This window comes from Diadema antillarum, unplaced genomic scaffold (genome assembly GCF_040938485.1).
Source record: "Diadema antillarum isolate AM-2024a unplaced genomic scaffold, OU_Dant_1.0 scf00000033, whole genome shotgun sequence".
NCBI classification, from domain to species: Eukaryota; Metazoa; Echinodermata; class Echinoidea; order Diadematoida; family Diadematidae; genus Diadema; species Diadema antillarum.
In genome coordinates this window covers 2,736,927-2,809,015 of record NW_027270922.1, presented here as the reverse complement: position 1 = coordinate 2,809,015, position 72,089 = coordinate 2,736,927, and positions in this window count along the sequence as shown.

The window sequence follows — 72,089 nt, the reverse complement described above, 5'->3', positions numbered from 1 at the left end:
GTATTGACTCAAGTCTGTTGATAGAGCCCACTTTGTGCGGTGTCCAAACAGGAAGGCCATATTCAAGGACTGGGAGGACCAAACTCTTATACAAGGTGAACACAGCCACTGATGAAAGACCTGAGGCTAGGCTGGTTATCAAACCAAGTAAACGATTCGCTCTAGAGATCATGTACCCAACATGGTTATCCCAGGACATACGATTGTTCATGATGACACCCAAATACTTAATTTCGGATACCTCCTCCAATTGCGTATCATTGAGGTAGTACTGTGCATGGCCCGGATGTCTTTTCCAAGATATTCTCATGACTTTAGTTTTGGAGGTATTCAGACTCATTTTGTTTCTGTCACACCAGCCTGCAAGAGCATTGACATCATCTTGGAGAGCCTGTTGATCTGTGAGGGCATAGATTGGTCGAGAAATAACAGTGTCATCTGCAAATAGCGCACATCTCGACGCAACAGCCTCGGGTAGGTCATTGATGAATAAGTTAAACAGGCAAGGCCCCAGGACACTCCCCTGCGGTATACCTGAGGTAGGCGTCGACCACTCTGAGTAATGTCCTTTATATTGGACACGTAATCTGCCGGACAGAAATGAACGGATCCAGAACCAAATATCACCTGAGATGTTATACAGCGATAGCTTCTGCAGGAGGACATCATGAGGCATGCGATCAAATGCCTTCGCGAAATCGAAAAATATCGCGTCGATGGAAGGAGGTCTCCGCTTGTCAAGATCCTGGAGCCAGGAGTGGGTCAGAGTCATCAGCTGGGTAACACATGACTTTTGATGAACGAAGCCATGTTGGAATGGAGTAAGGAGACAATGTGATTCCATGTGGTCAGAGATTGCATTTGAAATCAAAGACTCCATCAGCTTGACGACAATAGAAGTTAACGCGACTGGGCAATAATTTGAAACAACTGACCTATCACCAGCTTTGAACACTAGGACAATGTTTGCCGATTTCCATCCTTCTGGTACAGATTGTTGACAAAGAGACATACTGAACAGACGTTGCAGGACAGGAGATATCACACCCACTTATTTTTTGAGAAGGGTAGGAGTGATTAAATCAGGGCCAGGGCTTTTCCTATCCTGCAATTGCATGATGCCCCTGTAAACTTCCTGAGATGAAATTGAAATGGAGCAAAGTTGAGGTAGTGGATGATTACATGCACTCGGACCTTCTGGCAACACACATGGAGGAGGGTAGATTGACTCAAAAAATGCTCCAAAGCTGTTAGCTATGTCACTAGGCTTATTGATGACTTCCCCATCTACAAGTAGAATTGGAGGAGATGCGCTTTTCTTCCTAGATCTGACGTATGCGAAGAAACGCTTCCTGTTGTCTGGAAGGGCAAAGAGAGTATTGACATACATCCAGTAGCTCGTGTTGATCGCATTCTTTGTTTCATTGCGGACAACCTTGAACTTTTCCTAATCTCGTGGATCATTTGAAGACTTTGCACGCTTGAATAAATTGTGCTTTTTTGTGATCAGCTTCTTTATTTCCTTTGTTATCCAGGGTTTGGACTTTGAGTTACTAAGTTTACGGGGAATCGCATCACGTGATGCAGCATGAAAAATGTTAAGGAAACCTTCCCAACTGGCATTGATGTCACTGGCATCAAAAAAGAGATGCCAGGGAGCTAGCTCAAGGAGCCGGTTGAAGTGGTCAAAGTCAGCTGCCTTATACAAGAGAAATTCCTGCAGGTTATTCTTGCATGTGTAAGGTTTCAGGGATCTCAGTTTGAAGACAACAGCAAAGTGGTCACTACACACAGGATTTGGCTCTGTAGAAACAGACGCCAGTAAATCTGGACGATTTGAGTAGAGATGGTCAATAATTGAGCCTCTTGTAGTGTCACAAGTTGACGGCCGTGTGAACAAAGACACTAGCTGCGATAAATCCACCGCTTCCAGCATAGAGCTTGGCATAGAGCTTTTCTTTGGCAGAACGACACACAACCCCTTCAAACAAACTATAATTGGCAGGGAGGGACATGAAAAAGTTCATTAGGAGTGCCAAGCATATTGTCTCAGCAATTCCAAAGCAATGACACCCTTACATGTAGGCATACCATAATTTCGCCTCTGAAATCAATAGTATTAATCATGCACCATTGCTTGCATAGTCCATAAACTTTGCTTTACAAACTTTCAGTGAAACATGTCATAAAATAATTCTGTAACTCCATTAGCAGTGGTTGACTACATAAAGAAAGATAATTATATCAAATTGAACGCTTAGCACGTATAACCCAGGAGGATTATAGCCTGATACTCTGTTCTTCACTGCCCAGATGCCAACAACACTCATCACCTACCGCTACTTATAGAGAAACAGCCATGACGAATATAAAAGTTTTGCCTTTTCTTTGGCAGAACGACACACAACCCCTTCAAACAAATTATAATTGGCAGGGAGGGACATGAAAAAGTTCATTACTAATACTAAACAGCATATGCATTCCACTCATGTGGCGCGAGATACCTCTATAGCAACATAAAGTCTGTCTACAACTCCGTTGGTCGAACAATGACAACCTGAAATTTCAAAGAGATGAGCGAGACGCTATACACCTGGCTTAGAGTTAATATATTCAGGTCTCATTCCTACTTCAAGTTGGGTTATGTTATTGTAATCATTCCCATCTGCAGTATAACAAAAACAAACTGAGCGAAAAGGGAAGAGAAAACGAGAGGTGGCAAAAGGAAAACTGCACAACTGCAATTCATACCCTTGCGTGTGACAAGTGAAGCAAACGGAACATGCCATATTATATTGTGTAATTCGATCAGTAGTGATTGACTGTAAAGAAGAAAGATAATGCAGCAAATTGCACGCCTACCACATTTCTTAGGGTGATTCCAGTTTGATTCTTATCTGTTCATGACGAAAATAAATGACAAAGAACCCCATCATACACACTAAACTCGGAAGGGTTTCGCACAAAATACCTCATATAATATAGAGCAATTTCAAGCCCATTCCTTCCCTGCCTGTCTTTAACTCCGTTATTGGGTCAAACAATAAGAACCCGGGATTTCAGAGAGATTAGCGAGACGCCATACACCTGGACTAGAGTTAATTAATTCAGTTCCCATTCCTGCCAGTTATGTAAATGTACACGTTCCTACCTATCAGTTTACAATATAACAAGAACAAATGAAGAGAAAAGGAAAGAGAAAATGAAAGGTGGCAAGCGCGGCACTGTTTCAAGGGGCAATTTACAACATTACGTGTGACAAAATTAATGAAGCACACCCAAACTCCAAACTCCAATGCAAAACAAGGGAATCCGCCGAGTAGCTGTGTTCAGGGGGTTGCGTATACTTGATGAAATAATACAATAAATGAAATCAGAGTGAAGCTGAACTGCAGAAAAAAAGAAAAAAAGAAAAGGAGAAAGTCCTGTGGGACTCGATTAACTTCTCGCCTTCCGGTATGGCATTATAAACACGCAGCGCGGTAAGCGACTATGCCACACGGCTCTCCCGAAGATATTGTGCGACACTTAAATCTATATACTATCGTGACTGTGATTGACTGTGATTCCGCTATCTTACTTCCCTCAACTGGCCACGTTGAATCGACCAATATACAGTTGCAAAGATAAATTGGGAATCGTTTTGTCCAGATTCCATTCTCATTTTCAGTGATCAACATATTGCAAAAAAAAAAAAAAAACCTTTACTTTAACATTTTTATTTTCTAGTCGAAGTTTCCAGTCGAAGTAATGTGGTCTCCAACACAAAACAAAGGGATATTGTGTGTGTGTGCATATGGGTGCGTTTACATGAGAACGTTATTTCTATATGGACGAAGGTGCAATATTCCATTGAAGAAAAAAAAAGAGTAAAAGGTATGAGTATTTTGTTTCGTGCTCTTATGGGGTTGGAACCCGCACGTGTGCAACCTCATGTCTCTGAGACGTCGCCTTTAACCTCTCGGCCATACGTCTCGACGAGAAAATATGAGGAACGCAAGCTTATATGTGAAAGATGAATCAGGAATCGTTTCGTCCACATTCCATTCTCATTTTTATGCCTCCACCACGAAGTGGTGCCGGAGGCATTATGTTTTCGGGTTGTCCGTCCGTCCGTCCGTCCTTCCGTCCGTAATGAATTTTGTGGACACCGTAACTAAAAAACCTTTTGAGTTATCCTAGTGAAACTTGGCATGTATGTGTATTAGGGGGTGAAGTTGTGCCTATCAACTTTTGGGTGCACATGCTCTAGGTCAAAGGTCAAAAGGTCAAGGTCAAATACAAGAAATTTCACTATTTCCACCATATCTATGCAATGCCTGAAGATATTTTCTTGAAACTTAGTGTATACATGTATTACCCAATTAAGATTCTCTGGTGAAAGTTTGGGGTCACGAGGTCAAAGGTCAAAAGGTCAAGTAGAAATATTAAAACTTCCCTTTTTACTCCGTACCTTGGAAATTGTTCAAGGTATCTTCATGGAACATAGTATACATGTACTGACTGGCAGTGATTATCTAGAGAATTTAGGGTTCATGGGGTCAAAGATCAGGGGTCAAAGGTCAAGGGCAACACTTCAAAATTTTACTATTTCCCTCATATTTATGCAATGCCAGCAGGATTATTATTTTTTTTATACTTGGTGTATGCATGTATAACCCAATAGAGATTCTCTGGAAACTTTCTTTTTTTTTGCCTCAAAGGTCAAAAGGTCAAAGATCAAGGGAAAGGGCTGAACTAACTTTTTCCTCCATATCTCGGAAGTGGCTCAAGTTATCTTGAAACTTACTACATATTTATGCATGTTTTGCCTGACAATGATTATCCTACGAATTTTAGGGTCAAAGGCCAGATGAAAATGGTAACAATGTACTTTTCAATACAGAATGCTCAATGCATAAACTTATGAATGGGTCAAAGTCAAGTTAAAGTCCTTTAAAAATCTCCAAATACAGTTCATGCTCTCCTATTCTTCCAATTAACCCTAGGTCAAGGAAGGTGAACATTCAACACATTTGTGACAAACTTGTCATTTTAATATTTTGTCAATTTTGTGAAAATGTAATCACACATTGTCCACATTTACTATAGACCTATTAGGAGAATCATGCATTATGGCGGAGGCATACCAGTCGCCTAAGCGACATTTCTAGTCAGTTTTAAGCTGCAAAATTGTCAACCTGATGAGGAGATTTGAAAAAATAAGATGCATGATTACTGCAGCTTATTTTCTCAGCTACAACATACTTAAGTTTGAGAGGAAATGGAGCGAAATCAGCTGAGATAAAGGTGCTTAAACATTGTTAAGTCAAGGCATCGTTTTAATAAAAAAATCACTTCCCATAGACATAACACGTAAACTTGTCTGATTTTGAGTCTTTACCTTTAATCACAATTTAAAGTATGATGACGTCATCAAATTTCAAATCCATGACAGGGACATGAAAGGCAAATGTTCAAAGTACAACATATCTGAATTTGGGATAATATTGAGCTTAAACAACAGAGATACGAGCAAATGAATGTCAGAAACAGTACCTCAAAAAATTTAATTCCACTTTTTTAATTTAAGATGATGATATGATGACATCATCAAGTTTTTCTGGCAATATTGTTACTTGAAATGTTATTTACAATTCATATGCTTTTGTAATATGCAATAAAAACATAGGGTCAAAGGACGTTTTAAAGAGCTGTGGTGAAAGAAACAAAGACATGTTTTTCACTAAATTTGCACATAGACGCGCATGCGGAATTTCAACTTTGACGCCAGCGCATTCCTTTGTTATAGGTCAGAATCGATCGGAAATCAATGGATATTGTTACTATAATGTATCGGGAATGGGCAAGTCCAAGATAAGGTCCCCTCAGAAGGCAAAATTTCATCTTTGCTCAATATTGACATGTTTGGTATCATTTTAAAGCTTATGAGTTGAAGTTTTGGTTTCCGTGAAGGAAAAAATGATATTATGTAAATTTATGCAAATTTCAAGGGCTTCATTTGCATAAATGTGAAACACAGCGTTACGTATGGGACATTTATAAAAATTCATATTAATTTGAAGGAAAGCAAATAATAATTGATTAATATGTGGACATAAGAAGTTCATCACATAGTTTAACTTGGTATGAAAATTTAGGAATTATGCAAATGATTATGCAAATTAGCTCGTGTCCTATCATGAGATGTCCCATACGTAACAAAATGAGGTCATTTTTTTAGGTTTTTTCTGAAATTGCTAAGGTTATTTTAATGCCCTTTTGGAAAGTTCTAATTTATTGTTTAGAGAAATTAAATACCAGAGAAAAAAGAAAAAAAAGTAAAAGAAATACTTTTTATTAGGCATTGAAATAATGTTACGTTTGGGACAAATGCGTTACGTATGGGACATCCTCATACATATTGCATGTGAATGCATGTAGCTAGCTGGGAAGGTCCCTCAGTACACAAATGGTCAATCATCCTGAAGAAAGCATCCCAACATTGTAGCTACTTTTTGAGTTATAGACACTTGAAACAATACATGAACTTGACCGAACAATTTTCAGAAAGGGGAGGGGAAAATGGCAAATTACACAATGAAAAATCAGCATTAAAGGGATGGTATAGTTTTTTGTAGAAATTGGGATTCAGTTCTCAACATTTAAAGAGATGATTGGAAACCAATTATACGAATTACTTAAGAGCATAAAATCCTAAGACTAGAGGAATTCAAAGTTTATGTGGAGATCCAATTTGAAATGGTTGTGATAGTATATATATAGAAGAAAAAAAAGTAAAATGATTTTTTTTTTTATTGCAAGTGATACACAAATTGTCCTTATTCAGTTTTCAGTAGTAGCCACAACAAAATTCATGGGTATACATACTGAGTTGTGACTCGAATCAATGACCTGACTGCTAGACAGACATCATATATCTACTCGATCACTGGGGTTCCACGCAGCAGGTATTGCTTATTTATTAAACTTAATATTTCTTGTGTCAAGTTGTTTTTTATTGAAACTAAATGGCAAACTGCCCATCATCAATGCAAGTAAACACTTTAAACTATTCAATTTTTCAGTAGTAACTATCCTGATAAAAATAGGGCATACTTGTACATACTCAGGTTGGTCATAGAAAATATAGAATATGATTGAATGTGATTATGATGGTAAATATCTGGGGAATATTGTTCCCTTGTCAATCTGGATCAGTATTTGAGTAATTTCAACTGATTCCACCTCAATAATTATGCAAAAATTTGTTTAAATGGGCATTTTGCAAAATTATTTTGCAAAATACCCATAAACATGGTTCTCCACACACTAAACGAATGGGGAACAAAGGGCATGCATACCCAGGTTGGTCATAAAAATATAGAAATATGATTGAATATGATTATGATGGTGAATATTTGGGGAATATTGTTTCCTTGACAATCTGGATCAGTATTTGAGTAGTTTCAACTGATTTTACTTCAATAATTATGCTAAATACCCATAAACATGGTTTTCACACACTAAATGAATGGGGGACAAACTGTCCCATACGTAACTGTCCCATACGTAACACGTCATGTCTGTCTTTAATTAGAACCTGTAATTAGAGCTTTTTGCCTAATGACATGAAACTTACCTGTGATAATCTTGAGTGTTGTGACTTTCATCACAGTGAGTTACAAGTTGTAGAATGAAGTACTTTCAGAGAGTTTTGAGGTTGAAAAAAATGTTCAAAAAAACAAAATTTTTCTGGTCCCATACGTAACGGCACATATTTTCTCTTCTAGAATATAATTGTCAAGGTCATTTTTCTCAATTTTTTACATGATTATACTTCTTCTAGATATCAATCACCATGAAGAAGTTCAATATGTTCAAAGGCCATTAACACTATTTTTCAGGTCATAAAAGTCTCTGAATGTCCCATACGTAACGTGCGCGTTATCTTGGACTTGCCCGAATCCAAATCAATCAAAAAATAGTGCATTTTCATGTTGCTTACGCGCTCTGCACGCGAAAATGCGTGGACGGATGCGTACGCGCGGTACGCTTAAAATTGTCTGAAACTTCGAGATTTCCCATTGGGAAGTCGTTTTAAGCATTTTAAAATTTTCATGTGCGCATACCCGCGCGTAATGATGACCTTGGTTATTAGCATTAAAAACTAAGATCAAGCGTGACCGCAACTTTATGTCCACCGAAAATGATACAGAAATGACATGTAGTTATGAAGTTTTGTTTGATCATGTGACAATGTCCGAAAATCACAAAATGGCGCCTAGATGATGTCAGAAATACGTTGTCATGAAAAGCTTATTGTGGCTAGATATTGTCGTGAGATATGTTGACTGAAAATTTCATGTTATTCCGTCATGTCATTGTTGAGATATTCACGACACAAAATTGTCAAGAAAGAAAGAAGAATAAAAAAAGATAAAGAGAGATTTTGACAATCACAATTTTAGGTTATCAGATACGCTATCAGCGTATCACCTAAAAAGAAATAAAGAGATTTTGACAATCACAATAGGTGATACGCTGATAGCGTATCACCTAAAAAGAGAAATTTTGACAATCACAATAGGTGGTACGCTGATAGCGTATCACCTAACTAGACTGTAGTGCTTCTTGCATGCAATGCAGAGTGTACGATGTACAAAGGTATCATGCATATGTGTGTGTGTGTGTGTGTGTGTTTGTTTGTGTGTGGTAATTGCCAAGACGATATGTACCAGTACACACATTCCTTTTCTACAAAGGATTGTTGTGCAGTCAAAGGGGATAAGTATATTGTCTTTTTTGTTGTTGTTGTATTTATCATGATCTAAATGCTGGTTACAAAATCGCCTACAAATCTCTAAAAATTACTGGACCACAGTTAACAGAACTATTTTGTTTTTGTATAAGAAATTGTAATTTGATGCATACCTTTGACACCGGTACAACTGTAAAAGTGGATATTTTTGCATGACTTATTTTTCCGACTCGGCGGGGTAAGAAGAGTTTCGCATGTTTTTAATATCGTGGAATCGAGACATCGACTGCTGGAACATATTGCAAGTAAAAATATTTGCATGCTTTTATTTTTCGCGTGAGTTTCAGGTTGTGCGAAATACGTGAAAATTTCAACACCAGGAAAATTTCCACTTTTACAGTAAGTGTTTGCAAAGTTCATCTATTTCTTACGGAAGATGGTCATGGAAAAATCATTCAGAACATTTTTGTCCAAACTTTGGTCAAGGGTGAATAAGTCTACATTGTAAGACTGACATGAGTAGGCTTTCTAGTCGATACACTGTAGTAGACAACTAGATAACAACCAAGTAGATATCCTCTACAGGCGCGGCGATACGGTGCAATTAACTCGCTAAAAGCACATGACCTCAAAGCCTCATTTGCATTTAAAGTAAATAGCTTGTGTACGCAAAACCGCTGGAGAAGTTACAGGACAATTGCAATGTCTCACCTCAGAAGCCATTAAATGATTAAATCTATATACAGCAAATTGAAGGAGAAACCAATCTCAAACTCGCAATGTTAGTTATTTTGGGTTTTATGGAGGATAAACCTGTGAAAATAACATCGAAACATAGCTTCCAAAAACGAAAATTTGGTCTTTAAACGAGTGTTATTTTCTCACATTTTCCTTCATTGCCCAAAGATGAAACTTTGGTATATGACTTGTGGTAGTATGTCCATACTGTGTTCCAAACATCTTTTCTGTATCATGTGTTGCACGATTATGTCAGGAAAAAATGGAGATCACTGTTATTTGTGACCCGCGTAAAATCCATAGTGTAAGCAGTATGCAGTCCGATGTATATGTATCACTTTTAGTGCTGTATAAAAATAGTTGAAGCACATTATTGCAGGGTTCGTCTCTCGCCAACTCACCACCCTGTAGACCGAAACCAATACCGAACCCTCTATCTGGTCGTGCACCGAAACTGACACCGCTGATTGGCTAAGCGTGCACTGACCAGCAGAAAACGCATGCGCAGGAGGATGATCTAGTTGTGTATGTCAAGTATTTTCTCTTAAATTCAGTTGTCTTTTTGCTCTGATTTTCACCTAACTACTAATTGCGCAAACACAAAACTTCGCAGTAGTGAGTCTGGTGTATACAGACTAGCAATATGTTAATCAAATGCATCATGCAGGCGCAGACTTGTGTCTGGAAATAATAGTAATCCTTTCCCACAGTCAACTCAAACAGAAAAAATACACATATCTCGAAAAATACATCGGCATTTTTGCCCAAAAATCATATGAAGGATGACATCCATATTAGATAGATAATATGTGAACAAGGAATTTGGTGGTAAAATAAGGGAGATACAAGGAGATAAGGGAGATAAATCTTTCAAGATTTTTTGTCCTTCACTTCACACAGTGCTTCGATGACCGTTACGAATTCAAAAGCTTTGGTCTCTTATTGCGGAGCTAATTGCACCGTATCGCGGGGCCTGTCTAGATAGCCAACAAAAAGAGAATAAGGAAAAAGTTTACTAAAAGAAAATAAGGAAAAAGTTTACTTTGCTTAGTTCAGCAGTATAGCAGGCTTACCATGCGATGTTTACCACAAATTATTGTTGTTTATTTATTTATTTATTTATCTATTCATTTAGTCATATTTATACAGGGTGGCCCTATCAGTAGTCAATGCACTGTTCTCCCTAGAGGCCCTGTGTCACAAACTCATTCATAAAAGTCAAACGAAACAGACAAATAACACTACAGAAATATACAACAGAGATTACAGAAAATGGATCTAACAAGATCTACATATATCAGATAACAAATATCCCAGGTTATGAGGCGAAATGTTTCAAATAATTACAGCAAAAGGTAGCTTTTGAAGGAGAACTGTGTATAATTGCAGGAAGTGCAATGTGTTAATGCACATGGGCCCTGTTACAGTGTTATCAAATTTGGTCTCCTTACGCAAGGTAGTCTTGGGTTGGTGTTGAATCAACAAGTGTAGAAGTGCCCACAAATGTGGAAATATCCACTAATACAGAAATCCATAAATGACAAATGTAGAAATCGCTGACATTATGTTGAAAATTTCAACCACAAATGTAGAAACGAACAGTACCCACTAATGTAGCAACAAAGTTTCATACATCAACCACAAATTTAGAAATTATGTAGACCGAACTCCTTGTGTTCGGCTGTAGTACGTGTATGCAGCGAGTAAAATTTTTACTTAGAATTTTCTGAAGTGTTTTTGATTTTGTTTTTGTTTTGTTGTTGTTGTTTTTTTGCTATTTCCCTATTTTAGGGATGCTGAGCACAAATGAATCCTAATCAACAACAAAACAAAACTTTAACAAGTTAAACTGATATAAACCACCCTATGCAGTAATTCATATTGAAATTCTCTGAGATATCCAATAAGTTTCAAGGCTCAAGGCCCACAGAATTTTTCCTTATACTTCAAGGGGTTTTGTCGTAGGATGTTAACGAATTAAGAGATCAAACGAGATTTAAATGAAATTTAACATTGAAGTTTAATCATAATTCTACGAAGTACTAGCCTAATATGAGGAATCATGTCTGGGTTGTACGCCTGCCACTGATCCGAGAACGCCACACATTCAAAGTATTGTGTCCTTATTCAGATGCAAATGAGTACGTGTTCATGTAGTGTGTATAAGTAGCCTGCTCACATCCGTACACGTCAGTATTTAAAGTCAGACTCATTCAACCACAGTAAAAAGGGGCGGGCAAGAATTTCATTCTCGCAATCACAACTCGGTCCAATTCATGAATTACTTGACACTCATTCACGTCAGGAGACGGGATGAACCGTATTATCGGGTGGGACATGATTCCTCATATTAGGCTTAGTACTTCGTAAAATTATGATTAAACTTCAATGTTAAATTTCATTTAAATCTCGTTTAATCTATTAATTCTACTTCGTACAGCCTAATTTATTCGGAATCATGTCTGGGATTTCAAAGATGATGGTTGAATGAGACTCAGCAAGCAGAGTAATTATTTTGTTCGGGCATGATCAAACTTTATTCATGCAGGGGCTCCATTGCCCGTCTTATGACTCATGAGATTGAGAAAAGCAAAAAATAACATGACTCTTACTCGAGAGACGAAATATCAAGTGACTTTTTCCTCAGTTCAATAGGCTTCTGATAAAATCTTGCAAAAGTTCTAGCAGAGCTCCATCCTGCTGTGGAAAGTATTGTGTCTATATCCTCTTAGAGCGGCACTCGTAGAGGCGGCGCGAGTACTGTACCCTTTATATGTAGCTGTGTCGATACCGGCTGACTGGAGGACGCCTTTAAGCCATCGGCTTATCGTTTGGGGGGAAACGTTGCGATGAGGGCGATTGACAGAGAGAATGAGGTACCGATTCCCGCTTCGAAAACTTGCCGTCCTGCGAAGATATTCGCGTAACGTTTGGAGAACGCAGATACGGTCGTCCTCTGGGTATGCTGACAACTGTATCGCCGTAGCGAGTTTCCCGGGCCTGCTAGTTTTAGTGATGTGGTTGACCGAAAAGATGACTGATGAACTCGAGACCAATAATTCAAAACCACGGCGACGTCCCAGGTAGAGTTGTATCGAGGTCGCGGTGGTCTAGAGTTGAAGACCCCTCTCATGAATCTCGTTATGAGTGGGTGTGATCCGACTGGATGGCCGTCACACAGGAGCAGAAACAAAGATAATGAGCTGCATAAACTATTCAGAGTGCTGTATGCTGCGCCAGCGTGAAACTCCTCCGCCAGAAAATTAAGAACGATGCTTACATCCAAGCAAAGTGGATCGCTTTTCCACGTACAACAGAAATGGCGCCATCTCCTGTATGCCGAGTTATAGCACCTCTGAGTTGACTGTCTCCATGACCGCATGATGATCTCGGAAGCTGCATGTGAAAGGCCTCTGATGCGTAGGCTTTCCTGGACACATGACATGCCGCTAACGTGATAGCGGATGTTGGCTGTCGAAGGAAGGGAGAGATAAAATTCGGTTAGCAGGATGCAGAATCACTGGGTGGTCTACTAGCATGCTCATTAGCTTGGGATACCAACTTTGTGTCTTCCACAAAGGAAAAACTATGATGGCCTGAGCCTGATCATTAGACAATTTCCGTAGAATTTTACTCATTAGGCAGAAGGGAGGAAAGATGTAGCTGCGAAAGCGCCCCCAATCGAGGCAGAATGCGTCGGTTGCCATGGCTTCTGGATCAGGACGCCAAGAAACAAAGGGAGTCATGCGAAAGTTCAGGCATGATGCAAATAAATCTACCTCTGGTGTGAGTCGAAAATATGCGCTGCGAGCATCCATTCAGTATTCAAATTAAATGTGCGCGAGTAGCCGTCTGCTATTGAATTCTCAACGCCAGGAATGTGTACGGCGGATAGCCAGATGTTTCTGTGTAGACACCAGAGCCAGATTGTGCGCGAGATATTATGTCACTCGGGGGAATGGCAAGTCCCGAAGTGATTAATGCACGACACTACTGAGACATTGTCTGATTTAACACAAATGTTAATGCCAGATTCGTTTGAACATAGTGATTGGAGGGCAAAAAGAACTGCGAGCAATTCGAGATTGTTAATGTGGAGATTCCTTTCTCCGGAGCTCCATTGTCCGTGCGTGCTGCGCTTGTTAGTCGGGCAGTAGACGCCCCAGCCTTCGAGAGATGCATCTGTCTCAAATTCCAGGTCAATGTTCCGCATGATAGGCGAAAATGAGTTATTTGAATTTGATGCCCAACACTGGAGGGCATGACGTGCCTTATCTGACAGGGAAATGATAGCTTCAAAATCCCCTTGATTGCATTGCAAAGCAGTATTTTTCTCAATTTCAAGATCCATCCGAAAAACTGCCCCATAAGGAACAGCGATTTCCGTTGCAAGGACGAGCCCAATAGCGCGAGATAGCGAGCGTATCTTCGTTGTCCGTTTATTTATCAAAGAAATGCATGTTTGGATAATAGTGTCGCTCCTTCTTTCTGGGAGGCTGATTGTCATAGTTACTGAATCTATAATGAAGCCCAGAAACTCAATATTAGTGCGGGGCTCGCACACGGACTTTTCCTTGTTAATGACAAATCCCAGTGACTCAAAAAGTTTGATTCGGTTCTTAACATTCGCCGTACAGTCGTCATAGTTACGAGCGATTAATAGGGTGTCATCGATATAGTTACATGATACATATCCTATATTGCGGAGGGCAGCTATTGGGGGTTTTAGTACTTTTGTGAACACCCGGGGGGCACTACTCAGTCCAAAAGGCAGAACGCGAAACTGAAACAGTTTGCCCTTCCATTGAAAGCGAAGAAATATTTTGTGTTCTAGTGCTATCGGTATGCTAAAATACGCATCTTTCAAATCGATAGAAGCGAAAAAACAATTTGGTTCTACAAGGAGGAGTGCCGATTCAAAAGTCTCCATTTTGAAATATATGAAACAAACTTGTTCAGGCCTTTCAGATTAATGACAGGCCTAAAAGATCCATCTTTTTTAGGCGTTATGAAAATATTAGATACGAACTCCCCGTCTTGGTGGAGGCATGGCTCAATAGCGTTCTTATTGAGAAGCTTCGTAATTTCATGGTCGATGATGGTAGTTTCACGAGGTGAAAAACTTATTTCGTTTGGAACGAAATTTTGAAAAGGCAATTGGTCAAATTCAATATGGTGGTGTTGTATAGCGTCTAAGACCCACTGGTCAGACGTAATCAGCTTCCAACTTTCCGCAAATTGAGCCAGCCTACCTCCCACGACCGGGGGAGGCGAAGTTTTTGAAGGCAATTTACTCACTTACTTGTCCTGCCTCGGGTTGTCTCTGCCTGGACGGCCGCGATATGTCGGCGCCCGTCGGCCGCTGAAGTTTGGGTGCTGCCTGGGTCGAAAACTCGGAGAGGAGAGAACGTCGCTCCTCCGTTGCGGGTACGGATCGTCTCGTCCGGCGTGCCCGGGATGTCTCCTCGGGTATGCGCCCCTATACGCCTGCCTGAAGCTCCTCTTAGGGAGACTGGTGTTGCGAACACTCGGTCCCAGCTTCTCGGTGTCACAAAGTTCTTTACACTTTTGTGGGAGGTCGTCCCTGAACAGAAACGTGGATGGTTTCTGCGCCATCTCTTCGGAACATAGCGGGTGGAATGCCGGGCTTAATTCGGGTTGGATGAAATCCCTGCGTTTCGCATTCAGCTTGACGTTTGCTGCTCCGATTAGGGCGATATCATCGAGAATGAGTTTGGACGCCCGGGAGGAAAGGGGCATATTTTGCGATAGCAGCTCGTCCGCTGCTCTCGCAAGGGGCGTCGTTGCCGTCAAAAAAAGGGACTGCACCTTTTGTAGTTTCGAATCTGTCACTCGTGTTTCGGTTTTTAGTACGTGCCATACTTCTGGGTTAACCCTGCAAGTGGAAACGGCATCGCAGTTGGCAGGCCGTGGATATGACTCCTGCTTAGATTTCAGAGTGGATTCTTTCAGTTTCACCCGAATGAGCTTGTTCACAATATTAGCGAGCCTGTCACTCACTGCTGCTCCCACGGGTTCGCTCTGGTGTTCCACCATATCAGAGAACTCGCCGAGAACCCCGTTGTCCTGCTGAACCAGATCTTCAATTTCCATGTCGATGTCGTCACGGGTGGTTGCTCTTGCGGTGCTGGAGGGGCTTGGGTGTCCAGCAAGGACATGACCGCGGACTGCAGTGTGGAAACGGCAGTTGCGAGTTCCGAGAAGCGAGACGTGGAGCAAGCCTCGTTGGGGGGTGTGCCCAACGCCGCTGGTGCTGTCATCTGGGCGGGGATCGCGCCCGCCAGAGAGCCAGCAGGGATCACGCCTGCTGAAATGGTTGGGGCAGGGATAGCGCCTGCCGCTGTAGTTACAGCAGATGCTTCGGGGGGGATGCGCCCCTGCCTGTGGGCATGGCATCTTCTTGCTCCGGCCCTTGGGACCTCTCAGCTTGCCTCCTGGGTTCTCGTTCGCCAGCTGCATGTCGCCCGGTATTGGAGAGCACGGTTCGTTGAGCAGCCGCTCAATATCGCCTTGCAGGTCTTCCATCTCAAAGATCTTCTGGTCAACCACAAAATGTACACTGACGTGTACGGATGTGAGCAGGCTACTTATACACACTACATGAACACGTACTCATTTGCATCTGAATAAGGACACAATACTTTGAATGTGTGGCGTTCTCGGATCGGTGGCAGACATGATTCCGAATAAATTAGGCTGTACGAAGTAGAATTGTAAATAATTTATCCTTCTACTCACCATTCATGGTTTCTATAACACACAATAAGAAATCCCGCGCCTCGAATTTGCACCTGGAGTTGATGTACAGGAAATGGTTCCCCAACTTAAAGTTCAGTTATTGCACTTCTCCCATTTAGCAAATGCACAAAAACATAACACAACACAAAATATGATACCAATAAATAAGGTGAAGTAGCACAATGTTGAATGCTTCATGAGATGGCAAAATTAGAGATGAAAAGATAGATTGATTGAGAGAGAGAGAGAAGTTCGTGAGTCCAATGTTCGATGATGATGATAAAAGGCGAGTTTACAATATGCATAATTCAGGCTTACTGAAGTATGAAACTGCAACTACTTGAAGGGACAGGGGTCAATGCAGAGTCACAAATTATTCACAATCATGTCAGCATGAGCAGCATTCACAAATATAGAGACATGAATTCTGATCAATGTAGTTCAATATTATGTATGTATTGTACAACTAATGTATTATATCATTTATTGTATTTCTCCATCTGAAGGCTACACAAGGAAAGTGCAACATACCCAGACCTGGAATGTTTGACTTTCAGGGGAAGCAGAAGTGGTAAGTGAATTCACTGTAATTGCAAGCATATAGGGAGGGGGAATGTTTCTGACAGGAGGTGCTGCTAGACATGGGCGTAAATCCAGATCAGGCACTAAAGATTCAAAATGGATTGTTATTTTTCTGTTTATTTCAGGCCACCAAAATGTCAGATTTAACGATTTTAGTGGCCTGAATGAGCCACAAGAGAGAAAAAAGGGTAAGTGTTGAGCCCTGACATCATGTACATTCATTTATCTATTCATTTATGAATTCAATTTTATAGACATGTTTGTTCTTTACATGTCAGGATTTTTCTACAGAAAGAAACATCTACCCTCGGGTCAGACACTATTGTATGCAAACATCTTGTAAGACTGTGAAAATAACAAATGAATAACCAATATAACACAAGGAATATTATCATGCTATTAAAGCTCATTCACTATTGCCTTTAGGACCATATATTTTCCAGTGTACTGGAATATCACCCTATGCTATGCACATTGGGTTTAGTGATGGCACAGTCACATTCATCGTGAAGTCACCAAGCGAATCTGGCTCTGGACGTTTAACATCCTGGAAAAAGCTCAACACTGAGCTTTAGCATGCAAAGGGTTAATAGCCCTATAAAAAGCCCATGGTAGTAGCTTACCAAACATATTGTGAAGATAGCTGATTAGCATTTGGTTAATCCACCACCAACCTTGATCTTCGTGTATAAAAGTTTACAGAACCTCAACACTGACAGCCCCTTGCAAGGCCATTGTCATACTACTGTAAAATACGATATATTCGCGGCATGAAAATTTCGCGAATTGGAGCCGAAAGCCTTTCTCGCAGCATGAAATTTTCGCGACTTGCCACTGGCATCCAATGCATATTTAGTAGGCAAGAACTTTCACGTGCATTTTAATTACGCGAATGTTGCTGCTCGCGAAATTCGCAAAATTAAAATGCATGCGAACATTCCTCATTTTTACAGTATACAGGTATTAGGAGGATTAGATAATCCTAATTCACTAGCAGTTAGTTTAAAACAATCATCGCCCATTGGGAAATACAGCATGTCAGCAGATGTGGGAAATACAGCATGTCAGCAGATGTGGCAATGGTCAAACACAGCATCATAAGGGTTAACCTATGGCCACACATAGCTGCACTGAGTAATATAACCTTTTGATTCATTGCAGGTATCAATGACACTTAGACCTGAAAAGTGGCAGAAATGAACACATTCAAGTCTTTATGCTGTCCTTGTTGTACCTCGCTGACTTTTTAAAAACCCTTTTTAAAAGAATTGAATTTCTCTCGGAACACATTGTTAAATTGTTTTGAAGAGTTGCTTAAATCTTTGACGCATCTACAGAATTATTGTTCTCATTCATTATATTCTAGTTTGTGTGAAAATTCAACAAGTTTTGACACAAGTTTTTGATGGTATAAGTACCATCTGTGAAGTTGCAAAGTACTAGTAATGGGCACAACAGTGAGAAATATAATACTGTAAAAGTGGATATTTTCGCGCGACTAATTTTTCGCGCTTGGCCGGGTGAGAAGATTTTTGCGTGTTTTTAATTCCGCGGAATCAAGACATCAACCACTGGAACGTATGGCATGCAAAAATATTCGCGTACTTTTATTTTCGCGCTAGTTTCTGGTTGCGCAAAATGCGTGAAAATTTCAACACCAAGAAAATTTCCACTTTTACAGTATTACAATGTTTATAGCATGATTACCCATTACACACACACACATGTAAGTACTGTACGAGCTGAAATTTTCATGTACAGATAATTCTGTGAATTGCTCCTTGTTGGACAATTTTGCATGTTGTTTAATTTTGTAATTTTTCACCTACACCGCAATTAATACTTCACCTTCCACAAAATAAATGAGAATGAAATACAAACGACATAGCCAGTATTAGATGTTTTAATTTAGTGATTCATGGACAAGAATACATAAACACATACAATTTGTAGTGTGATCTGCATTCAAAGTACTATACTAGCATGTTGTTATGGCCCATACAATGTGTTAGACCTACAATGGTTTACAACCAGTTTAATAGTTGCGTGTGATCCAGCACTGACATGGCTTAATTATTTTTCCTTTTGGTGATATTTTCTTGTATTGTTGTCCTTCGTGTGTTCTTACATTTGTATGTTATCATTTTTGTTGCTTAATACAGTGCCGACCGCGGGAAACGTCACGAAAACCCCTAGGGCAAATGCGGGAAGCCCTTTCGTCCGGGCGTACTAGGTAATACGCGGGCGTTTGGACGCGTACAGACGAGGGAAGTCGCCCGCACTTTCACGCTCGTCTAAACACCCGCATTTGCCCGAGCGCTCCAGCGCGGAATTAATGATATGAAAATCAAACTCTCCCGTCAACCATCGGCTACATGAAGGAAATTAGCTGAAATCGATTCGCGAAAATCTTTTGAAAAGTATCAGTAATTTGCCGGATGTTTGCTTTTACGTTCGAAAGTAAAATAATAACCATAACATTCAGCTCCCGAATATGCTAAAGCAAATGTCGAATGATCCCTTTGACGTTTGGAAATGAATAACAATAATACTCCGTACGATGATTAAATAAATGTCGGATGTTTGCTTTTACTTTCGGAAGTAAATAGCAATAACATTCATCTCCGGAAGATGCTAAAATAAATGTCGGATATTTGCTTTGACGTTCGGAAATGAATAACAATAATATTCAACTCTGTACGATGATAAAAATAAATGCCGGATGTTTGCTTTTACGTTCAAAAGTAAATAACAATAACATTCAGCTCCGGAAGATGCTAAAATAAATGTCGGATCTTTGCTTTGACGTTCGGAAATGAATAACAATAATATTCAACTCTGTACGATGATAAAAATAAATGCCGGATGTTTGCTTTTACGTTCAAAAGTAAATAACAATAACATTCAGCTCCGGAAGATGCTAAAATAAATGTCGAATGATCCCTTTGATGTTCGGAAATTAATAACACTAATATTCAACTCCGTATGATGATTAAACAGATGTCGGGTGTTTGCTTTTACTTTCGAAAGTAAATAGCAATAACATTTGGCTCCGGAAGATGCCCAGAAAATGGCAGATGATTGCTTTTTACGTTTGGAGGTGAATAGCAGTAACAGTCTGCTCCATATAATAAAATAAATGTCGGATATTTGCTATTACATTTCGAAATGAAGAACAGTAACATTCAGCTGCGTTTGATGGTAAAGTAAATGTCTGATGTCTGCCTTGACGTTCAAAATGAAAAAACAGTAACATTCGGCTCCGTACGATGCTAAAATGATTGTCGGATGTTTGCTTTTAAATTTGGAAATGAATAACGGTAATGTTCTGCTCCGAACGATGCTAAAATAAATAACAGATTGTTGCTTTTACATTTGGAACTGATTAACGGTATCAATCGGCTCAGTTAGATGCTAAAATAAATAGCGGATGTTTGCTTTCACGTTTGGAAATGAAAAAGGATAACATTCAGCTCCGTAAGATGCTAAAATGAATGTCGGTTGTTTGCTTTAACATTTGAAAATGATTAACGGTAACATTCGGCTCCGTAAGGTGTCAAAATACTAGTAAATGTTGGATGATTGCTTTTGCGATCAGAAATGAATAACGGTAACTTTAGCCTCTTTACAATGCTAAAACAAATGTCGGATAAATCAGATAATTTTGCTTAACATTCGACGTCGTGCGATACCAAGTTGATTGCATAAACCTTCGACACTTCGTTGCTGCTCAATTTTATTTGATCTCGACATTATGGACGCTATACCTATTTGATTTAATTGTCCTTATTTTATCAACTTTCGACATCAGCCGCTACTTTATAGTTTTCTCGATCACTAACGTCGGACGGTATGACCTAATCAACTTTGGACATTGGTCGCTATTTAATAATTTCATCAACCTTACACATCGGTAGCTATTATTCCGATGTTCGTTATTCCGAAGGCTCTCTAGTCCGAAGATTCGTTATTCAGAAGGTATATTGTTCCGTTAATTTCATTTTCGGATTCATGAATCTTCAGAATAACGAACCCTCGGAATAACGCCACAAACGTTCGAATTAACGAACCTGTAGGTTTAGGGAATTTGTGTGTTTCGAATTTAACGACCCTTCGGAATTACGAACCTTCGGAATATTACGAACAGCACCCATCCGATTATCAACCTTCGACATCGATCGCTGCTTACTGATTTTATCAACCTTCGACGTCGACCGTAAATAACGTATTTGATTGACACTTTCGACGTCGATCGCTGCACATTAGATTGGCAAACCGTCGAAGTGTCGATCGCTGCCTATTTATTTACTGGTTCCCCAATTTCTGACTTAGTTACTGATTTAATCTACCTTCAACATCGGTCGGTCATTATATTGTAAGTGGCCACTTATTGTCTCGAGCTTGATATTTCCCAATGGCGTCCACGTCTACACACACACATAAAAAGAAAGAAAAAGATCTGAGTCTTAAAGGTCTAACGAGGCGTGAAAGTCCTTGTGTGATGCTTTTAATTGTGTCATTCACAATAGTGTCACGGTCCCTAAGATGGATGAAAGAGGCGCAGATCTTAAGAAGCCACTTGAGTTGAAGTTTAACACCGTCTGTCTATTCTTAAAGTACACGATTTGTAGGGAAAAAAGAAAAAGACAAAGAGAGGGAGAAAACAAAGAAAACGTAGGAGAGAGAGAAGGGTATGGCGAAACCACCAGAGTGGCATTATGTAATCAACAAAGCTGCGTTTAACTTCACTCGAGTCCCCGAGAAGTGGTACTACACGTGCATGCATAATGTTTATCTTGGATACATGTACTGTAGGTACCCTTCTCTCCTTTCATGATAAATTGTTTATACGTATCACATAACTATGTCAATGCATGTTTACGTCGCAATTTGTCCAATCGGGGTTTTCCCTCTTTAAGGAGTGCTTGCTTTCCAAGAAAAAAAAAAGAAGGATGAAATTAATGATTATGAGCAAAACTGAATGCTTAAGCAGCGGAATCGCGCTACATCAATAGCACTCCAAAATCTTCGAGTGATCCCGGAGGTCACTCCGAGTGAAAATGAACATTTCCACTCAAAATTCACTCCAATTTCACTCTAAATTGACTCCGTTTTAAATGTATCCACCCCTTCAAGTGTGAATGTTTTCATTTTTTTTTCTTTAGAGAGAGAGAGAGAGAGAGAGTAGGCCTACTGTGCATTGGAATACGAATCTCTGCTGTGCAGCGATATTATGATCGCTATAAAAACGATCAGTTCGATGAGCAAAGCACGTGCTTGCCCTGCCAGCAGTGAGTGCGCCATGTGGTTCCAACATACTCATCTTGTGTGCCCAGCGTGTTTTTATCACAGAACTCTTGTGTGTAGAGTTCTTTCGTTTTTACGTTATGGTCAATTCATGACGTGTGAGTGCTTCGACTTGACGCCTGTGAGATTGACAGGTGCCGTTTACGAGAATAAAAACTGTCAGTAGTGACTATCAATCCCATAATCAGTTGCTATATAATAATCAGACTAATTACTTAAATGTAGAGTTACATGTAGTTACGTGTATTTCGAATGACAATGCGCACATCCCCTTTATCATCACACTTTTGATACGGCGGACAGAAGGCCGTTAAATTTCATTGCTCTCAATGATTCGATACAATCATAGCTTTTAAAAGGTCAAATTAAACAAATTGGATATGAAATCACGGTTACAGCTCGTTATTCCGAAGGTTCGTTAGTAAGGTTCTTTAGTCCGAAGGTTTGTTAATCCGAAAATGAAATAAGGTTCGTTATTCCGAAGGTTCGTTAATCCGAAAATGAAACAAAGCTCGACTTACTTCGAAGGTTCGTTACGGACCCTATATCATTTCGGATCCTATATCATTTCGGATCAACGAACCTTCGAGATAACGAACCCTATTTCATTTTCGGATTAACGAACCTTCGGAATGACGAACCCTATGTCATTTTTGGATTAACGAACCTTCGAAATAACGCCGCAAATGTTCGAATTAACGAACCTTTTTTCGTTTTCGGATTAACGAACCTCTATGGTTTAGGGAATTTATGTGTTTCGGATAAACGAACCTTCGGAATAACGAACCTTCGGAATAACGAACAGCACCCGAAATCACAACGTCTTTATCTTGTTAAGATATAAGACAAAAAAAAGGTCCCTCAGTTCATGAACTTGCAATGTTTCTTTATTGCGTGTGTTTCTAGCTTGTATTTGGCACTCACGGAATGAATGCGCGTACAGTATAATGGTAGGCTACATACTCGTGCTCTTGTTGCTGAACATTTCCCCTTCACAGTGATTGTGTGGCATGATCGTTCAGTATGTTCAGATGGTGTTAGTGCGTTGATTAAAATGTTACCACAATAGATGCACGTGTGCTATAACAACGATCTGAGGTCTTTGCTACGCGCTGCTTTCTTGTTTACAAACATTGAATCTTGGTGAACTTAATTCACTATCGTCCCCATGCTAACATGCAAAAGAAGAAAACGCTTTTGTTCTTGTTTATGTGTACCATGCAGTGAACAGAAGGTAGACCTGTAAACTGTGCCGCTAGGCCCTAGCTGTAGTTTGCACTTTGACGGATTGTCACTGCTCGTCTACTATTCGAAGCGAAATGAAAATCAAACTAGAGATCTCGTGCTGTATACTTTCTCGTACTGTGTACTATATACCATATTTAAAATGCAATTTGTGGTAGTACTTGTCAACGCTGTGTTTTTGGCTCAAACTTTTCTCTCTCAAACTTACTTGGTTACGCAGGGGCGGATCCAGGGAGGACCGCAACCGGCGCCCGCCCCCCCCCCCTTTATTTTTTTTTGTTGTTGTTGAAACAAAAGAAATGTAAAAAAAAAAAAAAAAAAATGGGGGAGGGGTGCGTGCGCCCCCCTTTAATTTTGTAAACGCGCCCCCACTTTACGGAATTCCTGGATCCGCCCCTGTTACGGGATAATACCTATCAGAATTGTGATTTTGGTGCAAGCTGCATGGCAGTATTGATTTTGAGACACTTCTATGGTCCGTCAGCACCTGATTCTCTTTATGTGACGATGTGCACGTGAAAAGCATTCAAACTTTCCCATGATTTTGCTCTTGCGTTAAAGGCGTATTAATTCACCACGTACATGAAACAAAACCCCCATAGTTCTGAAATGTGAGTTATAGGGATAGAAACAACCGCTGGATAAAAAAAAATTGAATCCGTATGATCGAAAATACAGTACACTATGTGAACGGTTACAGTTCGCTATTCCGAAGGTTCGTTAATCCGAAAATATGAGGTTTGTAACTTGTTATTCCAAAGGTTCATTTATCAAAAAATGAAATAAGGTTCGTTATGCCGAAGGTTCGTTAATCCGAAAATGAAACAAAGGTCCTAATTCCGAAGGTTCTTTACAATCTATAAGAGAAATACTGATATCTCCTTATATTCTAGGCTTTATTACAAAAAATTATGTAGGATGCTTTGCACAACGGACCTATTATGCATCACATGTGATATCTAAAACATCTTTTAAATCACTGCTCCCAAAGGTAAACATATGACCTTACGTGTATCTACTCGTTTGTGTGTATGTGTGTGCGTGTGTGTGTGTGTGTGGGGGGGGAATAGTTTCCTCCTTCTTCTTCTTTTTTGTTAGAGTTTATCTTAGTTGATCTTGATACAGTGTACCTCTTTCGGTGCGCCCTTTCTCTTGTTATGTCACTTCATCTGTTTCTACATTTTGAAGCAAAGTAATTTGTTCAAGCATTGTGTATGTCCTCGTAACCGTAATGTGTCATTTTGCTGCGATGAGTTGGTTCTAGTAGGTCCTATTATCGCTGTGAGATGTAATTTTTGTAATAACGTGTTGAGAATAACAGATTTTTGTTTCTGAACGAAAGGAAAATGACGGAATTGTTTTGATAACCAATGTGGATGACGTGTTGAGAATTCTGATTCCTGTTTTTGAACGAAAGGAAAATGACGGAATTATTATTTTGATAACCAATGTGGATGACTACCTTCTATAAGTGATTTTGGTGTGAAAAGAGAGTTTGCTCAAAGAAACGCTTCTCATGAATGGTCAACGAAACAAAATACATCATACAATGCAACGTGACTCGCGTGCATTTAGCAAACGAAATGTCTAGACCTTTAAGTTCAAGTAAAATGCATAAAACACAGAATAAGAAAGCAGACAAACTAACAAATATGGAATTAATGACCGCAGACGTAACGTAGGAAAACCTGACACCTATGCTTGAAGAAATTCCCACAAAAGCAGAGCGCAAGATAAAAGAATACATGTGCGTAGTCCATACAGGTCGTGATGCGCTCGGTCGAAATGCGTATGTCGCAGTAAACGAAATTTTAGGCATGTCTACACATGTATATATAAATACTTGAATTCTACATACATTGTATAGTTTTATCTTTACAATACTATATAAAACAACCCCTTTCCGCATCCCTAGAAGTCATAAAAGAAAAAAAAAAAGAAAATCGCCCTTAAAGTTCAGGTTATGTTCAAGCTCACAACCCGTTCCCCCCCCCCCCCCCCCCCATGATGCAACAGTCCTGCTTAGCGACGGCGTTAACGCTTCATCGCACACACATAAATGGCGACAGCTTGGGTGTGTGAGAAAATTCATTCTTAAATGGATGCACCCCCATGGCACTCAGGATTATCACTGACCCTCCTATGCCTTTTGTCTATCCACCCTCCTGCTTTAATCCCCCTCCCTTCACCTGTTGGCCTCCTTGCCCATGACCTCCCATCCTCTCCTTTTGTTTTCTTTGTTCCGTGTCCCTAGCCTGTCCCTGACTGTTCGTGTTGTGTGAACTTCTTTATAATGTGATTGCTTTCCCTGCCTGATTATCATTTTGCCTCTGACGAAGATTCTTCTGGAATCAAAAGCTCAGGCCCCTTTAGAGTATAGACTCCATTTTACTCCTTTGGCACGCCACTGATATTCGATAAGCAGTTTTCAGCATTTTTGTGTTTGTTTGTTTTTGTCTTTGTTTTGTTTTGTTTTGTTTTGTTTTTGCTACAGATAATTAGCCAACCACAAGACAGATATAATTCGATTCTAACCAATACCAAAATACGGTTGCCTGAATGTAAACTTTGGTGTGTTTGTGTTGTGTGTCGGCTGCAGTGTAGTTTGAAACAACAGAAACAGAAAAAAAGAAAGAGGCACGCAATGTGTGCTATATACGAAAAGCCTCATTTACCGAGAAAGTTGATCGCTTCCATTCTCCTCCCATGGCATGTTGTTGTCAATGGAAGCTAAAGAGAATGCTTTTAGCAAGTATACCAGTACCTAAAGAGGACCTGAGGAACCCGTTGTTTTGAATGCTGTGCTCGGTACGAGTTCAAAACGCAGTCGAAGTTATCAGAATGCCATTATAATAGAACTGATAGCTCTATAGAAAACTTGTTTAGGTCAGTAAAGGTTGCTGTAATGCAATCTTTGTGGAATTGACTCATTACATCTGAGCATTTTGAAAAACGTGTAGAGTACTTTCGTTTTGCATATAAATGTTAAGAAATAGTTTGAACTATGAAAATAAAAAAGTATGGTTACTTCAACGATGTTGAATAGTTCGATTAGCCGTGATGCATAAAGTGAATTCATGAATTCATCTGACTAATCCTTACCGATTGATGATCACTTCTATAAGCCAACAGTTAAGCTGAACTGCTTTGGAGTGATAAGACAGGTAAACGATGAAAACTTGGTACATGTTGTATGCTATTATAATTATTATAAAATCCTGTAGCCAGAACTGATTTTACGATCATCTTTAACCTTTCAGAAAGTTCCAGTTTTCAACTTAAATAGTAGCGATAGCTTGTAAGAGTAAATTAGCATCCCTCTGACTATTTTTGGTCAATATGCATACTCTTAACCCTATTCTAACGGGGGGGGGGGGGGGTCAAATGGGTCAAATTGACCCCCCCCCCACGTTTCGCGTCACGATTCTGCAACGCGCAAAGATTTTGCCGCGTCGTTTCACAACTTTTTTCATTGAAGTCTTCCGCATATTTTGAGACCAAATTTGCGACGTGTGAGTACACCGTTCTGAAGTTACGTAATGTTATGCAAATGCATGTCAACCGGAAAACAGCTCAAATTCATGATATCGTGTGCAAATTGAATGTAAATTGTGTTTTGGGGGTTAAATTGATATAAACTATAGTATTTCATCTTTGAACCATTGAAATTAATCAATTCTATATAGTGTAGATAAGCCTGAAAAAGTGCCTGCAACAAATTTTGAAAAACAACAGAAAACACAAGGTCGAACAATCAATAAAATACATAAGAAATTAACAAAACAATAAAAAACAAAAGAAATTGGTTTTGACTGTGCTTTATTTTTACATGAAAATTGGTTTATATGTCTTGAGGAATTTTGACACAAAAATTTAGCAATACTTCAGTCTTTTTTATGGAGTTATAGGTGAAAATATGATTTCATGCACAACTTTGCATAATCAATTTATTAAAAATAGAAAGGCAATATTTTTCTATTGTATGACCATGTAATCTTGTAGTTGACATCCAGCTCTATCTTCAGGAAAAATTTCGCAGCGATCGCGCGATCGGTGGCCGAGATCTGAAGGGGGGGTCACCCCCAGTAAAAACTCCTCCCAGTTAGAATAGGGTTAAGCCAGCTGGACAGAGCGATCAATGGGCGCGATTATCACCACGCGTGGTTAACCTAAACAATGCTCGGCCGGCTTGTTCGGTTTCAGTGTTGTTTTTTGTTTCCCCCTTTTAAAAACGAAGGTTCCTTAGTCCAGCCATTGTTTTCGCTTCCTGCTCAAGACATTGAACAGTTCAGCAAAGCTGAAGTTTAGATCACTAAACGGCGACATGAACTCATGATGATAATAGGACTTAGATCACAGCCGAAAGTGCGCTCCTTCATTACTCTAGAATGAGAAAGAATACCCTGTCTGTGTTCAAAGTTGGGTTACGGACGATGAAAAAAAAAAGGTTTGAATCATGAATTGTCGGATGACGTCGGCAGATTGATGATATAAATATTAGCGTATCATGGGAAAGATTAAGTAATGATGAGCCCAATGATATCGCAGGGCTCCAAACTAATTTTTATTTTTGACCACCAAAATCATTGATTTCTATTTTTTTTTTTTTGGTGGCCAAAAAAATCAAGAAAAACATAGGAAAAACTAAATCGGTCCTACTAAAAACAATTATTCAGCATTACTGACGTGACAGGTACCCATGTCTAAAATAAATGAATACAAAAGTAGATCATCTCAATCACCATTATTCTGAATTCTAAGATTTAGCAAATAGGCTTATAGATAATTATAAAAGTTGATGCCTATGCTATTAGGTGGTCATAGCTTACTTTTGGGATGAGAAAGTGGGAGCATTTCCAGATTGTTTGTTTTAGCATTGTAAAGAGCCGAAAGTTACCGCTATTCATTTCTGATTGTAAAAGCAATCATCCAACATTTACTATAGTATGTTAGAACCTTACGGAGCCGAATATTACCGTTAATCATTGTCAAATACACTGTATAAAAGCAAACAACCGACATTCATTTTAGCATCTTATGGAGCTGAATATTACCCTTATTGATTTCCGAATGTGAAGCAAACATCCTCTATTTATTTAAGCATCATACTGAGCCTATGTATACCATTAATCATTTTCAAATGTGAAAGCAATAATCTGTTATTTATGTTTGCATTGTACCAGAGCTGCCAACCGTTCCGAAAAATTCGTATACGAAAAATCGAAGGGAATAGACAATATGAAAACGTCCTTAGAAAGTACGAATTCACAGTGGGGAAAAATAATGGGTAAAAATATAGCAAACGCACGTCGCATGTGCCATGTTATCTGTATTCAGCTGGGATATCGATGCAACGCGTACGCACCGTATGTGGAAAGCGCTGAATAGAAAAATGTGCGCACACGCATATCGCTGCTTGCGTACTGTGTATACCGAACAGAACTTCGCGCGCGTGAACCCCTGTCGCCTACGGACCCTGGATGTTTACATGGATCGCCGTGGTATCCCAATGTGTGGCCGGCCGGTGTAGCGGCAGATAGCGTTCCGCGGCGTTTTTTGTTCTAAAACAGTATCCGCCGGCATGTAGCCAGCTGCCACTACAGTGCCGTATGAGGCGGGGTGAAAGCGTCCCGTTGTGCAATGTCTGCTTCTTTTTCTCTTCTTTTCATCCTCTTGTCCCTTGCCTCCCAAGTACGAAATTATTTTTAGAGTGTTGTCTGTTTTTTTTTATAACGCTATTGCATCATTTTCTGCGAGGAAGTTGTAGAGGTGAGTTTCTGTTCGTGTATTGATGACTGATGTGCACTGCCCTCTGCAGTATATGTGCTGGTGAAAAGCGTTCGAACTTTCTTTCCAGAGTATCGTGGAAACTCGATTATTTCTAGGCCTATTAAAGGAGATCTCATATAACAGAATACTTATAACAAACTATTTTCCCGTCAAAATGAATCAATTTCCTTTGTTTTGTATCGTTTATTGACTTGATCCCATAGGATCTCGTCGCAATACCGAGTTTTATATGTGTTTATTTTCGCGTAGCTTTCGGTGCTGCAAAACTTTTGCTAGGGCCTAAGCTTACTACTAAACTTCGTTTTGTTTCCGTCGTTTCTCACACCTCGTTTAGTACGATTTCTTACATTTTATATCACTTTATCTGTTCCCTATACTTTGAAGTATTTAAACGTAATTCTCTTAGTGTCTCGCACTGTTATTTTCGTAACGGCGATTTCTCCGCTTCGCTGCAATCGAAGCGACGGAGTTTGATCCCAGTCGCTTCGATGTGCTATTTGCTGTCTTTTCTAAATGTTTGTGTTGTTGGGAGGTGTTGATACTTTGTATTTATTATTGAGTTTCCTATAAGGTATTTATCTCGAGGGATTATGCGTGTTTCTTAATGTTGATCATAGGAAAAGGCTAAAATGATCTTGAGTGATGTCTGATAGTGATGATAACTATGCTGGTCTGGTGACTGGTGTAAAAAGACGGCTTCCTGTGAATGCTCAGCGTACGTGACGTTTGTTTTATTTCCCTTTCCCTCTAGTCTTCTTTCCCCCTTACTCTTCTTTCCCCTCTCAAGAATGATTAAAAAAAAAAGAAATTACGTACACCTAACAACAAAACGAACCATGTGCTTTAGCAACTTTCGTAAAGTTAAATCTAAATGTTCAATATCAGCAAAGAATAAGGCGAAAACACGAATGACAATAAATAAAAGCGAAGAGATTGTCTATGCAGTCTCTTCGGCTCGAAGAAACTTGACACCCCACCCCTCTCCCTTGTGGAAATTTCCACAAAAGCAGGTGCCACACCCAGGTGCGTGCCAGACGAAAGAATGCGCGCATTGGAATAAACAGCGTGTAAGTATCCTGGAAATATCGATCGAAGAACCAGCTCATTAGTTGAATTAAAGGAAAAATTCCAAAGATATCATGGTTCTATGTCTGTAGCCTTTCTTTTGGCGCATAGTAGGGAACATCGAAGAGTCGATTATAGTGTACTTGATCGAATATATAATGTTCCCTGAACAATAACAAAAGGATTGATTATTCAGTCAATTAAAAATGCAATCACAGAAATACATGAAAGTTCTCGTATGCCCAGACAAATTCACTACGAGTAGGTCCAATGAGATGCAGTCATCACCTGGTTAGACAGCAAAATACAACGTGTAATGACAATTAATTTCAGTTCACGCGCATCAAAACTGCTTATTACTTTTCAAAGTTTTGGCTATCAACATTCGTTCGTGGGTGTATTTTGTTTGTTTGTTTGTTTGTTTTGTGTGTTTTTCCCTCGTGAAAGACGTAATGATTTCTTCATATCGAACGTAAATTGCATGTTACCGTAAACAAGCCATTCAGCTCAGCTCAGCTATGGCGCATTCGATCCATCGAACTTGCAGTAACCTCTTATAGGCAGGAGCACATGGCGCATTCATTTAAACTTGAAAATGAAGCCACGTGTTTGCACCACATCGGCGCTTCCACACACAGCGCGGCATTTTGCGATCATCGTTATAGCAGACTTTCCGATTCCAGTCAGGGGAAAAGGAATTGGAATACTTCGAAAAATACTGATGTTTAAAATCCAATAAAATGAAAAAAGCCTGAAAACAACGCATGATTATGTTTTGATAGTACATAATTGGAAACACAGAACAGAGTTTTGCATCCGCTCACACAGAAGCTCTCTTGAGATGATCAAGCATTCCCCGTCCCCTGCTAGAAAATGGAAGCTTCCATAATCAGCCCAGAAAGATTTTGGAGGTACAAACTTGCACTTGTACACATTGCGAGAAAGCAATCAATCAATGTTTAGAGCCTGTAGGCCTCATAGCAAAAAGAGGGAGATTGAAAAAAATACGAATTCTGGTGGAAAATACGAATTTTGGAGCTGCTGAGTACTAATTTGTGCTTCGAAAGGTTGGCAGCTCTGTCGTATACGGAGCAGAATTTAACAGTTAGTCATTTCCAAATATAAAAGCAAACATCCGACATCTATTTTATCATCGTACGGAGCCGAATGTCACTGTTGTCCACTTGCGAAAGTGAAATGAGTCATCTGACAATTATTTCATCATATCGTACGGGGCCGAATTTTGAACGTCAAGGCAGACATCAGACAGTTTTTTTTGTGTGTGTGTGTTTTGTTTTGTTTTGTTTTTGTTTTGTTTTTTACCATCAAACGCAGCCAAATGTTACTATTCATTTCGAAATGTAATACACATGTAGCAAATATCCGACATTTATTTTAGCATAGTACGGAACAGAATGTAACTGCTATTCACTTCCAAACGTAAAAGCAATCATGTGACATTAATCATTTTGGCATCTTCCGGAGCCGAATGTTATTGCTATTTATTTGCGAAAGTACATAGCAATATAAATTATAAGCAAGCATCCGACATTTATTTAAACATCGTACGGAGTTGAATATTATTATCATTCATTTCCGAAAGTCGAAGGGAGCTGATTGTTATTGTTATATTTCGAACGTAAAACCGAATATCAGACATTTATTTTATCATCGTATATACGGAGTTATTTTGGTTATTCATTTCCGAACGTCACAACAAACATGCGTTATTTATTTTAGCATCTTCCGGAGCTGAATGTTATTGCTATTTACTCTTGAACATAAAAGCAAACATCAGACATTTATGTTATCATATACACGGAGTTGAATATTATTGTGTTCATTTCCGAACCATCGAACGCAGCTGAATGTATACTGTTATTCATTTCGAAATTTAAAAGCGAACATCCGACAGTTATTTTAGCATCGTATGGAGCAGAACATTACTGCTATTCACTTCCGAACGCAAAATCGTATATACGGAGTTGAATATTTTTGTTATTAATTTCCGAACGTCACAGCAAACATTCGACATTTATTTTAGCATCTTCCGGAGCTGAATGTTATTGCCATTTACTCTTGAACATAAAGGCAAACATCAGACATTTATGTTATCATCGTATACACGGAGTTGAATATTATTGTGTTCATTTCCGAACCATCGAACGCAGGTGAATGTTACTGTTATTCATTTCGAAATTTAAAAGCGAACATCCGACAGTTATTTTAGCATCGTATGGAGCAGAATATTACTGCTATTCACTTCCGAACGTAAAAGCAATCATCTGACATCTATTTTGTCATCTTCCGGAGCCGAATGCTATTGCTATTTACTTTCGAAAGTACAGGCAATCATCCGTCATTCATTTTATTATCGTAAGAAGTTGAATATTTTTGTTATTTATTTCCGAACGTCAAAGGGATCATTCGACATTTACTTTAGCATCTTCGGGAGCTGAATGTTATTGCTATTTACTTCCGAACGTAAAAGCAAACATCAGATATACATTGTATATTTTATAAACGTATATACGGAGTTGAATGTCATTGTTATTCATTTCCGAACATCAAAGCAATCATTGAACATTAATTTTCCACCGAACGCACCTGAATGTTACTGTTATTCATTTCGAAATCTAAAAGCAAACATCCAACAGTTATTTTAGCATCGTATGGAGCAGAATATTACTGCTATTCACTTCCGAACGTAAAAGCAATCATCTGACATTTACGTTAGCATTTTCCGAAGCCGAATGTTATTGCTATTTATTTTCGAAAGTAAAAGCAAATATCCGTCTTTTATTTTATCATCGTACGGAGTTGAATATTTTTGTTATTCATTTCCGAACGTCAAAGGGATCATTCGACATATAGCCTACTCAAGCATCTTCCGGAGCTGAATGTTATTGCTATTTACTTTCGAACGTAAGAGCAAACATCCGGCATTTATCTTATCGTCTTACGGAGTTGAATATTATCATTCACTTCCGAACGCCAAAGCAAACATTCGGTATTTATTCCAGTATCATACGGAGTCAAATGTCACCGTGATTCATTTCTAAAATCAAAAGTAAACATGCGACATTCATTTTTGCGTCTTACGGAGCCGACTGTTACCACTGTTCATTTTCAAAAGTAAAGGCAAACATCCGACTTTTTTTTGTAGCCCGATTGGGCCACCGAATTTTCAGCAATGAAATTTTGGTGGCGCAGGTCGTTAAAAGTCGTGAATAGCGAGATGATCGTAACCGATGTCGATATGTTCTAATAATTATTGATACTTGAGTGATGAACGCATGTGCACAACTTCCGCAGGTGTACTTCTTTAGAAAGTAGCGAACAATCAAGGCAGTGGACATCAGAGTGTGATTAAATCGAAAAGAAGCCCCTGAAATCGGAATTTGATGAAAATGGGCAAAGTCGGAACTCCATGAAATGTATTTTGATTGAGCGGTCAAAATAAAGCTTAACGGGAATGTGCCCTTGAATACCCTCGTCCACCCTCGTCCACCCTCGTCCAACCCGCGTCAATCGAGACGCAAATTCCCGAGGATGGATTATCCGTGCGGGCGGATGGACTCGTCCACTGAACGCGTATACCCGCGGGTACCCGCGGGGATACGCGTCAGTGGCCTCGTCCAGATCTCGGAAAAGCGTGACGTTTCCCGCGGTCGGCACTGTAAGAGGCAATGTACAAAATTCACAAAAATAAAACCAATGTGAAAATTTCAGCTCATACAGTATTAAATATACACACTCATGATATGATCCAGGTACATACTCTGCCAGTCATACAGTCATGTAATTCAACTATTCACTACAACAAGAATGAAGAAATACCATGGAATGCTTCAGGAATTTAAAAATGTTACAGGGTACATTGCTCATTAATTCCACAACCACAAAGTAATACATCCTAGGGTTAATCAGTGTATGCTTCTCCCATCATTGTTAAGCTTTTCTACCCTGTGTCACAGGGTCAACTCAATAAATCTTGTCTTTAATAGTTAGTGCTCAAACTAGGGTAGCCTCAATTAGTCACAGGTTAATCAGCTGTAGTGATTACAATAGAAGCAAACAGAGGTTGTTACATAAGACTAGTCAAGCCACCAGGGAGAGCCAAGATCCAGTGAGAGAACCTTTGGAGATCAATCTGACCCTGCCCATTAACTCATGCCTTTGAATTACCAAATTTTGCTACCAGTGTACGGTAGAAAACATCACACCCAACCAGCAGTGCCAGACCATGAAGTTCATGCATGGCACATTTCACACTAACAGCTGATGGGCAAATTGAGCAATTGGTCAACATGACTAACTGAACGATTCAGCATGACCAGTGCACAGGATAGGCCTTCTCTGGGTCAGTTATACCACAACTGCAGCCCTCGTGCTCGGTTTCAGCTCTAACAACTGACTGGCGAATTGAACACTTTCCAAGTTCAACTTGAAGTGAACAACTGACTTTTCAGTGACTGTATTATGAAGTCAGAGTGGTCCGCTGGTTAGGCTGTCTCCTAGTCATGAATAATAATCAGAATTGTAAATCTCAGGTTTGGCTCTTACAGTTGTAGCAGCTCTTAGCTCACAACTGCCAGTGTAACAACAGTATGGCCCTTCAAAAAATGCTATGCCCAAACAGAAAAGCAAAGATGGATGGAATGATAATGTGAAAAGATGGTACCCGACTCCACCATTATGATGTCAAAGCGTAAAGAATCGATCATGAAAGAAAGCAGCAATAAACTGTATTTGTACCACTTGAAATGAGGGCAGTTTACTTACCAATTTATATACAGCTTGAAGTTGCCTGAAGTCAGGAGGGTCAAGAGGGCAGAGTTAATGGGTCAACTTCTTACATCATACACATCAAGTTCCGCTTGAAGGATATGCATAATCCTGGCACAGCGGGATGCTGAATTAGCGATGTGATTCTTTAGGGTCAAATGTGGAGTTGTCATGTTTATGTTCACAGGTTAATGACCAGGTAGTGTTACTGGTTTGTACAAACTGATTTATTCACAGTTTAGATGTATCATGTTGAAATTAGACCTTAGATACTTACACTAGTTGTGAGTAGTGGTAAATATTGACCTGTCAGTCAGATCAAATGAGATGTTCTGAATGAAGTCATATTGAATTTGATTATTTCTTCAAAGCTTTAATGGGGGGGGGGGGGGGGGTTGTCACAGACTTAAATCTTACAACTGGCATAAAGCCGGCCTCCTTGCAAGTTTGTTAAGCTGATTAAAAACAAACAGACACATGAACTTAGAGACAGCAAAAACAAAGCCAGAAAGATGCAAACAAACAAAAAACTCACGTTAAGTCCTGGTCTTGGGCTTGGCACATCACTGTTTGACTTCGGCAACCATATTGAATTGGGAGACTCTGGGCCCCGGAAGCGGCCGTTGTCGAAGACGTCGTTGATTGTGGAGAGCTTGTACATGCATACAGCTGACTCCTGAGGGCCGTTTCTTTGGAGACAAAACAAGAAATGCAGGCACATGGTCAGGGCTGGAGTCTACTCTTACTGGTCCCTCTCTGTTCATAGCCTGAGCTTAACCCGTTGAGGACGAGTCCCGAGTATACTCAGGCAGGTGACTATGCGAAATGAGTGTTGTAGCAAAATCAGCCCATCCTCAACGGGTTAACTTCTTCCACCTCTGACTGCAAATAATGACCACAACAACTATGTTGGTTTCCACCCAGTCATTTGGTGAAAGCAAAGAGAATAGTTTACGACACACCTCTACAAATTCAACAACTGTGTTTCCGAGTTCAAACTACATCCCAGGTCACAGGGGAAGTCCTTGACCACAGGACTTTAATAGAAAAAGTAATACATAGGAATTGGACTAAACATTCCCACCCCCCATTGTTGAAAAAAGGGGGAAAACTATTTTTGTTTGTAGACCAATCTGCTATCTGACATGGCAGCAAATCCACCATTGCTGAGGTGACCCATGTACGCACAAGTCTGATGAATACATGATAGATATTGCAGCCAACTCGAGCCAGTTGCAAATTTCAGTCTTTCAAGCATTAACAACACGTGTGTGCATGGGATACAGCAGTACTGGTGGATGTGCTGCTGGGGGGTGTTTCATAAAGCTGTTCGTAAAGTTATGAATGACTTACGAACAACTGATGATCACTTCTTGTGCTGAATTATGGAAATTCTTATAAGTATAGCACATCAAAACTGCTCACCAGTCATTCTTAAGTCGTTTGTACATGTAACTTTATGAACAGCTTTATGAAACAGGGCCCAGGTTGGATCAGCCAATAAATGAGTACCACTGCCAACTCAGTGACAGTGCAATTCCAAGCCACTGTGCATTTTCAGAAAATAGAATATTATGAACTGTAAAATACTGTGAAATATTCAAGAAAATTTGCCCATAATGTATCAAAAATGCCAAAAATAGGAAAATTCAACATTGCACAAAGTTATTAGCAACCTTATTCCTCGCATGTTTGACATATCATGAGCACTTTTCAGGCACATAGAGCCAACAAGTAGTACGATTAATGGGAATGCGGGTGTCTTGAAGGCTTCCATGGCCACAAAAACTCCTAAAATATCCCAGCCGCATTCAGGGCAAAGCTGGGGCTAGACTGTAGTACCAGTAATACCAATCTTTATGTGTAGTAAGGTCAGATCGACCTGTTGGCCTACATTCACAAAGGTGATACAATCTTTGTCCATGGTATAAACCATGGACAAAGACCGTAGTTTTGTATGGGGCGCTAGTGTCGCATGACACTTTCGTAACGAAATCAGTCTTATCGTCAATGGAATTACCATTTTGTCAACGAAATGATCATTTCGTCAATAAAATGATCATTTCCTTGACGAAATGTTACCATTACGTAACGAAAATGACCGATTCCATAACGAACTAGGCCACGCGACACTTGGCGCCCCATACGTTTATCCATGGTTTAAACCACGGACAAAGATTGTACCACCTTAGTGAATTAGGGCAGCTGTTGTGTTTGAAACATCCTCTGCATACTCACTTCAATCCGGTGAAGATTGCATAAATGTGGTAATCATCTCCCTTCCGCTTCACAAATATATCCTCTGGAGCAAAGAAACAAAGAAAACAAGGACCAAAAAGACAAACAAATTTGAATAGAATCTATCAAAGATTAATTCAGCTGCAAGGTAAGTACATGTAATATACGCTCTGGCAATTAAGCTCCTCTACCATACCTGAACCCATTGTGCTCATATATGATTAGGAAGCTATAACAAGGAAAAGTAGAAATTACGCGGTGCGTAATATATGTCCCCGCCGGAAGTAGCATTTTGTAGCAAAATGTACAATACAGGTGAAAAATCAAGGTCAAAGGTCAAAGAAGTCAAAGGTCAAAATTCCGTGTAGAAGTTTTGAAGCCCCCACCTAGTGCCATCACATAAAGCAAACAGAATCGAAATTGGGTTAGAAATGGCGAAGGAGTAGCATTTTGTAGCCATTGTACAATATAGGTCAAAAATCAAGGTCAAAGGTCAAAGAAGTCAAAGGTCAAAATTCTGTGTAGAAGTTTTGAAGCCCTCACCTAGTGCCATCACATAAAGTAAATGGAATCGAAATTGGGTCAGAAATGGCGAAGGAGTAGCATTTTGTAGCAAAATGTACAATATAGGTAAAAAATCAAGGTCAAAGTTCAAAGAAGTCAAAGGTCAAAATTCTGTGTAGTACTTTTGAAGCACTCAACGAGTGCCATCACATAAAGCAAACGGAATCGAAATCGGGTTAGAAATGGCGCAGGAGTAGCATTTTGTAGCCAATGTACAATATAGGTAAAAAATCAAGGTCAAAGGTCAAAGAAGTCAAAGGTCAAAATTCTGTGTAGAAGTTTTGAAGCCCTCACCTAGTTCCATCACATAAAGCAAACGGAATCGAAATCGGGTTAGAAATGGCGAAGGAGTAGCATTTTGTAGCAAAATGTACAATATAGGTCAAAGGTCAAGGTCAAAGGTAACAACTGAAGTTCTGTGTAGAAATTTCAAAGCTCCCATGTAGTGCTATCATATAAAGGAAACAGAATCAAAATTGGCTCATAAATGACAGAGAAGTAGCAAATTGAAGATTTTGATCACACACGGATGCACACACGGACACACGGACACACGCACGGACACACACACGTACGGAACCTGTTTCATAGTCCCCTGCTTGAACTCGTTCGGCAGGGACAATTAGGAGGCTATAGAATGTATATATACATTCTATAGCCTCCTAATTGGCAGTAGACAGCATAGATATCATGATTTAATTAACTTGATGTTATACTTCAAATTCAAAACATTGCTCAGCATACTGTAAAAGTGGATATTTTTGCGTGACTAATTTTTTGGGCTTGGTCGTGTAAGAAGAGTTTCGGGTGTTTTTAATTCTGTGGAATCAGGACATCAAGTACTGGAACGTATGGCACGCAAAAATATTTGTGTGCTTTTATTTTCGCGCTAGCTTCAGGTTGTGCGAAATGCGCGAAAATTTCCACTTTTACAGTACACTATCAGTCTTATCTTTAATAACGACATGTCTAATTATAAGTAAACTACATGTAAGAAAAATGACCTAACACTATTCTTCATTCATTTTTTTTTTCTCCCTAAGGAGAGGACATTGTTTTGTTCTGTTAATGACAATATCAGTCCCATACTAATGAGGATGAAGAAAAAATAAATATGAAAAGAAATAAAACAAATGCAAGAAAAAACATACAAAGAGCACAACTCAGCAAAACTTTAAAGAGACAAGACAAAAACAAACAAAGATGTGTAAAACGCAGTCTTGGGGGGGGGGGGGGGGAAGCCAGCTTCCTGAGAGCAGCTGCAGGTCATTAGATCACTAGCATGAAAATCCAGTTTCTGTAAGAGACTCGGGGAGGGGGAGGGGGAGAGGGAGGGGGCATGGGGATATCACGATTATTCAATATGCATTTTTACATGTGATATGTAACCTAACACAACTGCGAGGTCCCTTGGAATCCAGGAAAAATGTTGGCACGGATCAGCTTTCATTTTGTCACGTGGCCCATCCCCTCCCTAAGGCTGCCTCTGTAATGACATGTTTAAACAATCCTGTCTGAAGCCTTCTCATATATGGGAGTCTCATAAAGTCTGGCTGGAATTGCACATGTCAAGTTATACTACTGCAGAAATAGAAACAGAGTGCATTACATACATGTACTTGCATTGACTGCGTTTCTTCCCCCTCTTACGTACATTGTATGTTCTTTGTGTGCAACTCTGTGCTTCTCTGTGTTTGTGCGTATTCTCTCAAATGGCTTCAATTGGAGATGTTTCACTCCAGGCAATCAGATCCTTGGATATATTTCACACCGAGCATACACCTGTTTGTTCAGTGTATCTAAAACAAACTAAAAGGCACCCTCTTAGGGATTTATGGGGTACCCTAGGGGTATATAATGCACCTGGCTGTTTTGCATATACTGGACATGTCTGGACATCAATCTCACATAAATATTCATTACGAACTAAACTTGAAGATTACACCATATCAATTTCAGTTGTCCTGATTAATCTGAAAAGTGATACAATTGGCTTTCCAGGAGGGTACAATTTCAAACACTTTCACAACATAAGTGTACAGCTCACAGATTTACACTTTTGCACACGTTTCTGGATGGGATTGGCTTTCAGTTTATACGCTTCCTTCCTAATTGGTAAAAAGTTTCATTTCATTTAAAAAATTAACTAACAAACTATGCAAGAAATTCTACATTTGAAATTAATCTTCAGATTGCTCACAAAGATGGCAGCATTATACACCAAGATCAAAGGCACTAAAATCCACCTGTGGAATTCTTTTAAGCATTACAGCTGTTGGAATATTACAACCACTTGGAACTCCATCTCTCGAAACCCCAATAAAAGAAATACAAACAAGCACAAACACAAATTTATATATATTCATACATAAATGTGTATATACGTTCAATTTTTTAGTGGGGTGGGAGAGGAGTTACACTTCTTTGTCACATTTCTACTTCAGTTTTCACTTCTGATATGAACATGTGTGTGAAGAAGCAATTGAATTGTGTGTGCATACATCTGTGTGTGTCTGTGTGTGTTCAAAAGTAACAGCAAGATCAACCCATTAAGGACGAGTCCCAAGTATACATGGGCAAGTGTCTATGGGAAATGCGTGTTGTAGAGAAATCAGTCCGTCCTCAACAGGTTAAGGTGAATCATTCCTATCTTCATCTTTACTCCTCTGAGTTTCAAGTCTGAAAGATAGCGTCCTGGATCCATCAAACGTAGAAGGCAAGGTCACTCACTATGCAGGCAGCCAGCCTTCACTGAAAGCTGATCCAATGATGCTACTACGCTGCATTTTTAACAAGAAAAAAAGTTGCTGGCAGGGAGCTGAAATGAATTGTCATTATCGATGCTACTGTTAACCTGCAGCATGACCGAAAGAATCCATCAAATTAATTATATGGGATAATGGGCTCATCGATTTCATTTCATTTTTTCCCTCACCCTCATGCCTCTCTGTGAAGCTCTGAGAAATAAAAGTAATTTATATATTAAAGTTAAAAAACAACAATGACAGCTTGTTCGCTAACTGTTCTAGTTAGATCCCTTAACAGATATGGGTAATTCCAGCGGGCAAGGATACTCACTTTACATGTATCACTGACCTCTAAAATGAAATTCCATGGAATTGCTTTAGACTATAATACAGTCCACATCTAGCAAAGGATATACATGGACAGCTTGTCTTGTAATCTAATTACTGTCTATAAGCTAGAAGTTACCAGTAGTGCTAGGATGAAAATACAAAACACAAACCCACACCACCAAAAGAGCAATGACAATACAATAGAAACTTATGTCATCAATGATAAAGACAACCATGAATATACAAATAAAACATTGAAACAGACAAAAGACAATAAATAAATGAGAATTATGTGAAGCCTAAATATAATGGTTGGAGAAAGAGCTGGCACACTATGGTTATGTGACTTTCTACAGGTGTTATATTAGAGTCTTGTCTCCACCAACCCCCCCCCCCTCCCCGCCATATAGTCAGCTTTGCGAGATAAAATCATACTCAGTTAACCCTTTAGAAACTAAAGATTCTGTACAAATTGGCCTAAGGTTCCCTAGAAGGTGCAGCAATATTGCTCTCATTTTGACAACTTTCTATTAAATGATCTAAAATAGCTCCCTGCATGTTTACTTTTGTCTATTACAAGTTACAGTGTATGTTTATTAGATAGGCTGTTAAAACTTTGACAAGAGAATGGTGTGTCGCAGAAGTAATTCTGACATACAATTGTTGACCTCTGACCTTTGAAATTACATAATTACATATTCATCATGAAAACAAAAAATTATATAATACAAAACTATTTGAAAAACAAAAAACAAATGGACTGGCAGCTTTGGGCGTTTTAGGGAGTAATACATATAAGAAGGGCAGTTTTTGGCAGTTCAGCTGCTGATTGGTTAAGAGGCTGGAGCAAAGAATATTGTAAAATCAATTATATAAGACGTTGCAAGTTTCTTGGAAATATGTATTTCAAGACAATACTGGGCCCAATTTTGTGAAACACATATCATGAATAACCATTTTTTCTACCCCCTTTACATGCTTCTACAAACACCTAAAAAAAAAAAGAAAAAAAAAAGGTCTTACGGATTTCATTGAAGTGGGTTGGGTCTAGGCCAGAATGTGAGCCCGGAATGGAGCACTCCAGACGAGCCTTCTGAAAACTTGACCAGTATCCGACCAGTCCTGCGTCATTCTGAGGTAATAAGACAATGAAACACATGCAGCAAGAAATGTCAGCAATTAATCAATGAGAATCAATGTGCTGTACACAAGTTTTGTTGTCCCTGTTCTGCCTCAATTTGACTTTAGTTTTTGCTTCTTTTAGTTTCGCTACTGTATATGGCATATATTTTGTGAGTCTAATTTTTCGTGTATCAGGACTTCCTGCTAATTTCACGGGTGGGTTGCATTTGCGATTAAGGAGCACATCACTGAACGGAGGTATGCACGTACATCAAATTCACGTTAGGATCAGAGTTGATTTTCTGTGTGTTTTTAAATTTTCGAAGGGCACCTGACTCATGAAAATAAAATATTAGGCATATACAGCATTTGCTCAAACATAATTGCATTCATGGAAGCAATATTTCCACAAGGCAGAGCCATAATAGCAAAAAAGAAAAGGATGAAAAGCATGATATAAAGTAATGAGTCCAAAATGGCCTCCTTTCACGAACGGTCAATGACATCTGTGTGACCACAAGTGACAGTCACATGATCAATACCTTCTTCTCATTGGTGGTTTTTGCCTATTAAAAGGGATTCCGTGATTAATTTCTCTCTTTTTAGCATTTTTCAATCTAAAGTAAACTTCCCCTCTGGGTCAGTTTCTCCTTTAATTTGAGACTGGAATCATATTCATAACAAGATGTGATAACATGACAATTGTGTTGATAACACAAGAACGTTCACAGCCTTGTTTTTTCATGCTTGTTATTCTGCCATTACCTACTCGGCAGAAAATACAATCTGGAGTGCCCAAAGGTTCAATACCCCTGCGTTCTCATGCCTTGATTTATGGCAATCATCTGTGTCTTGCTATACAGCCACACCTGACACCAAAACAGTGAATCTAATTTCTGCAAAAACATCCAAACTGACTACGGAACTAATTTCCCCTAATGGCACCCTCCCCCACAGTCTTAAGTAAACATATTTTGTTCTCTGGACTCACAAAGGTGCATTTGCACCTGTACCAATTTTTCTGTCTTATATTACCTGTGCAGACTGTAGTCACTTCATCAACACATGGCAGTTGTCTACTGAAAGACTACAGTTAGTATCATTTTCTGTCGAATCCATTCCACTACACAAACAGGAAGGCCAAGATAACATTTCTCTTGTGCTTTCTATCTTGGGCAACTTTGTAAAAACAGGCTTATCACGTCGGTCTTCTGTTGCTCATGCATGCTGACCCCCACCCATATTTCAGGATAAAAGCACTTTAATAGCGACAATTTTAAATGTGACAATGTGCTATACAAGTATTGTGAATGACTATCATTATAATTTTATGAATAAATGAGTGCAGCAATTAACTCTGTTGGCACCTAATCATGATCTGACTGTACTTTGCCTTCATATACAAAAAGCTGCAACAGGCCAGATCACACTCTACTTCAGATTCAAGTGGTGTATGAATGAATGTGTCAGGGCATGCAAACAAGGAAAAGCGAAATAACACACTAAACAAATTTCATACTTTGTACACAGGGTGAGATATCCCATACATTTTGTATATGAGAAAGCTGGCTATCAAAGCTGAATGATTATGCAAAGAGCGACAATTAACTACTGCTATTAAAAGAAAAACTACATCTCTGCTGATTTTCTATCAGTAAGACATACAGTATATGACATATTATAAATCATACACAACTCCTAGAAACCTCTGTTTAGTAAGGCTGTACTTGCCTCAATGACAGTACCAAACCTTAATGTCATTTTGGCTGACTTCTTCCTGAGGACAAAATTTGTATCACCAGGTATCTTTACATGAATATAGATACTGTTGTAAAAGCTGCTATTAATTTTCACAAATTACTATTGGGCCGCAACTTCAACAACACATGAATATATCGCCGTGTACTGTGAAGTGGCGCGCACCTACAACATTTTGCCAAAATGTCTGTGACCTCCTCATTCACAAAAATATCTGTACGCCAAAATAGACAGCTTTTACAGTAGTACTCACCAACGGTAGGCTTTATTAGCTCTCATTAAGGAATAATACACTTAATATTGTGTGTGAGATGTTGATGTGCAACATAGAGGCAAGATGTGAACGAAAGTTATTGATGTGGAAAACAGTGACACTTTTAGATGGTGTGCTAAGAAGAAGCTCTGAAATGATTTCAATCTATAATTCAATTTAGGTCTGATATTTGATGTCTACAGATTCAATGGGACACCATGATATAGACCTGTTTGGTTTTGGTGCTGTTTTTTAATGTATCATTTCAGCCAGAACTGGGGGCTTCAGTATACCTATTACATTTAGTGATTTATGCCTCGACATAGCAATGCACCTGACTCATTCCATAACCCATCAAATCATCTTTTCTTCTTATTGCGGAAGACACAAGAAAATTTTTGAGACAGCTGTGAATCGTAAGAGACAGACCATAGCTACTAGTGTTTCTATCAATACGTATAACATCTGAATGAAACGTAAGACCCAGACAAAATACATAACTTTTCTGAAACAATTCTTATATATGTATACACAATCATAAATTCAGAATACTACACAGTGGTGTCTTATTACAGTGGTCATAAAGATACTTGATAAGTAACTGGGGTTCAGTGGACATAGCAGTCTGTCTTACAATACCAAGTGGAAAGTGGTTACAAGTGGTTATAGTCTTTGGCGAGAAGTCAAGTAGTTTTGAAAAGTTTCTGTAACAGTATTCATCTATAAGAAGAAACCCTTGGCTTGTTAATGCGTTGAAAGAGCTTGTCTGAGATGTAAACCTTGTTACTGGTTCCATTTTACATGTGTACAGCTCTGTGGCAGAATGATCAGCCTGCAAAAGGAGAAAAAAAACCCTGCATTTGTTTAACTTTCTTTTGGAAATATCAAATATCATACATACCAGCCATTATCACATTGAAAGCCCCCTTCCCCCCCCCTCCTGTTTTGTTTTCCTGTGAGAGGACAGTCTGAGTTCTACTGCCAGGGAAAGAATGAAAGAGCTTTACATTGCATTTAATATCTTGAAGATGTGCATTGAAGCTCATCTAGGGGAGTTATTGTCTCAAAGAAGTATGATATCATGCAATCTGTAGAGGATCTGATAGCTTTCAAGAGCTCATGGTTCATCCAAATCTTTTGCAGCAAAATAATCAAATTTGACTTCATTCCTTGAAAGACTTTCCTTACCTTCAGCAGAAAAACAAAATGAAAAAAACAAACAAACAAACAAACGGGTAAATCCTTCAAATTTTTGTCTTGTTAACATTTTGTAACATATCCAAAACATACTGCCTTATATATTCTTTCTACTTCCTCTTTCATGTGTTGTTTTCACTCATAGTAACTGGAATTTAGATTGATAGAAATACCACATAAGTCATGGAAAAATAACCTTTGCTTCCATTTAAAGTTAGCAATACCAAATTTAGTGATTAGCAATAGCTGTTTAATACAGGTCAACATACTTGTTGCATTACACTCATGAATACAAAACTTTAGCAGAACAATACAGGACTATAGTTCACACAACTTGTGTGAATCAAACCACATTTTATTAGCATTGGGTGATGAACAAGAAATTCAAGCCATAATTCTTCATCCAAACTTCATGTCATCATGTTAACAGGCTGTAATGTCCCATTACCTGCTTTAGTCCGAAAAACGAAAATACTTTACCTGCAATGTCTTTTGTTATTATGGGTACTAAAAGCAGAAATTGACAGATAATGGCAGTGCCAGAATCTTGGATTGGAAGGTATTTATGTGGGCGGATCCAAGATATCTACAAAAGAATATTGTCAAATATATGGCACATACTTGGATATTCATTTGGCCACATATAAAGTAGTGATATTTAGGTATCATAACACAAGTCAATATACATTAACACTGCATGGTCCCTATTAAGATTTCATATTTCATATTTCATGTCCAATTTTGTTAAAACTTTTACCATTCTGATAACAAATACATTGGTATTCAATCTATTCATGACAGTGACCTTGAACAAGGAGTGATCATTCTCGGGGGGGGGGGGGGGGGGGGAGTTGGGGGGTTTTTGGGCTTTTTTTTTTTAGCTTGTTATCAACAGTCATGAGGATGCATCCTACTTTCTTCTTGGTACAGAGCAGTCTTTATCCATGTGAAATTTTCAGCAATAAAACTTGTAAAGCGATGTGCCATGACCAGATAATTTGCAGAATTGAGTGTGGGATGACCCTGTTGAAAATCAAAGCATGAAGGTTAAGGGTCTGATGTAGCACAATTATGACAAAAATTTGCAATATTCCAGGCAGAATTTGACTAAATTTCAGAGGCTCAAATGCTTTAAAAAAAAATGGACATATATCCTCGGCTGTGATTATTTTCATTTTTAGTCAAATGTTAAAAATCAATTGAAAGCCCCAAGGGCACTATATTACCAGATGTTTGGAGCAATGCTTATACTTGTAAATCTACCCACTTTCGATTAATTTAACTGTATCTTTCATGAAAACTGATCAACACTCAAATCTTAGAATGCGATAGTACCCTTCTGGCTCTCAGCTGACGATACTTGCTGCCTTTTGCATCCAAGGTGCACTGTTAAGTAACAATGAAAAATCACAATTTTTTGCCTGTTTTAGATAATTTAGTGATGACTGCATGAAATTCAAACTTGGTGGAAGGAAGTTCTTCACAGAGAAGTAATCCTAAAAATATGACTCATCATGCATTTTACAACTATGAGGAAGCGTTCACAAAGCAACATACAATGTTTGTGAGCTAAAAAATCCTAAATCCCAAGGATTTACAAAAAAGTCCGCTGCACTATACTGTAAAATGAGAAACACTTGCCACAAGAAACTTCTGCGAATTGGAGCCAACAGCCCTTTTCATGGTATGAAATTTTCACAAATTACAGGCCATACATGCTTGTATGATTGTATAAAAGAAAAAAGAAAAAGAAAATGTTGGAACAATGATCTCGGATCCTAACAACAGCGCGTTTAATATCATACACACTACACCTGACAGTGATCTCAGTGTCACATGTAGACACCTGCACTGCTTTATGCATTACCATATGCATTTTATCTACAACATGGGTTTTGATTTCTGTGAAGAAAAAACTGAGGATTTATAGCATGTACGGATCTATTGAGTATATATTCAAATTCTGTGTGCAACTTTCATCTGTTTATGCATTTTAATGATATGTGAGCGTTCAATGGCTTTTGCTTCGTAATTGGCTTTTGCTTTTTAATTACTGTCCACTGTATCCATAATATAGTAATGAACAAGCTTCACAAATGCATGTATTGTAGGTCTAGACTAGTTCTAGACTATGACATTCTAGACTATAAATTTGAGTTTTGCTCTTGTGCCATCCAAGGATGCCTGGGAGGAATGTGAAGTGCTGAAGTGTTCTTTCCAGGCATTATCACTTTTGATACAAGACAGTGCCTTCTCTAGTTGACTTTAGTGCTACCTCATCACTACTGTAGTAGTTATGAGCTTTTATATTTATGAGACTTGTATAACAAAAAGTTTGTTACAAATTGAGGTCAATAGCATAAAATATGACCCAAAACTGTTTCTGGTTTTGTTTTTGTTTTTGTAAGCAATTAGAACAGAACAAATCAAATGAAATAAAAAGAAGATACTGGTATAACTATATTCTCGAGGCTGCAACTCCTGGAACTTATAAAAACCATGACCATGGCCAGTACTTAGAGAGACTACAATTAAATTTCATTGTATTCCTAGTACTTACTACAATAAGCTTGGGACGTAATAGAGCAACCACACAAATTCATTTCAAAGCGCAGGTCCACAAAAGGTAAAAGTCGATGAGTACAATAATATCAAGCCACCAAAAATGGTAGAAGTTTCATAAGATTTGGATGTAAAGTGAAAAGAGTTACTGAAAGTTAGAATATCACGTTTTCATGACACAGCAATGTTGGCTGGAAACATGTAAACTGAGTGAGTTAATGACGGCACTGCTTCACAATCATCCTCAAATATGTGTAAAAACTTTTATGAATATATTATGTTTCAGATTGGTGTTTAAGCAGCTACATGTATGTACTGTATAACCCATAAAACCTTTACAGAACATGAGACCTTGCTCCTAAAAACACAACAATGACTCACTGTGAAGGGTACAGAATACTCTTGCTGACATCATTTTTTTTTTGTAGAAATTAAAAAAAAAATATGAGTACGAAGAAGATTTGTGTGTAGTTGATTGTGAGACTTGTGACATCCATCTTCTTTGTCTGTTTATCAAACTGCAGCCAAAAGCACCATTTAGATAATGTGTGTGCTATTTCAAAATCCCATAATTATGATCTTCTTATCTTGATTTCAATGAAGCCTTGATCACTCTGATTAATTCTAATCTATATTCTCACAGTCAACTTTGGCATGGGATGACAGAGCACTATCACATCAGATAACGGATAGAAATTTCAAACAATAATTTCCTGGTAACAATATCAGCCACTAAATTTTTTTTTTTTAATCTGATGACTTTTAGTTGACACTTTTCACATGTTTTTTCGGGTTGGAGTTATGCCCCTCCAGCAGAAAAAAAAAATGCAAAGGTATGAAATTCCAAACTGGCCTTGATACACGATATGAAATGACAAGTTCACACAGAGGGCAGACCTTTGCTGTTGTATCATGGATACTCTGGGTTTATTACACGGACTGTAACAGAATGTGTACATTTCACATATTTCTTAGAATTTACACACTGTCACAATACACACACACACATACACCACGCACACACACACACACACACACACACACACACACACACAAATGATATTCTTGAACACAGAGTTTTGTTGAACCGATAGGAATTTTGAATTTCGAAAAGCTTATTGCCATTCACTATGGTGATCATGTGTTGAATGTACACGGAATATTAAAAAACAGAAAGACAAAGATTAAGTGCTATATTTGTAAGGATATCATGAACATGTGCAGAAGAGAAAGAGAGAGAGAACTTAATGTTAATATGCCCCATTTCTACTAGCATGATCACCAGGAATGAGACCTTGTGCAAAGAAGAGGGGAAGAAAGAAAAGTTAACAATTTATGGTCTTTTATTGATGTTCTTGCTGCTGCTTTCCCTATTCTAGCCAACATCTTCAATGCATTATAACAGGCCAAGTATTAAAAAAGAAGGAACCAGCCTGGGGTTTGAACCTGTCACCTGCTGCTTATTACCGGGCAGAGACACTACCAACAGAGCTGAAGCCAGTTCAGTACAGTGACACAACAGCCACAGTCACACTGGCCAAAAAGCGTCATCTTTTAAAGAGCTTGAAGTTTTGCCAGTGTGACCGCAAACTTTCCCGCGAAACTTCTCGTATAACTCCTGGCGAAACTTCCAACCCAAACTAGGGATATTTCTCGGACTCCCGCCAATCTTCTCGACCTTTGGGCAGTGTGAATACTGGCAACTGAAACTTCCCGAAGTTTGACCACACCACCATCCCTTTGCGGGCGGTGGCTCAGAAGTGAGTGGCCATCGTGATGTACAGGTTTTTTTCTTGCGCATGCGCATTAATGACCCAAACTTCGAGAACTTATAGATCGAGAAGTTTGGCTGCTACAATGTAGCTTGGATGAACAATCAAAGATCGTTAAGATTTCGTGATCTTAAACTTTGCGATCTTTCGCTAGTGTGACCGTGGCTAATTACCCAATAATGCCTCATCTACCAATGTGTGTTTGTGCTCTCTTGGTATTATTGATGATTCATTGGTCTCTAGGAAGACAAGCTTGACTAGAATACATAGGACAACTGCTGAAAAGGAACACACACACACACACACACACACACACACACACACACACACACACACACTAAATTCGAGCTAAATAAAGAAGCAACATTGAACACACACACTGTTTAACCCTCTATCTATGGGCCACATTAATTTCCTGTGTACAGGTACGTATCTGAAATTCGTGCAATTTTGATTCATTAGCACAGAAAGGGTTTAGAGAAAAAAAAATCTCCTCTTGTGGAAGAGAAGGGTTAATGCATGAGCTCCACAAGGCCTGCGGTATACCTCAACCTACCTTGCATACCCTCGCCACTCTGCTGTATATCATGCTCCCTTGGTTGATGTGTTCCACGGCTACCTCCCGATAAAAGAAGTAGGTCCGGTCATTGACTATCAGCGGTTTGCCTACAAAGTCTGCCTCTGCAATACGAGGGAGATTAAGAAAGAGACGGGAATATGTTTTTAATAAACTCCAATCAAAACAGGCTGCCCATACACTCCACAAATAGACTCTTGAAAGACCCAGGTCTTTTTGTTTTCTGTCCCTCTCATGTTTTATATATAGAAAGGGCGGGCAGATTGCACACTTTGCCTGATGACGCCTGCAGTGCGACAAGCAACCAAAAAAGAAAAAAAGAAAAAGAAAAAAAAAAGGAAACATTTATCAAGACATACCCTCCATACCCTCCAAGCAAAAGAGTTCAGCAATTTGCAGAATAAACATTGACATATAATAGTATTGCTGGCCCGTTTCATGAAGCTGCTTGTAATTATTGCCAGAAGTGATTGTGGCAAAAACCTTCTAATTGTTTCCCAGCTGCTGTAGAAGTTACATCAGAAACCACTAATAATGAAATTACATTCTAAACTAAGAATCGAAAATCAGTTGGAAATGCATATATACAATGTAGTGATGTCACAACATTTTTCTGCATTGGACTGAAGATAAATTGGTTTCATGGTATTCAGGTTGTCTTAACCCTCTGAACCCGGATGGCCGGTTGTCCGGCCACACCGAGAAAGTAAAATAACCCGAAAGGCTGGTTTACTGGCCTCACATCATGTGACTTTTTCTCAGCTCGATATGACCTCCTGCATGACCCCATTTTCAATCAGGTGATCAGTTACAGCAATGTACGGGACCTGTGCATTGCAGGCGTAGTTTTCGTGCATTTTGATTAGACAAAAAGTGAAAAAATGCAGGGAAAATGGCAAGAAAAACATACACAGCCAAGGAGGCTCTTGCAAAAGAATACTGGGAGAATCCACGGAAGACATTGATGACTTTGAATATTGTCAAGGTAGTAATTTTGAGGACGAAATTGATACAAGAGATGAAGTTGCAGCACTATGTTAGTGGATTTAGCGGTTAGTAAGCACCTCCCGGCCCGGTGTAAGTGGGGGAGATCATAGTCAGTGTGCCGATGAAGCAAGTGGTCGTGGCCAAGACGGTGATGGTCACAGCACAGCGAAGGCACAGAAGAAAATTTTAGTCAGAAGAAGGAAGTTTTCTTATTCTAACTTGTCAGCACATTCCTTCCAATATGAATCATTTATTTTATTTTTACGTGTTATACTTTTTATAGTAGACTCATAGAAAATTTATGTGATTTTAATTTGTTCAAATTCCTACATCTATTGACTTTTATTTTGATGTTGTTTTTGACACAAGTCAAATATTCAGTGTGTCAAATAATTCAGGGTATAGCTCACGAAATATGCAAATAAGTCAGGGTTCAAAGGGTTAAAGGACAAGTTCATCCGAATCTATGAATGGATTTTGTGAATGCAGCAATATTAGTAGAACACATTGGTAAAAGTTTGAGGAAATTTGGACAATCATTCAAAAGTTATTAATTTTTAAAAGATTCTACGCAGCCACTGTTGGGCAAGAAAACTACTACAGTCTGTGTGATGTCACATACAAAACACTTTGTATGAACAAGGATATAAAGAAAATATAAGGAGAAAAGGAGAATTCAAACAAAGTTTGTTGGTTTTTTTTTAATGAAAAGTACACATTCCCTTGACTTGTTACTGACACATGTTAAGGGAAATACTTTTCCCCCTGCTTTCTGAAAAAGATTTGCTAGAAATATGAAAATATGTTGAATTCTCTTCAACCCCTTTTCTTTATACTGGTGTACCTACATTGTATGTGACATCACAGACTGTAGCATTCTTCTCATTCAGTAATGGATGGATTGCCGGATTTTCCTCAAACTTTCACTGATGTGTTCTTCTAATATATTGCTGCGTTCACTTAATCCACAAATATATAATTTGGGCAAAATTGTCCTTTAATGTCTAAAATGTAGATTATTTGCCTTTGAACAAAAATGGAAACTTATGTCCACACCTTGCTCATTACCTGTTAAATTTGTCAGTGTCATTTATCAGTTTTGTATTTTTTCTTCTCCACTAAAATGTTTCTAATACAGTAACTTTCAAAGGCATAATCCAGATTGCTGATTTATCAATAAAAGGAAGACAAAGACCAAGCGCAAACAAACTGAATGGCCAATGGACATATATTGTTATTTTATACACAAGTCTACAAATTGCTCAATATCCACGACCATGACATTTTATTGCACATATCACAAGCAGTAATAAAAAAAAAACCCAAAATGTTCATGCGACAATTCGTGATAGTTGCATCACAGGATGCGTAATATGTGAAGCTATTAATTCACAAGGGCGAGCTAACCCACAAAATTCATCCCTCCCCCATGTTTTACACGCCAGCATGCCAACTTTGGCATGATTTAATTTGACTTTCTAAATCTCTACAGCATTGATTTCTGTTTTAAATACCATGTGCTGAAAAGAAACGAAAGGAACAAGGCTGGTGTTTCATCCACATCATTGCAGAATGATGGAAAATGACACAACCTCCTTGTCCCACTCATGGGGATGATGCCATTCTTGGAGAGGGGTGTGGTGCATATGTTTGTTGTTGTTTTTGTCTATTTTGTTTGTCTTTAAATTCTATTAATACAAGGAAAAGTAGAAATTACGCGGTGCGTAATATATGTCCCCGCCGGAAGTAGCATTTTGTAGCAAAATGTGCAATATAGGTAAAAAATCAAGGTCAAAGGTCAAAGATGTCAAAGGTCAAAATTCTGTGTAAAAGTTTTGAAGCCCTCACCTAGTGCCATCACATAAAGCAAACAGAATCGAAATCGGGTTAGAAATGGCGAAGGAGTAGCATTTTATAGCCAATGTACAATACAGGTCAAAAATCAAGGTCAAAGGTCAAAGAAGGCAAAGGTCAAAATTCTGTGTAAAGTTTTGAAGCCCTCACCTAGTGCCATCACATAAAGCAAACGGAATCGAAATCGGGTTAGAAATGGCAAAGGAGTAGCATTTTGTAGCCAATGTACAATACAGGTCAAAAATCAAGGTCAAAGGTCAAAGAAGGCAAAGGTCAAAATTCTGTGTAGAAGTTTTGAAGCCCTCACCTAGTGCCATCACATAAAGCAAACGGAATCGAAATCGGGTTAGAAATGGCGAAGGAGTAGCATTTTGTAGCAAAATGTACAATATAGGTCAAAAATCAAGGTCAAAGGTCAAAGAAGGCAAAGGTCAAAATTCTGTGTAGAAGTTTTGAAGCCCTCACCTAGTGCCATCACATGAAGCAAACGGAATCGAAATCGGGTTGGAAATGGCGAAGGAGTAGCATTTTGTAGCAAAATGTACAATATAGGTCAAAAATCAAGGTCAAAGGTCAAAGAAGGCAAAGGTCAAATTCTGTGTAGAAGTTTTGAAGCCCTCACCTAGTGCCATCACATAAAGCAAACGGAATCGAAATCGGGTTAGAAATGGCGAAGGAGTAGCATTTTGTAGCAAAATGTACAATATAGGTCAAAAATCAAGGTCAAAGGTCAAAGAAGGCAAAGGTCAAAATTCTGTGTAGAAGTTTTGAAGCCCTCACCTAGTGCCATCACATAAAGCAAACGGAATCGAAATCGGGTTAGAAATGGCGAAGGAGTAGCATTTTGTAGCAAAATGTACAATATAGGTCAAAAATCAAGGTCAAAGGTCAAAGAAGTCAAAGGTCAAAATTCTGTGTAGAAGTTTTGAAGCCCTCACCTAGTGCCATCATATAAAGCAAACGGAATCGAAATCGGGTTAGAAATGGCGAAGGAGTAGCATTTTGTAGCAAAATGTACAATATAGGTCAAAGGTCAAGGTCAAAGGTCACGACTGAAATTCTGTGTAGAAGTTTCAAAGCTCCCTTGTAGTGCTATCATATAAAGCAAACAGAATTAAAATTGGCTCATAAATGACAGAGAAGTAGCAAATTGAAGATTTTGATCACACACGGACGCACACACGGACACACGGACGGACACACGGACGGACGGACGGACGGACACACACACGTACGGAGCCCGTTTCATAGTCCCCTGCTCGAACTCGTTCGGCGGGGACAATTAGCTATAATCTAATAGGGTGTTGTGGTTTTTGTTTGTTTTTTGTTTGGTTTTTGGGGGGGCTTTGTTTTATTTTATTTCATTATTTTTTTTTTTTTTTTTTTGGGGGGGGGGTCATGATCAACCTTTCGTGACAATTATTTTCATGCTTTATCTGTCTTTTGACATTTATAAGGAAAGGTAGCTTGGCTGCGGTAACCTCATACATGACTAATTTCTATTTTGAATTCATGACATGTGCCTTGCACAATAAACAAGACAATCTTTCCTGTCAATTGAGTATCACATATAACATCGATCTGTTCAAATACACTTACTAGTACAATGGCAATATGGCATGCAAGTTTCTTCAGAACCTATGAAAATGCAAACACATGGGGAAAATTTGCAATTACCAAATCCTGCATATAATGACACCTTGCATGTTTTGAGATAATACTTTAAATGTTCGAAAGGAGGTGATGTATTGTTTGTTTGTTGTTTATTGTTGTTGCTGTTGTTGTTGTTGTTGTGTTTGTTTGTTTGTTTGTTTGTTTATTGTTGTTGTGGTTTTTTTTTGGGGGGGGGGTGTTAAAAAAGATTCCCTATTCATTCCATTTTATTTCATACAGCACTTATCTTGTGCCAGTGTAGCATAATAAATGTACATGTGGCAAGGTATTTGAATCCAATGCACATCAGAGGGATACTTCCAGATGAAGAACTATATTGTAAAAATGCTGTCAGGAGTATTATGCATAATATCAATCTTATTCAAACAAGCATCAATCATCACCTGCTGCAATAGATTGACTCATCTTTGCAATTATGGGTTCTATCGTATGAAGTATTGTAACTAAACAAACATATATGATAATCCCCTTCTGGCGGGAGAGTATACTGTGCAGGTCTTGAATATAAAACTGCATGGAGGAATGCAAAGAGAAATATTGTAGGCAATGGCAGCAGAATTATGACAAACAATTGCAACTCCTAACCATACCAGCATCAATCATTTATCATGTATTACTAATTTTCACAAAACAGAAAATGGGTCACAATCTCCTAATTATGCAAGCACTGCATTTGAAACTTTTAGATCATGACATCATCATCACAAAGTCTATCATCATGGCTGAAAATTACCACAAGTATCCACATAATTGTATAATCTAGTCTGTTGTTCCCAAACTATATGATTATCAATGTAAGGGAAATGACCAATTTATTATAAGCATCCTGAACATAAATTACAGGCATGTATCCTTGCTCCACTTACATGTGTATCTATTACCCAAACTTTTTGAAACAGCCATCCTATTTTTTTTTTTTTTTTTGGGGGGGGGGGGAGCGGGAAACAACCACGAGCCACACGTGCTTATGAGTCAAGTACAAAAGGAAAATCATTAAAAATAGGGGGAAAAAAAAGAAAAACTGTACTATCAAAATACCACCTGCCCTTGTAGATCATAAGTGATGTACCAAACGATCTAGAGCCCTTGAGAGAGTTCAACATGTTCACATTCAGTGGATCTAATGGGATTTTTCAATGGTTATTGATGCCCCACCAGCAAAATTTGGATTTTGATGCTGTTTCTTTTTTCATGCATACTCTTTTTCAGACTCTTTCATTTAGTTGTAGATATATGGTTGAATTGATAAGAGAAATATGCAAAATACAGCTGAAAGATGTGCACTTTTTACACATATGTACTGTATATGACACATTTTGAAATTACAAGTTTTGGAGGGTTTATTGAAATAAGAAAGAAGAAGAAGAATCCATGCAATTAGTAACCAAAGGTTGATAGAAGCATATTTTTTCTTGGTTGCTTTCAATGCAGGAACAACCTTCTGTTCAAAGGGAATCATGACATTACCCCACATATGAAAGACATAACTTCTTCTTTTTTTTTCAAATATTACCAATGATATATCAAAGTGCAATTTCAAAATGTCCTAGGTTAAACAAATTGCACCCAAATAATTCAGCTTAAAGCACATACTATTTCATAATATTTTATACCTATTTTTGCTTTGTGTTTGTGTGTGTGTGTGTGTGTAGGGGCGGGGGAGGAAATCTCCACAATCTTTCTGTTAACCACAAGCTTTGATATCAATCAATCTCCACTGTAAAACTTTCCTCTTTTTGTGACTTTTTCCCTAAAAGTTTGGGGAAATATTGCTTATACCCCAATTAGAGTCCCCCATCTAGGAGTATCTCAGGAGGACCTCCGGGGGGCATGCAAGATGGGAGTGAGGGTTTTTATATACATATTGTACTATTAACCCGTTGAGGACGAGCCCCGAGTATACTCAAGCAGGTATCTATGTGAAATGGGTGTTGTAGCAAAATCAGCCCGTCCTCATGGGTTAATCTCGATACCGTGGATACCGTGGTCATCCAGCGCGAGGTTGGCATATGTTTTTATCAAAAAAGGGGAGGGGCATTTCTCCTCAAGAGAGGCAGCAGTTTCTTGAGCGCACATACAGTATGTGCACTACTGTAAAAGTGGAAATTTTTGCGGTGTTGAAATTTTCGCGGATTTTCGCGCAACCAGAAACTACCGCGAAAATAAGAGCACGCGAATATGTTTGCTAGCCGTTATGTTCCTGTGCGTGATGTCTTGATTCCACGGAGTTAAAAACATGCAAAACTCTTCTTATTCGGCCAAGCGCGAAAAATTAGTGGCGCGAAAATATCCACTTTTACAGTATGCAACAAACAGCGCAGATAACCAGAATTGTGTGCCATGTTCATCCCGAGGCCATTTGTGACCCACCACAAACAAAAGGATCCTAAAGTCGCTGATGGCTGAGCTGAGAAAATCGAGTTTGAAGTCAGATCACCAAAATAGGTCAAAATGTTTAGAGTCCTATTTTTGGCATAATTTTATAGTCTAATGTATTGTCTATCATCTGCTGAAATTTCGAAGCTAAATGATCAAAGGAAATGCAAAATATTATATTAGCATTTTTCGGGGCCATGATTTTCCAACTTTCAATGGAACAGAAATGTGTCCGAAGATTTGGATTTAGCGCTGCAGCTAGACTCTGCCCCTAGCAACGAGGGAGTGATTTTATTGGTCAGTGCGTGGCATCCTGGTTACTGATTGGCAGTGTGTAGACAGCTGGCGTTATTTGAAAGCGTGAATGAACGCTGCAGAGGTTGCTAGAGAGGTGGAAACTGTCTTGTTCCCCTTGATCATGATAGCGTTGGAAGGAAAACTTTGAAGGCGGTTTTCTCAAAACGCCGATTTCCTAAACCACTCGACATGCGCTAACAAAATCATTGATATCTCCACAACAGAGTACTTTTATGAGTCGTGTTATACACAAAATTTAAGTGGAAGTGTAAGGAATAATGTCATGCCATTTTCAGAAAATTGTCCTTCCAAACTTTCGGATCCTTTTGTTGTACTGAGTCACATTTACAGTCCCCTCATCTAGGGTGATCTACATAGTATACTTCAGACTTATAATGCCAGACTTGTGCATTGCGCTTTGTGTGGTGACCATTTAGAGTCCCGTTGTCTGTAGACGTAAACACAGCACAACTCTCGGATGCTGTGCCGTGTTTTGGGGGACTCTAAACATTGTATCCGACAAGTACTGGTAACTAATTCACCATGTGGACAAGTACGATGGAAAAAGGCACTGCCTGACCGTGACTTTCGCTTTTGCCTATGAAAAAGATGAGAAGCCATTTGGTGACACCTGATCTCTCTATGTGATATAAAAAGTTCAAATGACACTCACTTACACTGATGGCCCACTACAATAATATGGTTCTGTGTGAGTTTGTGTGTGTGTGTGTGTGTGTGTGTGTGTGTGTGTGTGTGTGTGTGTGTGTGTGTGTGTGTGTGTGTGTGTGTGTGTGTGTGTGTGAGTGTGTGCGTGCTTGTTTTTGTACTTGTTTTTTGTGTGTTTTGCTCTCAAGCTGGCAGTTCATAGCATCAAGATTGTGGTGCACTCTTTGTTTTGAAAGAGGCACATTAAAGTAATTACATTAATTTGTACAACTCCTTTCCCCCCTATTCATTGTTTTGGACACAAAAGAGATCAAATCATTGTATCTCTTCACTCTCACTTTCAGGAATGGCTCTGGTCTTAAAACCACATCCATATGGCCCCATCATCGAGTCTCATGGTTTTAACGGCTCATGACTTATCATTAGTTTCCAGCATTGCCATTGGGATAAAGTGCTTTTAATACCCTACTCATTACTCTATGAAGTCAAACAACACTTCACATACACTACCCACATATCATAATTATACAACAACTAAATTGAATGTAGCTATCCAATTGGTCAATTTCCCATCACGTGACATTTAGTTAAACATTCCATCATACGCTGTGGCTGTTAGCCGTGCAATTTTGTTTGAGCAGAAATGGATAGGGCATGGCTGACGTCACCCATTTCCACTGACTCCCGTGTTAAACTCATAATTGACACAAAGTTTTTGTTCCATCGCACGGCTCTGATGTCACAATAGACAAACATTTGCCGCGTGCACTCAACAATTACGGGCGCGCTTACAAGCTCGTACTTTTGTCACTCATTTTTGTAAACAACTTTGTTTCGTGTAGGTACGTACATGGTTACTGTTACTGTGTGGCTACTCATTCGTCTTTCACGGAAAATGGTTGCCATTTCTGTGCTAAATTCGAGAATCTTTGTGGACCACATCTATTAGTTGACGTTTGAGGTGTTGTATAATACAAATAGTGTATGGTCTTCACTCTTGCAAGGAACAAGATTTTGCACTCGTTGAAAGATGAGGCACACTATGCAACTCGGCTTCGCCTCGTTGAACACAGCGCCTCCTTCTTCCACCTTGTGCGAAATCTTGTACCATCGCACTGGTGACCATTCAATATTTGTATACTAACTTTAAACTTGGTAGGTCAGCCACAAGGGTGGAATTCACCAGCATGAATATTGCATAAGCTACAAATGTATATTCTGCATTGTGCAGTAAGCATGTCGCAAATTTCCATCTTCCAATCCTAATGTACTCATCACAGATCAAGTTGATGACTACCTGCATTCACTCATTGTTCTCCTGAATGGTGCCTGCAAGTTGGACACAGCACTATCAATAAATTTCAATCACCCCCTGTCTCATTGTTGCATTTCCATGAGAAATCATATCTCCAAACTCTATTAACGGCTGGACGTACACTGTAAATCAAACTTCAATTGGCAAATAAACAACTGACGTATAAATACATATCAAAAGTGTATGTACAATTTTGTGGCATTCTATCTGACTGAGGCCATGGCATATGCCTTCATGTAACCAAATCTTGATTCTGTCCCCAACGTACCAGCGCATTTTGCTAGAGGATGTACGACAAACCAGATGCCATTTCTCGGTCCCCGCGTCTCTCGCAAGGAACACTTCACATGAAAAAGGCCAGACAAACTTTTACACATGACTGCAAACAAATTATCATGCCTGACTGCTTATGTACAGATTCTCCATAGTTTCTCCATGGGCAACAGGCATGCACAACTTAAGCACTGCTAATGTGCGCAAATTTTCATCACGTCCAACATTATTTCTGAAGGTCTTCTAGATATTGATAATGATATATTAAACAAGTAATTCTCTGTAGTATAAAAACTAATGATTGATACTGAAAGTAACTTGAAACATCACTGAGTGGGATTGAAACCCAGCCACATCCCGTAGTTTTAATGGGGGGGTTAAAACTAAGGTGACATGTATGCACACACTTTGGCTATGAAAGTGAAATATGAACTAGCGTTTGTATTGGAAAGTTTCCAAATTGTTGGTTTTAATGAATCAATATATCAGGATTCATGTACCATGTTATTTTTTCTTCAGCTGGTAAAAAACTGTGGGAATAGTTTGCCCTACATTTTTGCTCTTGATTGCGGTTACCATGACAACGCCTGTTCTGACAAACACATACATTGTAGATCGTGTTGAGTACATCAATATCTCAAGGCCATCACGTATAAACAAAATCATTGCACTTACTGGAAGGCAGAGGAAGTACTTCACTCTACAAAGTTTTTTTCCCTCCACATTATTGCAGTTGCCATGAAAACAACTCATTAGACACTAAAAAAAAAAAAAACATATCACATTAACATTCAAAAGGTAATTTTGTGTGCTTAGTACTATTGGTATAATTGCTAATAAGCTGTAGGAGTAATTTGCTTAACAAGACTTTTCAAGCAACACATAAGACTTTTCAATTCTTTTTTATTACAGGGAAGTCCCTTTCTAGCAAGTTTGAATACAAGAAGAATCCACTTTCAACCTGTTGAGGACGACTTTATTTTGCTACGTATATCACACATTTCCAATAGACAACCTTGCCCAAGTATACTCCAGACAAGTCTTCAACAGGTTAACTAGGTAAATCATTGGTTTCTAGCTACCCTTTATGTCTTAACCCACTGAAGACGAATCCCGTGTATACTCATGCAGGTGTCTGTGGGAAATGCATGTTGTAGCAAAATCAGTCTGTCCTCAACAGGTTAATCTATGTACGAGAATTCAAACTTTCTTTTATTGCGAGATTAATCTTGCCCCCCCCCCCCAAAAAAAAAAAAAAAAAAAAAAAAAAATCTGCATATATAACAAGGGACAGCGGGCAAAATAAAACACCGTTTGATAACCAGCAAATTGCTGTTGAATAAACTACTCTCAAAATAAAGTGACCTGTCATGAAGGAAAAAGTCTGAACGATTCACCAAATGATGATTTGCAAACTATAATACTGTACATATAAAATCTGTAGACTCTCTGCCTTCCAGTGGTATATGATTGTCATAACTAATTTCCAAAATCCCACCACAGTAATGGTAAGAAAGCAGACTGGCAGAAAGTAAGGAGAACATAAGCATTGAAGCCTAGATACAGTCAAGCACAAAGGAATTTAGGTATTTGAAGAAAAAAAAGTCAAGTCAAAACAAGCTATTTTACAACTTTTAAGTTGAGGATCAATCCCCACCCCCCCCCAAAAAAAAAACAACAACAACACAAACACACACATGAATAACAAATAAATACATGACCAATAAGAACCTCTAACGTGTATTTTGGAAGCACTTGCTCTTTGCAAGAAGACATAACAAACTATACTTTATTCTTTTTTTTTTCTTCTTTTTAAAGCAAAGGCTAGGATTCAAAATGGCTCAGATAGTGAAGATTCCAGATACTTCAAAAGAGAATGCTGTACGACGTACGGCTGATTGCATACGGTACAAGCCCTGGATGAGGGAAAAGTGCACCAAAGTCCGACAAATACTACAAAACTTTATGACATCGGAATGCTAGTTTCAAATCACTTTTAATATACATATGGCCATTTACTTAATCCGTTGAAGACGAGTCCCGAGAATACTTGGGCAGGTGTCTATGGGAAATGAATTTTATAATAGCAAAATAAGTCCGTCCTCAACTGGTTTACATGTACAAAAATATTTATGCCTATCCCCTGAAGGGCATCACTGGCATCATACAGGTGGCTTGTCCATCATTCTAGTACGGCCCATTATCATGATTTCAGGAAAACCTCTCTATGGATTTTCTGAGTACTTGGCCAAGGTCTAAGACCTGTTGATTAGATTTTGAGCAAAAGCCAGAAGGTCAAAGTTCAAAGGTAACTGAATTTATGCAAAATATTACATTTTCAGCTGTAACTTCATCTAGGATTGTCCAGTCATGTCAATATAAGTTGGAACAAATTGTATGAATAAATAAACATCTATTTCCATGTAATAATAGTGGTGAATTAATGGTCAGAATTGAAGGTCAAAGGTCGACAAACCCTTTGCTATTTTTGCTTTTATGGCAGATATAGTGATAGTGTAAGAAGTGGAAGAAGCTCAGTCAACAATAAAAAGTACAACAGTTGGATTGCTCTTGTATCATATGTTCTATTTCTTGGAGGCATTAATAACATCTATAGACATTTTTATGAAATGCAATTAAATATTAGTTGCAAACTGTTTTGGCAATGTTTTCATCTTTTGTGCCATAAACTTTACAAAAACATATTTGTGAATGCTGTATTTCATGCCAGAAAGAATCATAAGCACCATTTTGTTTAATGCTCTCTTGTTTACTTGTGACTATACTACATAAACAAAAAGCATTCAACTCTTTATGTGTTGTTTGAAGGTTTACAATATTAATCCTTTGTTATACCATCATCTACATGTAGCACAGAAATCAAAGTGAATTATATGTAGGTGATCTGCTGAGCTAATTCTGTACAGCACAGAAATGAGGTGATGGGACTTCAGGAATGACAGAATCTTCAAGATTCATCACGACTTCACATACACACACACACACACACACACACACACACACACAAAATAAAACACAGCTTGTAAAAGGTCAACATAATGATCAATATAATCAATGATGAAGGTTTTATGCATTACCCAAATACATAGATCTACTCTTGCTCTGCAAATGCGTCACTCATATTGAGGATTGACTTGAAACATTGAGCTGAATCTTTTTAAACTATCCTCTGTTACAACACGTGTGTCTACACATCCCTTCCATTAATACGATGATGAGGTCAGTGTAACAATTTTTCTCTTCTTTTTTTGTTGTTTGTGATTTAAATAGTTACCATTTTTTCTATGTATGTCCTGAGGGACAGACGGTAACCCAATCCAGAACATGTTGTTTTTGTTTTTGTGCATGTTTGTTTGTTTGTTTGTTTATCTTTCAAGTTTCACTATTTCTACAAACGATTTTAATAGTAACTGAATACACTGTATCACATACATAAATCAATGTTTTAGTTGTAAAATTCTGTGGTAATTTTCTCTGGAGAAACAATACACCTAAACAGGACATGTGTGCTGTTACGGCCGGCCGGAAGCGCAGGTGCAGAATTTAGGGATCACAAGTGTCACACAAATGCTGGCCTTTTGGACACTGGATACATGCCTGAGCAGAAAATAATTCCCCAGTAGTCCGCTTGCTTCATATTCCTTATTCTTAACTCATATCACAAATTTAACCTGGCTTCACACTTACATTCGCACTGTCACTTTTACTTTTACTTCTACTCCATTCTTTAAATCTTTTGACATGTCTTAGCACACAGTTACTTCACTGATGTCAATGGACTACACTAGAAATGTGTTACTCTAAATTACCACTTAATATTTCATCTAAACAGTATAACGGTAATGAAAATAGTAATAATGCTAATAATAACAATAATAATAATAATGAAAATACTTGTAAAACATGATATATTCGCGGCATGAATTTTTCGCGATTGTGGAGCCGACGGCCTTTTTTGCAGCGTGAAATTTTCTGCGAACTGCCACTGGCATTCAATGCATATAGTGTAGACAAGAAACTTTCGCAAGTGAATTTTAATTTCGCGAATCTTGGCGCTCAGTGAAATTCGCGAAATTAAAATGCACATGAACATTCCTTGTTTTACAGTACCAATATACATTAGAAACAACTATTATCACTATAAATTCCATTCATATTATGTAAAAACTCTATCGCCATAAAACTATCATGATCATAATCAATCATAAAATCATGCTATGGTAATGTGCTTCATCTGCAGCACGTTCCTACATCAAACCTTCAATTCACAGGAATAGTTACCATTGACCGATCTGAAGAAGTAGGATGTGGTGTCCAAGCTGGAGAGGGATGCGCTGTCTGACCAGCCAACACTAGTCCTCGGGTATGCTCACCCGCGAGATGGAGGTGCGACTCTTGTCGCTGGTCTTAGACACGCCCAGGAAGAGCATACCATCTACCAATGTACAAAATGAGTCAAAGAGAAATGTCGTAACTGAGTTTCATTTCAGTTTCAATAGCGGCCCTATGGACAAAGTCAGAGCTGCATGCAAACCCATTTTTTTTCTTCTACTGGACAGACTTGTCTGTTAGACCAGTACGTACCTAGTTTTTTCCATTTCTTACAGGTCCATTCCTGAAAAAGTTACAGGTCCCGACAGTGATTTTTGCTGGTCCGGGACCTTCGGACCAGTGCCAGTGTGCAAGCATTTGACATGGCACTTTAAGGCATAAAATACTATTTGCAGATTAAACAAAAACCCAGCATTAGTGCTTTAGGAGTTCTAAAATGTGAGTTAGGGATAGAAACAACCACTGTAGAAATCTCAATTGGTAAAATCGATGTTTAGTATTGTAAAATATACAAATTGTGAACAATAGTTAAAATAAAAAATTTTCCAGACCAAACCTTCTACAGTTACGGTATATTGAGAAAAATACAGATATCTCCTTATATTCTAGGCTTTATTGCAAAAATTTTTGGTGTGACATGTTTTGCTCTGTACAACAGACCTACACATATATGCATTAAGTGTCATATCTCAAAATTTTTTTACATCACTGTTCCCAAAGGTAAACAAGACTTTTAAAGCATGCACAACCCCCTCTGACAACCTTCATATTATCCAGATCTTGTGTTGCAGCTCACTCAAAAAGAATAATTTTATGAACTCTGATTTCAGTAAATCTGCATATAAAACAGTCATTACTCTCACGTATAATGACCTGCATGTATTTTTGTGAGTAGTTTTGTAATCCAGTGAAGAAAAAACAAAAATCTTTGAAAGGGATCTAAATGACATATTATAAAAATCTAATGAAATATATGACTGAAAATCAGGCCACCATTTGCAAGAAAGTTCAGGCTGAACTTGTTAAAGTTAATTCTTCCATGTTGAGACCGGAATACTATAGGATCAGTCTTCTACTTCCACATCACATGTGATGTGATGAACCATTCTGATCCTAAAAGTAATAACATCCGTAGGCCCTGGTACTAAAAAAGCAGAAAAGTTACATGACTGGATATCACCTCAGATGTCACTCACCTGCATAGAGGGGATTGTCGCGTTCAGTTCCCAGTGTTATGGGGGCAATGCCCAGCTACCATCCAGAGTACCTATGACCTTGTGTCCTTGTGTACATGCAGGGTTTTTTCTGTGGGACCGGGGCAGCTTATGCCCTGTATCATACCCTGGATGGAAGAACAGGGTTGAACATCATGATTTGTGAGAACAATATGTGTGTTGGCTGCAATTTTGTATGTAATGCATTGTGCCTAAAACAGAGGAACAAAGAATAACTTTAAAACAACAGCCACCATGTAATGTATTTGGGGAACATTCAGGCTCATGTTTTGTGACTTGGCAGGGTGCTACATAATTTTATATATATTTTTTTTACCACTTGCCTGGTCGGGCAAGCAAAATTTCAAATTGTTGCAGAACACTTGCCTGAAGAAAGTCCAGAAATATAGAAAATGATATAGAAAATCATTTTTAAGTCAAGCACTACATTAAACACAATCCTCTGAATAATCAGTACAATGTTGTTTTATACACTTGGATATAAAACACATTGAAGTAAGAAACTTGGTTTGCTCAAGTATTGGTGTTGCATTACATTGGGGCCTCTTAAAGTGTTCGAAAGTTGCGTTGAAATCAAAGTGCTTTGCACCACTAAACAGTCATTATATTTGGGTTTCTGTATGGTTGACTTTGTGGGTTTGAAGGGGGCGGGGGTGAAAGGAAGGTGGCTTCAAAACTTTTAGCGTAACCAATTCGAGCAAACATTTTTCTCATTCTTCCAAAACACTTGCCTGACTTTGATTTTCACTTGCCCTGGGCAATATATAAGGCAAGAAGCACCTTGGTTGGTTTGGGAGGCAAAAACAGAAAGGGTTAACATACGGTAGTGGACTTACATACAATTGATGTATTTGGAAGGTCAATGTTTCAAAATTCTGTGTGTGCTTTTCTTCTTTTTTTTTTCTTGTCATACATACAAATCAACAGAGCAAACTTTTGAGACTGAGAGAATCAATGATACAATTAAGTGTCATACTAGGACTGCCATTCTATGAGAACTTGGACCAAGAAAGGTTCTGAGATTGTGATTGTGTATACTGCAATGATTACCAACATACAATAAGACTGGTGTCCACACAATTTATCAATACATATGCATATGGCAGCATTGTAAGCAAAAGACTACAGTAGTATCTCCACACAGTGTTATTATGTTACGGCATGAAAGATACACAAGACAATCTCTGTCAATATCAAACCAAAAGAAATCAAAATGAACGTGACTGGCTAAAACCAAACATTTGCAAACACAACTTGAGAGAGCTCTCAACTACCACGGCAATAGTCAACAAGCTTCGGGAAAATTTACATCGTTGCCAAGTATGGTCCATCCTGACACACAATAGTTTATACGCATTGATGCAATGAAACCATTCGTTCATGACTCCATGCCAACCTGCAGGTAATAGGATCTGGAGCTATCGTTGGTTAATTGACTGAAAACAAAATACAGTTTATGAAGTAATTAAACTAGCAATGCCCTCCATGTTAAAGCAGTAGTAGAAGTAGCAGTTGTAGCAGTTATGGTCTTCAAATGTACTTGTGTGTTGTTTAAAGGGTGTGTACAGTTCTGGTCGAGGTGAGGATTTAACTTTTAACGTTTTGCGAGATATTCAGAAACCACTCTATGAGATGTCAAAGAGTATGCAATTCTAAGGGTTATCAAAAGTTTATTTGATGAAAGTCGGTTTTGAAATGGCTGAGATATCCAAAAACAAGGTGAAACAAAGAGATCCTAATAAAAGGCATGGCCTGTCGCCTTTTATTAGTATCACTTTTTTTGATATCTCAGCCATTTGAAAACCAATTTTCATGAAATAAATGTTGAATCCTTCTTTTAAAATTACATGCTCTTTCATATTTCATAAGAGGTTTCTCATTATCTCACTTAGGAATGTTCAAAACATGAATCCCCACCTCAACCAGTACTGTACAGTCCCTTTAAAGACTTAAAGTTAAATCAAACATATTGTATGCTATGTATAATATAATGTACACACACTCATAAAAAAATCAGAATGCAAGGCAGAGTGCATAGTACGCTGTATATATGTCACATTTTATGTATTTTACTCTCACTCACATACATTTAAAGTCCTTTTTAAGTCCTTTTGTCATGGTAAATGTACTGAGTTTGAATATTACATTTTATAGCCTAAAAGATTGACTCTAAGGAATTAAATTAAGTATGATATGTCATACAAAGGCAATAAAACTATCAAAGATTGAGTTCTCATAAAACAAAGCAAATATCTGTGGTCTACTATACTATTCCAAAATGCTAGTTTCAAGCACTGTTTGTAACATTTGTTTATCTGTTTGTTGATATACAGCTACAAAATGTAGGCAAATTTGCTCCAGAAAATGGCGATCTTGTTTCCTGGAGCAGTTGATGGACAAGTTGTCAAAGGTGCTGCCTTTGTATAGTCGACACAAGCCCAAGCCTTAGCAAGACACTGACCATGGTCAAGCTGATTGTTGGGAGGGTCTAGGGCAATTACCCCCTGGGCAATTACCCCAGACTCTTCTCCTGACCCTACCACTAATCTTAATCCTGAACCTATTCCTAACCCTATCCCAGACTAACCCTAAACCTAACCCTAACTCTAACCTTGTCACTAACCCCAGTATTTAGTGGGGAGGGGGGTAATTGCCCTGATATGGGTTGGGATGAAATTTGGCGTCTTATAGAAACCATGACGTTGCAAGACTCAAAGTTGACCCTACTAAAACCGTGAACTCGTAAGAAAGTAGTAAACTTGAATTAATTTAATGCAATTTAGTATAGTGTATTGCTGGCACCTGTACTGTTTCTCACCAGATGACCCAAACCCGTTTTCTAATACATTCAGTGTAATACATTACACTGAAAAATTTCTTACCCATCCGAAGCTGAGACTTAAATATGAATAAAGTTTCTTGAAGAAAAAAAAAATGCTTCTGCAAGGTTTCAAATGTCATTTACCAAAATGGTGATGTCGACTTTGATTTTGTTCATTTCAAAAGGGTTTTGTGGCTCAAAATTTGCGGGAAGTATCTTTATGAATATCATTGAATCACATGAAATTATTAGAGGTGAAGTTTGTACATATATGTATTTCCATGATAGAGAGCCTTGGAGGGGGTGAACCTGTATAGCTGCAAGACATTTATACAAGTTCTGGTCACAAGGTGCAAAATTTACTCTGTGCCAAGTTACTTCACCCATACACCACACATCTTCTCCCCTTTTTCTTCCAAGTTGAACTCTTTTTTTGTAGATCAGAAGACTTCAACATCACATCTGAAGTTTCAGAAGTTTCCATCACTTCTTCTCTTCTTGCAAATTAATTTGAATTCTCCAGACAACTGTGATATCTACGTACCTGTATGCATGTCTAAGCTTTGAAAAGCAGGAACTGAAACCCCCTTTTTAACAGCAGTGAAATGGTTTTCAATCACCTTTATTATTTTGCAAAACATCTCATAAAGTTATGTTCGGCATTTGTTCCAAAACTTCACTTGATCAACAATATTTGCAGTGCTGTTACCCTTTATTCTGCATAACTTATTCCACCAAGCTGTGAAAAGACTAGAAATTTCTAATAAAGGTATTTTGCATCATAAACTATTCATATGAACAATGCTAGATGCAACAGAAATGGCCAAATGGAAAATCACTTGAATGAGCAACCCTGCCCCCCCCCCAAAAAAAAAAAAAAGAAGAAGAAGAAGAAGAAGAAGAAATACAATACAAACAGATGAAAAATGAATAGGAGCAACATCTTTACAGAACAATATACAGGGTAAAATATGACACATCCCTCACATGAATTAATCTCAGAGAAAATTTGAGTGCACGCAGGGTTCAGATTTGAAATCATTAGATCGTTTTAATTCCATTTGTTTCAAATGACAATAATTTCTAACAATTTTAGCAATTTAGAATAGACCAGTACAAACTTTAATCACATCCCTGAAAAGTTTCATGGAGCATTTCAGACTGTGCATTCAATTCAACCTCTCAAAATGAATTTGATGTTAGAATGACACCAAAATTTGTTATAATTGCCTGTCCACCAAAACCCGACTGCGTTCAGATGTGACGCATCAATTCACCAGGGACGAATATATGACCCCCCCCCCCCCCCCCCCCCCCCAAAAAAAAAAGTGCATCTACACTGTCGCTGGAAGCTCAGAGTCAAGGGCAGCGAGGCTGGTGGAAGTCTTTATCTGACCATAGTGGAAGATGAGTGGATAAGGCGGACATTGCCCCAATTTGATGGTGATTGGGTCCTGTAAACACGTCCCGGCTGTACATCCTCTGAGCGCACCGACAAGCATTCAAGTTCAAGGCAATGTTTAAGGTCCACTGGACCCGGATAGGAAGAGCATCACCGACAAAATATTGAAGGGGGGGGGGGGGGCGGTGGCTAATCTGGCAACCTTCATTTGAAGTTCTCATTTTGTAAATGGCATGTCAAACAAACAATGTTAGTCTTTAGAGACTAGACAGTTAAATACATTACAGCAGAATAAACAACATTCGATATTCACATGTAAACAGCACTGCCATCCTCATACATTGTATGTATGGATCAAGGGAGACTTTTCCCGAAAGCAAAACATACCATTGAAGTTGGCAAAAATGATACAGTAATCTGATCATTTTCTCTTTCCTCCTGACAAATGACTTAAAGAAAAATACCTGTAGCAGAATGGAGCCACGCACCATCGAGAAAAGCTGAGACCCCCCCCCAAAAAAAAAGAAAAAAAAAAGAAAAAAAAAACCCTGTCATAACAGTCTTCTTGGAATACACCCAATGTCAACACTGCAGAGTATAGTACTCCTTGATCATCAGGGCTCGTGTGGTTGAAGAATACTTCTAGTCATTCACACGAGTGTGTATACAATGTACATGGTTGAAATGGTTACAGTTCATTATTCAGAAGGTTCATTATTAGGAAGGCCCATTAATCCAAGGGTTGGTTATTCTGAAGCTTCATAATTCCAACAATGAAATAAGGTGCATTATTTCAAAGCTTTGTTAATCCAGAAATGAAATAATGTTTGTTATTCTGATGGTTCATCAATCCAAAAATGAACATATGTTCATTATTCCGAAAGTTTGTTCCTCTGATAAGGAAATACATGTAAGGTTCATTCATCTGAATGAGGAATAATATTTCTGTATTCTGAAGGTTTGTCATTCTGAAGGTTGTTATACTGAACGTTTGTGAATCTGAAAATGAAATAAGGTTTGTTGATCCAAAAATGAAAAAAAAAAACTTCATAGGTGACAAAATATGATGCTGTAGTTTAAAAAACAACAACAAAATGGAAGGAAATTACGCAATGAAAGCTAACACACACACACACACACACTGACCCACACACAAATATGTATGTAGACACACACAAACACATACAATATACTTTTGATACTGAGGAAGTGAACTACAATCATAATTTGTAAAATTGTTTTATAATGAAAAAAAAAGTTAGTTTTCTCCTCCTCTGTATGCCATCCTTCCTCCTCTTTTATATTACCATAAAGATGAGCCGTTCTTTTCCGCAGATTATTCAACTTTGAAAAAACATGCCTTATTTCATCTTATTTTACCTTATTTCATTTTCATCTTAATGAACCTTGTTTGATTTTCCAATTGAAGAGCCTTCAGAATAAGGAACATATTTCATTCTTGGGTTAATGAACCTTCAGAATATTACAAACAAACTTTTGACATAAAGCCACAGATGTTCGGTTAACAAACCCTTTTTCACGTTTGGATTGTTAAATCTCCAGGTATAAGGAATTTGTGTGTTTCAAAATACCAAACCTTCGGAATAACAAACCCTATTTCATTTCCAGATTAACGAACCTTCCGAATAATGAACAACACCAGGTTGAAATGCAACAATAGCATGATAAGGAACAAGAAAAACTGACGGAGACCTTGATGTCAAAACTGTGGGTAGTACTGGTAGGCTGATCACTGGATTAGTTAGGATGTGTTTAAAGAAAGTATCACAGCTGGAAGATGCATCGTCTATCATAAAGAAGCCATCTTTTAATAAAAAATGGCAATATCAAAATGCGATGTAAACATCAAAGCTTTCTAAACATGAAATATTTTCTCCATATGCACAGCTTCAAGAAAACATTCAAAGAGTGAAAGTGCAGCTGGTGCATGATGGGCTTACTTTCAGGTTTACTTTCGAGACCTGGCCTACAAACATCAGCTTGTGTACAGTATCTCTGCCATCAGGTGATCACATAAAGGCACAGCAAGTCTTACTTTCATGCGTCTTGATGATAAGCGTACCATACAAAAATGTAGGTTTATTAAAGGAGAAGTTTTCCCCTCATAGAAACTTGGGCTTGAACAGAACTGGCACAACAACAAGAATTTGTCTGACAAAGTTGTCGGACAAATTTGCTCTCAGCCAATCAGATGCAAGGATTTCTGTAGCTTGTAACAGTTTGTCAGAAATATATCCGACCAAACTGCTTCATGAAATGCCCCCTGTTGGTTTTAGACTGACTCAGAAACTGTTACTATACTTTCAATAATTGTCCAGCTTCATTCAAATTGCTGCAAATTTTCCTTTATAGAATTTCTCTTCTAGTAGAAGAGCAATACCTAAATCCACAAACAATCTCCCCCACACTGAAGCTTCTGTAATGATACATTGTAATACACACTGGTATGTCTACGATGAAAGATATTTAATTCATTTTCTTTAAGAGAGACAATGAGTTCACCTGCTTCTAAGAAGTTGGACAAGGCCAATTTGAGACATTTTCCAAGTGACTGCTTCTGCCTTTAAATGAACAATGTGATTCTGTGCAGATACATGTCAGCAGAGGATCGACGCCATTCAAGCAAGTGTGCATACCAAGACATTATTCGATTGATCACAACACGCTGTCCTTGCTACCCT